At 41.3% G+C, this 72,089-nt stretch overlaps 3 protein-coding genes, 1 non-coding gene and 1 pseudogene across 4 annotated transcripts; 3 read left to right on the top strand and 2 right to left on the bottom strand.

The window, feature by feature from the left end:
- Positions 1 to 8,299: 8,299 nt before the first annotated feature.
- Positions 8,300 to 19,127, bottom strand: LOC100602885. Its single transcript, XR_004033614.1, has 4 exons — positions 18,988 to 19,127; positions 14,637 to 14,805; positions 9,046 to 9,180; positions 8,300 to 8,507 (listed from the first exon to the last, which is right to left on the bottom strand). It is a non-coding gene; the product is annotated as a chromosome 15 C11orf40 homolog (transcript).
- An 8,964-nt stretch (positions 19,128 to 28,091) lies between these two features.
- On the top strand, positions 28,092 to 29,194 carry LOC100603233 (olfactory receptor 52I2). Its single transcript, XM_003254806.3, has one exon. It carries the CDS (start codon positions 28,108 to 28,110, stop codon positions 29,158 to 29,160), a length of 1,053 nt encoding a protein of 350 aa, XP_003254854.2. The 5' UTR covers positions 28,092 to 28,107; the 3' UTR covers positions 29,161 to 29,194.
- A 6,299-nt stretch (positions 29,195 to 35,493) lies between these two features.
- LOC100601649 (olfactory receptor 52I2) lies at positions 35,494 to 36,492 on the top strand. The gene has a single exon (XM_012503912.2). The coding sequence runs from the start codon at positions 35,518 to 35,520 to the stop codon at positions 36,490 to 36,492; it is 975 nt and encodes a 324-aa protein (XP_012359366.2). The 5' UTR covers positions 35,494 to 35,517.
- Positions 36,493 to 40,750: 4,258 nt separating this feature from the next.
- On the top strand, positions 40,751 to 41,729 carry LOC100601994 (annotated as a pseudogene).
- Positions 41,730 to 45,405: 3,676 nt separating this feature from the next.
- TRIM68 (tripartite motif containing 68) lies at positions 45,406 to 55,044 on the bottom strand. The gene is made up of 7 exons (XM_003254807.2): positions 54,812 to 55,044; positions 51,844 to 52,326; positions 49,991 to 50,086; positions 48,901 to 49,161; positions 48,412 to 48,434; positions 47,768 to 47,868; positions 45,406 to 47,567 (listed from the first exon to the last, which is right to left on the bottom strand). Exons 2-7 carry the CDS (start codon positions 52,267 to 52,269, stop codon positions 47,017 to 47,019), a joined length of 1,458 nt encoding a protein of 485 aa, XP_003254855.2. The 5' UTR covers positions 52,270 to 52,326; positions 54,812 to 55,044; the 3' UTR covers positions 45,406 to 47,016.
- Between the last annotated feature and the right edge of the window lie 17,045 nt (positions 55,045 to 72,089).

The following is a 72,089-nucleotide window of genomic DNA, read 5'->3' on the forward strand; positions in this document are numbered from 1 at the left end:
AAGCATCCCCTTTGAAAACTGGCACAAGACAAGGATGCTTTCTCTCATCACTCCTATTCAACATAGTATTGGAAGTTCTGGCTAGGGCAATCAGGCAAGAGGAAGAAAAACGGTATTCAAATAGGAAAAGACGAAGTCAAATTGTCTGTTTGCAGATGACATGAATGTGTATTTAGAAAACCCCATAGTCTCAGCCTCAAAACTCCTTAAGCTGATAAGCAACTTCAGCAAAGTCTCAGGATACAAAATCAATGTGCAAAAATCACAAGCATTCCTATACACCAATAATAGACAAGCAGAGTCAAATCATGAGTGAACTCCCATTCACAATTGCTACAAAGAGAATAAAATACCTAGGAATACAACTTACAAGGGATGTGAAGGACCTCTTCAAGAACTACAAACCAATGCTCAATGAAATCAGAGGGTACAAATAAATGGAAAAACATTCCATGCTCATGGATAAGAATCAATATCATAAAAATGGCTATACTGCCCAAAGCAATTTATAGATTCAATGCTATTCCCATCAAGCTACCACTAACTTTCTTCACAGAATTAGAAAAAACTTTAAATTTCATATGGAACCAAAAAAAAGCCCATATCACCAAGACTATCCTAAGAACAAAACAAAACAAAAAGCCAAACCAAAAAGCCAAAACAAAAAGCCAAAACAAAAAGCCAAAACAAAAAGCCAAAACAAACAAAGCTGGAGGCATCATGCTACCCAACTTCAAACTATACTGCAAAGCTACAATAACCAAAACAGCATGGTACTGGTACCAAAACAGATGTATAGGCCAATGGAACAGAACAGAGGCCTCAAATAACACCACACATCTACAACCATCTGACCTTCAACAAACCTGACAAAAACAAGCAATGGGGAAAGGATCCCCTATTTAATAAATGGTGCTGGGAAAACTGGCTAGCCATATGCAGAAAACTGAAACTTCCTTACAGGAAGTGTACCCCTTCCTTACACCTTATACAAAAATTAACTCAATATGGATTAAAAACTTAAATGTAAAACCCCAAACCGTAAGAACTCTAGAACAAAACCTAGGCAATACCATTCAGGACATCAGCATGGGCAAAGACTTCATGACAAAAGGGATCTAATTAAACTAGAAGGGCTTCTGTACAGCAAAAGAAACTATCAGAGTGAACAGGCAAACTACAGAATGGGACAAAATTTTTGCAATCTATCATCTGACAAAGGACTAATATCCAGAATCTACAAGGAACTTAAATTTACAAGAAAAAACCCAACCCCATCAAAAAGTGGGCAATGGATATGAACAGATACTTCTAAGACATTTGTGACACCAAACATGAAAAATAGCTCATTGCTGGTCATTAGAGAAATGCAAATCAAAACCACAATGAGATACCATTGCACACCAGTTAGATTGGCAATTTTTAAAAAGTCAGGAAACAACAGATGCTGAAGAGGATGTGGAGAAGTAGGAATGCTTTTACACTGTTGGTAGGAGTGTAGATTAGTTCAACCATCATGGAAGACAGCGTGGCAATTCCTCAAGCATCTAGAACCAGAAATACTATTTGACCCAGCAATCCCATTACTAGGTATATACCCAAAGGATGATAAATCATTCTACTAGAAAGACACATGCATATGTATGTTTATTGTGGACCTGTTCACAATAGCAAAGACTTGGAACCCACCCAAATGCCCATCAATGATGGACTGGATAAAGAAAATTTGGCACATGTACACCATGGAATACTATGCAGCCATAAAAAATAATAAGTTCATGTCCTTTGCAGGGACATGAAGCTGGAAGCCATAATTCTCAGCAAACTAACACAGGAACAGAAAACCAAACACCTCATGTTCTCATGCATGGGAGTTGAACAACGAGAACACATGGACTCAGGGAGAGGAACATCACATACTGGGGCCTGTCGAGGGGTGGGGGGCAAGGAGAGGGAGAGCATTAGGATGAATACCTAATGCATGGGAGGCATAAAACCTAGATGTGTTGACAGGTGCAGCAAGCCACCACAGCGTATGTATACCTATGTAACATTCTGCACATACATCCCAGAATTTAAAGTAAAAAAAAAAAAAAGCCATGCAACCATCACAACACTCAATATGCAATTTTGCAATGCTTTCCCTTTTTCATTTTAGGGAGGTCAGCTCTAGTGCAGATATAAATCTGAATGACTTGGTGTTAGTCATCTCCTATAGCATTCTGAGTTCAAGGTACAGCCTAAATGCAGAGCATGTCCCTTGAAGTTTATAGGCATTATATGCAGTTAATACACCTAAAGGGCATGAAAGCACAGCTATAGGAATAAGCTGTTAACTTCTCTGAACTAGCAGACTGAAAATTACAATCCAGCTTGATTTTCTCCAGTAGGAACTTATTTTTATGTTAATCCTAGTTATGGATACAGAACTAAATACTCCTGCTTTGAGGCTTTTATTCTGAACTGCTCCTTTCTCCCCTTCCCATTTCTTGGGCTCAGAACAAGTGGGAGGATATAAGAAATGTGACTAAGGGCTTGACCTTTGCTGGGACAAAACTGGATAGTTCTGGGTTGAGAAATACTGTTAAGTTTTCACATTTATCTTAACTCAGGAAATTCAGTCTTTCAGTCACTCAGCTGAATTTTTAGTTGTGTGGGTACTTCCTATGTGGAGGCCCCACTGTGTTCCCCCCTAAGGCTAGTCTACCCTCTACTCCAGAGCCACTCTTGGCAGATGTCGGTTATTTTATGGCTTTTACCTAAAAGGGAAGTGTCAGCCCAAAACTAAAGCTTCGAGATTAGGACAGTTATAGCTAATGGTCTTTTCCCATCCTTAGTGACAGTGTTGAAATTTAATTCATACATGAGATTGAAGGAAACCAGAATATGTTACCCCAAAATATGTCTCAACATAGAAGTTTGAACTAAAGCAATTAAGCAGCAAACAGGAGACCTCCATCCTCCCTACTTTCTGCCTAGAAATAGGCTATCAGTCTACAAACCTTACTCCCATTATGGCTTCTTAGGTATTTACCCTCCCAGTTTACTGCCTTTGGAAGCCTAAAGGTCACTTTGTTTTGTTGTTTCTCTACAATTTTTTTTTTTTTTTTGGTGGAGTGGGGCAGGGTGGGGGGCGGTGGGGAGTGGGGGGCGTGCTGGAGATGCTACATAAGCCTAAGGTCTAAGCCTAGGGTTATCTTTTGAAGTTTTGGCCTTGTGATATGAACGACAGGACACATTAATAAACTTGTTTTCTTGATAATCTGTTCACTGTTGCAGGAGTCTGTCCCAACCACAACCTTACCAGTGTTGAGAAATTAAGTTTCTTCTCCAATGAAACATAGCTTTCTACTCAGACTGCAACCTCTATGCCTTGAATGCTATTGAAGAACTTTGGCTAAAAGCTTAGGGTTTTACAAGTAGATTCATTTACCTCAAAAAAAAAAAAAAAAAAAAAAAAAACAAAAAAAAACCGTATTCTTCTGTAATATAGAATCCATTATACAAATGCCACAAACATGGACGAATCTTAGAAGGGCCTATTAGAATCACAAAGTTGAACAAACAGGGGTAAGAGCAGCTTTTAAAGACTGAGTTCTAAGCATCCCCGAAACTCTTTCTAGGTGTGAGACTGGTGGCAAACTAGCGTAACTGCTAGCTCCTTTTTACCAAGGTCAGTCTGAGAAGTACCACATGTACAAAAACACAAATTAGACTTTGAAGAAGGCTGGGCTGAAGAGTAGTGGTAGGTTTATGAAGTGTAGCCTTGGCCAGAGACAGGAGATATTTAAGCACAGCTATAGGAAGATGCAATAGAAAGCGAACTGTGAGAGTCTGGGCCTTGTTAGTCGCCTGCATTGCCTTGGAACAAACAGTGCCTAGGTAACACTTGCATGAACTCAGAGCCCTGGTTCATATGTCCCCAGAAATACATTCAGGGCAGCAGGGAAGCCCTGTGCTCATGAAAGCCATGAAAAGCAGGTAGAGAGTGACTAGGCAATAGTGCTTCCACCATTTTTTCATATTCTCAGCACTGGTTACTTATTCATGAAGAATTCTTCTTAGATCTGCTTCTCCCTAGGGGCCATAGGTTTCATTTTGTGGGGAGGGAAGGTTTGCTATTCATTTTTATTACTTTTTTGAGACAGTTTTGCTCTTGTTGCCCCAGCTGGAGTGCAATGGCACAATCTCAGCTCACTGCAACCTCTGCCTCCCAGATTCAAGCGATTCTCCTGCTTCAGGCTCCTGAGTAGCTGGGATTACAGGCATGCACCACAATACCCGGCTAATTTTGTATTTTTAGTAGAGATGGGGTTTTCTCTATGTTGGTCAGGGTAGTCTTGAACTCTCGACCTCCTAAAGTGCTGGGATTACAGGCGTGAGCCTTTGCGCCTGGCCAGGTTTGCTATTCATTTTTGGTGTCTTGGCCTTTTCATCCTAGCACTCATTTACCCTCTCATTGGTGCTGGGAAGTCTGGTGCACGTGTATTACCTGATACCACCTGACTATGTGTTCTATCCTAAATGCAATGGGACAAAACAAAGACATTTGAGAAACAAGTACTTCAGAAGCAGCTGAATTGAGTCCATCAGAAAAATCATTAGAACAGCTGAGCCATTATCAGCAGCGTTCACAAGTTTGAATTAGTATGTCCATAAGACCTAGTAAGGCCTTAACCTGGCATGAAGTTTACTCAGTTTTATAGAGAGGACAGGAAGTTGAGCAGTCCACTATCCTCGATCTCAATGAGAAGCCCCACAACTGTCTGTTGAGAAGAGTCAAAAACTCTAAAGATATTTAAAGATATTTATTCTGAGCCAAAAATGACTGATGATGGCCCATGACACATCCCTCAGGAGGTCCTGAGAACATGTTCCCAAGGTGGTTAGGGCACAGCCTGATTTTATACATTTGTGAGACATGAGACATCAAATACATTTAAGAAGTACATGGGGTGGGTGGGGGGCTTCCAGGCTATAGGTAAACTTACATTTTCTCGTTGACAAAAAATTTTCTGGTTTATCTAAAAGACCTGGAATCAATAAAGGAAATGTTCGGGTTAAAAGACTGTGGAGACCAAAGTTCTTTTGAAGTCTCATAGTGGCTGCCCTTAGACAATAGATAACAAGTGTTTCCTATTCAAACCTTTAAAAAGGTGCTGGAGAAAATGTGGCACATATACACCATGGAATACTATGCAGCCATAAAAAATGATGAGTTCATGTCCTTTGTAGGGACATGGATGAAAGAAACTGGAAACCATCATTCTCAGTAAACTACCACAAGGACAAAAAACCAAACACTGCATGTTCTCACTCATAGGTGGGAATTGAACAATGAGAACACATGGACACAGGAAGGGGAACATCACACTCCAGGGACTGTTGGGGGATGGGGGTGGGGGGGGGGATGGGGGAGGGGGAGGGGAGGGGGAGGGATAGCATTAGGAGATACACCTAATGCTAAATGACGAGTTGATGGGTGCAGCACACCAACATGGCACATGGATACATATGTAACAAACCTGCACATTGTGCACATGTACCCTAAAACTTAAAGTACAATAATAATAAAAAAAGGTGCTCGACTCAGCTAATCTCTTCAGGATTGGGAGGGCCTGGAAGAAAAAGGATCTACCTTTGTTAGATTCTTTACAGATGCAGATTTACCTCCACAAATGTCGGCTTTGCAGGGCCATTTCAAAGTATGCCAAAGAAACATGTTTTTTGGGGTGAAGTATTTTGATTTTGTCACGTAATGTTATTCCAGAGACAGATTGGAAAGTCACAATGTATATGTTAAATAAAACCCATCTGATGAGAATTTATGGTTTGTAGGGCATGAGTCCCCAGACCCCTTAGATAGGAACTTGGGCAAGATTAAACAAAAAAAGTCAGTTTAGTCCTCAGATTCTTCACCCCTGCAGGGATGTGAATGGTTGACAAGGATGAGAAGAAAATGTGTATATTACACCTTGACATGGATCACTGCACTGGTATTCCAGTTTGTTATTTCAGTTATATAGGTCCAAGATGTGTGTCATAGGCTCCTGAGTCCAGATATGATTGATCTCAGACCAGTTTTGATACTGACAGGAGACAGGGAAATACTGGGTAGAAGGCAGTTCCCTGGCAAAGTCCCACCCTCAAGCCTGGAAACCCACAGCCCTAAATGGGAACAGGCATTCCTGTTTTAGTGCCCAAAAGTTACCATTTGGTCCACCATACCTAACTATCCTGTACTCTTGTAAACCCTAAACCAAGGGCGTTGGGAGGGCGGCAGGAAGAGGGCAGGACCCTGTACCCTTGTAAACCCTAAACCGAGGGCATTGGGAGGGCAGCAACGTCTAAGAGGAGTTCAACTGGAGACAGTTGGAGAGGAGATTGGCCACTGGATGGCCGAACTCCAGGGGAACATCATCTTCCCACTCTATGCATTTCCTAGCTCCCCACCCATCCCACTGAGAGCCATCTCCACCACTCAAAACCCCTGAGTTCATCCTTTGAGTCTGAGCGTGACCCGATTTTTCCTGGATACCAGACAAGAGCTTGGAATACAGAAAGCTGTCACATTGGCCTGTGAAAAGGCAGAGGGTCAACTGAGCTGTTTAACACAAGCTGTGTGGGGATGGCAAAGCTAAAAGAGCACACTGTAACACATGCCCACTTAGGCTTTGGGAGTCACAGGCACCCACACCCCTGGATGCTACCATGGGGCTAGAGCCCAGGGGCACTCACACTGGCTCCTGCATCTGCCCATCTGCATGCTCCCCCTCCTGTAAGGGTCTCAGTGTGCACACCCCTCAGTGTGTAAGGGGTCTCAGCCAAACATTAGCCACACCCCTGTCACACATCCTGTGAGAGGGGGCTTAGGGAACGCTCCCATTTGTTTCAAGTAAATCAGCTCCTTTCATGTGTGTCTTAACTCAGTAATATGAGTTATTGGAGGGCCTTACTCAATAGTCTAGTTAGAAAACATCTATAAGCATGTTATAAGGGTGTTGGGGGAGATACCTAACATGGAGGCTTGGAGTTCATACAGACTTTTGTTATGTTAGGAATTAATTTGGTTTGTCTCTTATTCCATCATCAACTGCTAATCTTGGTTGTCAGGTATAATTTTACTGCTGATAAGGAAACAATTTATCTTATTAGAAAATGTAGAAACAGATCATGTGGCTGAAAAGTACTTAGGCTTTGAAAGAAAGCATTTGCTAGTAGACTTTGAAAATAGTAATCCTAGGTCAGGCAGTTCCAATGATGCAATTCTCGAACATCTTATTTATTAAATACAAAGATGCTTAGATAGCAGCACTTCTCTAGTAGGAATACAGACCTTTGAAATTCTCATGCATTGAGCTTTTTGGATTTCTCGGGGTGGCGGGGGGGTTGGATATATAAGGGGAACATTGACCACTAGATTCCTGGGCTTTCTAGACTTTGTGGAAGGTAACTACTGACAAACTTACGTAAGACCTGAGTAACTTATTAAAAAAAAGGCCATAACCATTTTATAGTCTATTACATTACGATATTTATAACCCTTTCCCCTGTGTTTAGGCTTAGGACACATTGATTGCATGTGTCTTCCTTTGAGGAAGGTGTCAACAGCTTGTTACGAGTTTGATAGTGATTCCCCTAATCCTTCCCCTAGGGGGACCTATGGCTATTCGGTTCTGGTAGTTTTACACTGGAAAAAAGAATAACCAACCATTTGGAAAATGTTTGACATAAGCTTTAGAGAACACTGATACCCAGCAACCCAAAATTCATTATGGCTCCCTAGTCAGTGGGGGAATAGGAGGCCAGGTAATAGATTTTAGTTCATAGTGGAGTGTAATGGATAGCCAGCTCATAGTGGATCCCCCGATTCTGGAATGCACCTGGTGATCATTTTCCCCAAATGTATAGTCAGAATAGAAATGTCTACTTAAAACTTTGGCCTATGAGGCAAGTGGTGTCAGTGGGAAAAGCTAGACAGAAGCCTTTGAAACTTCCCTTTCTCTGGGCAAGACAGTAAACAGTGTTATGTAACAGAAGGGATACAGAAAGTGAAACTTAAAATGGTTTCAAGGATGCAGTTAATGACTGTCATCATATCCCCATATAGTTCACCAGTATAGCACTCAAAACACAAAGATCCTAGAGAAAGAGTACCTCAAATTCAACCAAATGTTAGCCCCAATTAAGCTGCTTTGCCAGATATGGTATCTCTGCCACAGCACAGTAACACCTGAATCAGCATCTGATTTAATAATCACCATACTGCAGTCACTGATTTTGCAAATGTTTTTCTACATCAGGGCAGGGACTTCAAATAGTTCACATCCACATGAAGTAAAACACGATCCATACACAGTCTTTCCCTACAAAGACCTGGAGCAGTGCTAGGACGGAATATTCTGATGGAAGTGTTTCGTAATCAGTGTGGTCCAATTCAATGGCCAGTCACATGTGGCTATTGAACACTTGCAGTGTTGCATGTTGGTAGCTTTAAGGCTCATATACTACAGAGCATGAAGAATAAACACTAAGAAAACGCCAAAGTTTGTTTCACAGATGGATCAGATAGAGTACGAGCAAAAAAAAAAAAAAAAAATGGATGGCTGCTACATACATATACTAATGGTCAGTGGCAAATTGCTTTACTGCTGGTCAATGGCAGGAAAGGAGAAAATAACTGAAGACCTGTAACAAGTTGGAATGCAATAGAGGCATATGGATTGGAGTGCATGAGCATGTCTACAGAAGAGAAGCACCAAAATCGAGCAGATACTGTGAAGATCCCAGAAATATTTAGAAATTTTGAAGTAGCCACTTCATTTCATACCACAAGAGATAAAAGAATCAACGTGGCCAGAAGGGGAAAGATAATTACTGTTACCAAAGTAGCTCTAAAGCCGTTCAAATTCTATGGCATTGTTATGCTCGTTAATGGCTGGGGCACCAAGAAGTCTCTAGGAGATCCAGCTAGAAACGACAGGGTAAGACATTCCCCATAGACATGAAAAAGACATGGCCTAATAGTTATGTCTCAACACAAACCTGACCTGCTAACCAGAAAGCATGATAAGATCCATTAAGTCACATAGAAGCTGGTGTTTCATTGCTCCCACGGGTAGAAGGGCTGAGATCCAGGAAATAGAGATTTCACTGGACACATGTTCCAGATAGCAAGGTCTTTGAAGGGCAAGTGAAGCTATGATGAAATGAAAGAGCTCTAGGAGGTGGCACATATAGGAAGATATGTGCTACAGAAATTCAATTTACCATTCACCAAAACATCTTGGCTTCTTCCATTTCTGCCCATCCTGGCAGTTTTGAAGTTTTCAGGACACCTAACCCTGAGATTAAAGATTCAGATGTGCCGATATCAGATGGAAGATGCCTGTTGAAACCTGTCCCCTCAATTTAATAACTCCTGAGAAGGACAACAAGGTTGACATTTTAAGTCTTGACATGCCACATAGAATCCTTTTTCCAGCTATCAGGGTAATGGGCCAGTTAGAGCATTTAATGCTTCTTGACCTTGAGGTTTGACAACTTGAGGTGGGGTGGGAGGGGGTGGGGGGTGGCATTATTCAGGAGCATCTCATTTCTTGAGAGAGCCATTGTTTTAATGTCCACTCTGAGTCTAAAGACTCTGACTAAGACTCCAGCTAGGGTTTGCACACTGGAGCTGCAGAGTAAGCATTGTCCTGAAACTTCAGGGCAGTGTTTCAAGGTATATCACTTTCATTGTGAACTTTGTATTATTTGGGAATTTCCCATAATTCCTTCTATTAGCTTTTATTCTAGACCCCTTCCCCTGAGCAGACAAGGGGAAGCTAGCCCCTCATTTCCCAGCTCAGTTCCTGAACTAGGTCTTCTCTGCATCCCAATACCAGTATCTTAGCTACTTCTGTCAGTCACTTGGTCTTTGGGGCCTCTTATTATCTTCCTCTTGATTCTAAATCCTGACATATTATGTGATGGTTAATTTTATGTTATCAACTTGAAAGGGCCATGGGGTGTCTAGACACGTGGGCAAACATTTTAGGTGTCTGAAGGGTTTCTAGATGAGATTAGTACTTGAATTTTTAGATTAAAGATGGCTACCCTCCCTAATGTGGTTGGGCCTCATCCTATCAGTTGAGGGCCTCTGTAGAAGAACAATGGCAGAGTAATTGAGAGCACCCTTCTGCCTGACTGCCTTGAGCTGGGACATTGGTCTTTAACTACCTTCAAGTCAAAGTGAAATGTTGCCTCTTGTCTTGAGCCTAGTTTTTGGACTGGAACTTACACAATCACCTTTCTTGGTCTTCAGGCCTTCACACTTAAACTGGAACTACACCATAAGCTCCCCTGGGTTTGTAACTTGCCAATTCCTTGTAGTTCTGTGTGTACAAACATTTTATTGGTTTTATCTAAAGAATCTTGTTTAATCTGGAAAACCCTTCTCGTTTTCTATGTCCTTTCTCTGGATTAACCCCTGAAACCCAGCCCCCAAAATCCACCAATCCTGCCAACCACTTATTATGGTCTTTTTGTAGGCACAGTAACTTGTTTTTGTCAGCAAGGATCACTTACTTGGTGGAAAAGAGGGAAGTTTTAAAATCAACTTATTTTAGGTTCAGGGTACACATGCAGATTGTTATATGAGTGTATTGTGTGATGCAGAGGTTTGGGATACAAATGATCCCATTACCGAAGTAATGAGCATAGTACCCAATAATTTAACCCTTGCCCTCTCTCCTAGTATACTCCAGGGTTTACAGTTGCCATCTTTATGTCCATGAGTACCCAATGTTTAGCTCCCACTTATAAGAACATGTGGTAGTTTTATTATTCCTGTGTTAATTCATTTGATAATGGCCTCAAGCTCTATGTTGCTGCAAGGGTCATGAGTTTATTCTTTTTTATGGCTGCATAGTATTCCACGGTGTATATGTACTATATCCCCCCCCTCCCCAATCAAATCCACCATTTATGGGAACCTAGATTGATTTCTTGTCTTTGCCATTGCGAATGGCACTACAATGAACATAGAAGTGCATGTGTTTTGGCAGAATGATTTTTCTTTGGGTATATATCCAGTCAAATGGTAGTTCTAAGTTCTTTGGGAATGTCCAAATTGCTTTCTACAGTGGCTGAATTAATTTGTATTCCTACCAAGTGTTGGTGAGCATTTCCTTTTCTCCACAGCCTTATCAGCATCTGATTTAATAATCACCATTCTGACTGGTGTGAGATGGTATCTTATTGTGGTTGAGTTGCATTTCTCTGATTAGTAATATTGAGCATTTGTCTACTGGCTGCTTGTTTGTCTTTTGAGAAGCATTCATGGTGTCACTTTAATGGTTTTGTTTTTTTTTTTTTTTTGGCTTAAGTGGTTTAAGTTCCTTGTAGGTTCTGGGTATTAGCCCTTGTCAGATGCATAGTTTGCAAATATTTTCTCCAGTTCTGTAGGTATGTTTATTCTGATAAAGCTTCTGCACAGCAAAAGAAACTATGTTAAGTCTCACTTGTTTATTCTTGTTTCTATTGCAAATGCTTTTGGGGACTTAGTCATAAATTATTTCCCAGGGCCAATGTCCAGAATGATCTTTCCTAGATTTTAGGATGCTTATAGTTTGAGGTCTTGCATTTAAATCTTTAAATCCATCTTAAGTTTGTTTTTGTATATGGGGAAATGTAGGGGTCCAGTTTCATTCTTCTGCATATGGCTAGCCAGCTATTCCAGAGCCATCCATTGAATAGGGAGTCCTTACCCCACTGCTTGTCTTTGTCAACTTTGTCAGCAATCAGATGGCTGTTGGTATGTGGCTTTATTTCTGTGTTCTCTATTCAGTGCTATTAGTCTAAATGTTTTTGTAGTAGTGCCATGATGTTTTGGTTACTGTAGCCTTACAGTATAGTTTGAAATTGGGCAATGCTATGCCTCTGGCTTTTTTTGCTTAGAATTGCTTTGGCTATTTAAGCTTTTTGGTTCCATATGAGTTTTAGAATAGCTTCTTCTAGGTTCTTTGAAAAATGACACTGGTAGTTTGAAGTAGCATTGAATCTATAGACTGCCTTGGACAGTACAACCATTTTAGTGATATTGATTCTGCCTTCTTGATTTGGCTCTCGGTTTGAATGTTATTGGCATATAAGAGGTGCTACTGATTTTTGTACATTGGTTTTCTATGTGGAACTTTGCTGAAGTTATTTCAGTTCTAGGAGGCTTTTGACAGTCTTTAGGGTCTTCTAGGTCCATGGTTATATCAGAGATAGTTTGACCTTTCCTATTTGGATGTCTTTCTCTTGTCCAATTGCTCTGGCAAGAACTCCCAGTATTATGTTGAATAGGAGTGGTGAGAGTGGGCATCCTTGCTGATATGGTTTGGCTGTCTCTCCACCCAAATCTCATCTTGAATTCCCATGTGTTATGGGAAGAACCTGGTGGGGGGTAATTGAATAATGGTGGCAGGTCTTTCCCATGCTGTTATGATAGTGAGGAAGTCTCACGAGATCTGATGGTTTTCAAAAGGAGTTTCCCTGCACAAACTCTGTCTGCTGCCATGTGAGACATGACTTTCACCTTCCACCATGATTGTGAGGCCTCTGCAGGCATGTGGAACTAATACATTTCCCCTGTTCTAGATCAAGGGTAATGCTTCCAAGCTTTTGTCATTTCAGTGTGATATTGGCTGTGGGTTTGTCATAGATGGCTCATTTTAAAGTACGTTCCTTCGATGCCTAATTTGTTGAGGGTTTGTTACAAAGTGATGTTGAATTTTATCAAAAGCATTTTCTATGTCTATTGCAACGATCACATAGGTTGTTTAAGTTCTGTTTGTGATGAATCACTTATTGATTTGCTATATTGTAACAGCCTTGCATCTCTGGAATAAAGTATATCCGATTATGATGATTTGACTTTTTGATGTGCTGTTCGATTTGGCCTGCTAGTATTTTGAGGATTTGTGTGTCCATACTCAGGGATATTGGCTGGCAGTTTCATTGTCTTTGCCAGGTTTTGGTGTTAGGGTAATGTTGCCTTTGTAGAATGAGTTAGGGCAAGTCCCTCCTCAATTTCCTGAGGTAGTTTCAGTAAAATTGGTACTAGCTCTTTATGTGTCTGGTAGAATTTGTGAATCCATCTGGTCCAGGGTTTTTGATTGATAGGTCTATTACTGATTTATTACTGATTTACTTTTAGGACTCCATATTTGTCTTTTTAGGGTTTTAATTTGATTCAATCTTGGGAGGTTGTGTTTCCAAAAACTTATGTTTCCTCTAGTTTTTCTAGTTTGTATGGATGGAGGTGTTCATTATAGTCTGATAATATTTTGTATTTCTGTGGGATCAGTTGTATTGTCACCTCTCACTTGACTGCACTTATTGAAATCTTTTTGTTCGTTTGTTAGTCTAACTAGCAGTCTAGATATCTTGTTTATCCTTTCAAAAGCCAACTGTTGGTTGATTCTTCATATGGATTTTTGGGTCTCAATTTCATTCAGCTGATTTTAGTAGGGTTTTTTTTGGGCTAGCTTTGGGATTAGTTTGTTCCTGTTTTTCTAGTTGTGGATGTGATGTTAGATGATTAGTTTGAAATCTTTCTAGATTTGTTGTGGGCAGTAAATGCCATAACTTTCAACTGTTTTTGCATCCCAGAGATTTGCATATTGCATTTGTTTACTTATTTCAAAGAATTTCTACCACAAATTTTGTTTACCCAAAAGTTATTCAGAAGTTGTTTAAATTCCATGTAATTGTGGTTGAGAGATCTTGGCATCAATTTCTATTTTTATTTCATTGTAGTCCTAGAGTGTATAGTTGATATGTTTTTGGATTAAGACTTGCTTTATGGCTGAGCATGTGGTTGATCTTAGATTATGTTCCCCCTTTGCTGTTGAAATGAATGTATGTTTTGTGGTTGATGAATGGAGTATTCTGTGTCTATTAGGTCGAATTGGTTAAGTGTCAAATTTAAGTCCAGGATTTGTTAGTTTTCTGACTTGATCTGTCTAACACTGCCAGTGGGGTGTTAAAGTCCCTCACTATTGGGTGGCAAAGTCTTCTCATAGGTCTGGAAGTATTTGTTTTATGAATCTGGGTGCTGCAATATTGCATGCATATGTACTTATGATAGTTAAGTCTTGTGGAATGGAACCCTTTATCATTATGTAATTCCCTTTATTGTTGGTTTAGTGTCTGCTTTATCTGATGTAATAGTGACTCCTTTCCCCCATTCGTATGATTTTTTCCAACTCTGAGTTTATAAATGTCATTATGTATGGGTCTTGGTTAATCCAACTTGGAACTTTGACTTTTAAGTGGGGTGAAAAAACTCAGACATTAACAATTCATGTGATTTATTAGGTAGTGTTTGTTAAGCTTATGCTTTTTATATGCTGCTATGGTTTGAATGTGTGTACACCCTCAAAATTCATAAGTTGAGACCAGGTAAGTGTTAGGAGGTGAGGCCTTCAGGAGGTAATTGGTAGAATTCTTGTAAATGGAATTAGTGCCTTTATAAAAGGGTACCAGAGACCCCTCGTTGCTGTTATATTTGGACAGCAGCTGCTGAAAGTGCATATTAGCTTGGGCAGTACTTCCTTACTCCCAGGGCACTGCTGCATTCCTTGAAGGTCATCCTTGAGGCCAGACACAGTACCCTAAAGCAAGGTCTTTTTATCATCTTCTGCCAAGGTGTGGCCGTTATCACCCATCACCACACTAGACGGCACTGTTAGTGGGTGGTTGGCCTGGTGTATGAACACATCCTTATCTAAGTTAAAGGCTCTGTAGAAGTTTAAAAGGATATTTTTGGATGTTTCCTATCATGAGCCATCACAATCTGAAACACAGGAGTCTTTATTTTACCCTGAGTCAAGATAAGCTCTTCAAAAGAAAGGCAGCCACAGGTGAGGGTGGCTAGCTTTACTGGTTTGACAGTCTCAGTATGTGATGAAAGGCATCTGTGAGCTCCCGAATTAAAGGCATAACTCTGCCCTCAGTCAGGCAGAAGTAGCTATTCATGAAACTCCTAGGAAAATGCTTTGAAAGCCCTTTAAGCAATAGGCAACTATGAGTCCTTACAGGAAGGGCACTTAGATTTTTTTGTGTGTGTGTGTGTATGCTTAAGGGTTATACGGTTTTGTTAATGGATACTGGTGAGGTTTGGGCCTTTAGTGGTCATCACCTGAATGACATACATTGTTCCCATTAATTTCTCATCCATCCTCTCCCCACCCTTCTGAGTCTCTAGGGTCTGTCATTCTACCCTATATAGCTGTGTACGCTTAGGTTTTACCCATCAACAAGGGTCTCAGGGTACTTCATGACTTCTGCCTCTATCAGGGTTCTTCCATTCTGAGGGCAGAAATGTCTTGGAGGATGAAGGAAGGAAGATGACTTCTAGGGTCAGCATCACAATCCCATTTACTGGTCCAATTCCATCCCCTAGCCATGTACATTTCAGAGATGTTGTTGCTCAGAGCAGAGAACATTGAAGTTAAGTGGAGACCCCTCAACTGTAGGAACATCAGCTGAGCAACATCAGAGATCCCTATTAGAAAATGGGGTCAAGAAATCTGTAGATTCTATATGAAGTATGGAAAAGAACTTGTGGGTCTATGGTCCCACAAGAAAAGCAAGATAACAGTGTGAGGATCAATTCTAGTCTAGAATTGAGGTCATAAGGGAACCTGAACAAACTACTAAGGAAAGAGTAATCTCAAGGACTAAAACATCTAGGAACCCAAGAAAACACCTAGGAACTTAAAGTATGTAGTAAGAGGGACCATGTATACCTCTATAAGGACAAAATAAGAATCGAGTTGTAAACTTTGTTTTGTTTTGAGACGGAGTTTTGCTCTTGTCACCCAGGCTGGAGTGCAACGGCACCATCTCGGCTCACTGCAACCTCTGCCTCCTAGATTCAAGTGATTCTCTTTCCTCAGCGTCCTGAGTAGCTAGGATAACAAGCGCCCACCACACCTAGCTTTTTTTTTTTTTTTTTTTTTTTTGAGACGGAGTATTGCTCTGTTGCCAGGCTGGAGTGCAGTGGTGTAACCTTGGCTTGGTGCAACCTCTGTCTCCCAGGTTCAAGGGATTCTCCTGCCTCAGCCTCCCGAGTAGCTGGGACTACAAAGCATGCACCACCACGCCCAACTTGTTTGTGTTTTTAGTAGAGATGAGGTTTCACCATGTTGGCCAGGATGGTCTCGATCTCTTGACCTCGTGATCCACCCACCTGGGCCTACCAAAGTACTGGGACTACAGGTGTGAGCCACCATGCCCGGCCTAGATTTTTAAGCTTGAACAGCAAAGGAAGAGGAAACGATGAACAGTGGCTATAAACACCCTAGTGATATGTCCGTTTCCCAGTAAAAGTCACTCCCTAGCCTTGTGGTCTCCCAGTTTCCATCAAGACAAGTGGAATCAGAACCTAAATGAACACCAAAGGGTCTTCCAAATCTCAAGCCATCAAAAAGGTCAATTGAGAGAGAAGGGAGAGAAGAAAACTTAAGTCAGAATAATGGAACTCTCATGTTCTGAAAAAAGACTTTGTTAGGGAAAAAAGCCTCAGCCAAGGCAAGCATCCTAGAAAGTGAAGTAACATTGAGCCCTTCCTGAGAGAATGCTTAGATGGCTTCAGAAAAGAAAGCTATAAAGTAAAGGCATCAAGAGAATGGGATATGTACGTATAAGCAGCTTCCTTCTAATGGGAAACATTTTGAGTTGGCAGGGAAGTAGCCCACAACTTTCCCTATCAATAATGGTAAGGCCAGTTCTTAAGAGGAGATTGTGCCCGACTTACAAGTGAAGCTTGAGCCAACTAGAGGGTTCCCCCAGCTCCGGCAAAAAAAAAAAGAAAACCCACGGAGTTTCACTCTTGTTGCCCAGGCTGGAGTGCAACAGCACAATCTCTGCTCACCGCAACCTCCTACCCCCAGGTTCAAGCGATTCTCCTGCCTCAGCCTCCCAAGTAGCTGGGATTACAAGGCATGCGCCACCATGCCCGACTAATTTTGTATTTTTAACCGAGATGGGTTTTCTCCATGCTGAATCAGGCTGGCACTCGAGCTCCAGACCTCAGGTGATCTGCCTGCCTTGGCCTCCCATAGTGCGGGGATTACAGGCGTGAGCCACCGCGCCCGGCCAAGGTCCTTATTCTAAGCCTTCTGCTGTAAGGGACGTTAAGCCCACGAATTAGAAACAGCCTTCCTAGTGAAAGCAGGGTTAATGCTCCCATCCCAGGCTCTTAGTGAGGCCCTTCTTTAGGAACTGTTCCTAGTCTGGGGTTATTCCAACGGCCCCACAATAACTACAGAAAGAAAGTGGTGAGAGGAAGGATGAGCTTTACCAGAACTAAGAAGTATTTTCTAGTATTCCACTAGCCCAAAGCATCTCAGTTCAGTGCTGATTTTCACTATTTCGTTAGTGAAAGCGAGGAATGTTGAACTTGTTCGAGTCTTCACTTCCTGGGCAAGTTGTGGGATTATGAGAGAGATAGAAGAAATAGGACTAAACCTAGGTGACTTATTCATTTTGTCTCTTTCACAGAGAATCAGCGGGAATTTTTTAACTCTTAAAGTAAGCAGAAACAGAAAAAGCTGAAAGAAAGACACAGAAAGGAAAAACTAACTTAGAAGTCTCCCAGTCTCTACCCAAACTACCCAGACCCCACCCACCTCATTTCAGTCAGGGGCTTACAGAACCTACGGGGAGTTGAAGTTTAACTTAAGTAGAAGGTGAGAGAACGCCATTGGTCAGAATTCTTGAAGCCTGGATTGGCTGGAGCCATGGAGGCTCCTGAACCCACTAAACCAGAAGCAAAGTGGCAGCTGGGAGCTGGTGCTGATTTTTTAAATTGGGAGACTCCTGAGTGTGTTCACCTGTAACTACAGTATCATAATTCACCTTCCAAAATTTAACATCAGGATTCACAAGAAAAAAAAAGTTGCAATTGCCAGACATGGGCTAGAATCTTAAACTTGACAGTAAAGAAAATGAACTACATTGTGAAATATACATCACTCCCTAGATTCTATGATCAGATCTAGAACCAACTCAGAATAAAGTCACATAACCAATATTAGTTAACTTTCAGTGAATTTTTCCTCTCTATCAAAAAGTATCTTTTAAACTAGCAAAAGAAGAAGAAAAGGGAAGCATATGGTTTAGCATGGTAAGGATTCTCCTGTCCTAATTGTGTTCAGGACAACTTAGAAAACAGTTTTCTGGGTCCTCATTTCCAGCCTGCCAGCTTATAATCACACTTGAGAGACTACTTTCTGGGGCCAGTCCTGCTATCAACTGTCTTAAGTTGGGTTCCTTAGAAACTGACTTTGAGACCTTTCCATGCTGAAAGTTTATCAGAAAGTAAGCTCAGAAACAATGTCTCAACAGGTGCAAAGGGAGCAGAATTTTGCAGAGGGAGAAGGTGAATTACAACGCAGTTTCATCAGACTTCCCAGCTGATTTACGAGAAACTCTGGAGTAGAGCTGGTCCTACACACGTGTCCTGAGTTAGGCAAGGGAGTCAGGCCTTTACACTCACCATCAACTAGTCATTAAATACAATCATTGCAAATGGAGGGTGGCTAATTTAGGGTAATAGAGTTCCCTTTGGCTGAAGGTAATTCCTGGAAAGAAATGTAGGTGTGAACTATCAGCAGCTGATAGCTCCCAGCTTATGAGGTAATGAGTGCTTCAAGGGGGATTTGTGTGGAGCTACACAGCTTACAACTGGGGAAAGTTCATATCTGATTAGTCTTCTGAAAGGACTTGAGATGGGTGTCAGATCCCAGGGTTCAGGTCCAGCCCATGCTGAAGTCCGAGGGGAGTGGGTGGATGAACAGAAAGAACACTCAGGGGTCCATAGGCAGGTGAAAGATGACTTCATTCAGCAGCACTTCTTATTAACAACTTTCTCACACTGTCCACCTTTATCTCAACTGTCTGCTCCTGTGGCTCCTGCCGCCCCCATGCCTGCAGCTGCATAGCCGGCTCTCCCTTGGCCTCAGGGTCAGCAGCTTAACTCTTTCTCTCTCTGGGCACCAGCATGAGCCATGTTGTGGGTCCCCTCTGTCCATCTGCAACATGGACAGCTTTGGCTCTCTTTCTCTAGGCACCAGCGCCTGCACTAGAGCCATGCTGAGTTGAGCCAAGCCCCAAAAGCCCCTGTACAGTGTTAGCAGGACAATTATACCTTTTACATACAATAGTGGCTCAGAGCCAAGTATGAACTTACACAAACAATCTATATAACAAGTAGAAGTGTGCACCTGTGCAACAAACTTGTTGAATCATGCAGGCCTGGAAATCTGCCTTGGCTTATTCCTTGACCAAAACACATCCATATACCTTACCATGGGTGAAGGGAATAAATGGTCAGACTTTTCCTGATGATAGAATGGACTCTCCTATTGTTGGTCCCATGCTTCTTATCATAGTTCCTGTTTGTTAAGACATTATGAAACAGGTAGAATAAAATTAAACATAATTTAAAAATATAATGAGGACCAAAAATAAATAAAAGTCAATAAGAAGCAATATAAACAGACAAAAAATATATTCACCTTCTCAATTTTGGTTTTCAAAAGATTCAGGCATAAAATAACACAAACAAAACTATTAGAATGAAAATATCAGAGACAAATTTGGAAAATACATTTAAAGCTCACTTAAAATGTGCTTGTATTTATTGGTTAACTTTTTAGCAATGGAAATTGTAGAGAAGGACACACGTAGAGAGCCGGAAGTGATAAATTCTCCTGGCAGGAGGCCAAAGACCTTAAGTAATTGATGTGTCTTGACCTGAACCTCAATCTCAAGAGACTCATTAAGCTGATCCATCTCTAAGGATATTCTGCTGTTTGAATAATTCTGTTGCATTCTCTGTAACAAAAAAGAGATACTTTTGTGAAGAAATAACTAGAATCTTGCAGATTTTTTCATTAGATGGTATTATGGCCTCTTGATGGCCCAAAATGAATTTATTCCCTTGGAAAATATGACAGGGTTCTTCCTAGTGAAAATTAGCTCAAGCAAAAAGGGCTGTGTGACTGAAATGGGACTTGTGTATCAATACTTGCACGCATGCGTGTATGCACACACAAACACACGTACACACACAAGCCTGACACTTGCCTTTATGCTGAGGTGGCAAATATGAACAAAGCTTTGGCCTAATGAATTGCAGACTTAATCCCTAGTTCCCCTCAACATAACTTCTGAGGTTATAATGTCTGCAGGCAAAGATTTCCACTATACCCTAAAATCTAGCCACTTGTCGACTATATCATCTCTTCCTTTTATGCTATACTTTCTTCAGCTGCCTAATGTGTGTCCTAGTCCGTTTTAAGTGCAAATTTCCATTATAAAAAAGACTACAAAATGGATCCAAACAGGTTGGAGTCATTAGAGTTACTGAATATAGACCTATATGTCACTTTATCACCTAGAACTTCATCTAAATTCTCTTTCTTGGCTTCACTCTGGAGCTTAACATACCCCTGATGCCTACAACGCTGATGTGAAAAGTATACATATTAACATTTGAGAAGTCCTATTCCAAACCACTCCAATATTTGCTACTATTTTATTTAGTATTTTTGGGTCAGTTCTTATAAGAAGACTAGTCTTTTTTCTTTTTTGCACACTCTTCGCCAAGTTCAGCCATCAACATTAATCATCAATACCGTGTTACCCTTTAAAGGGTGAGAAAAACAGTAAGACAGGGTAAGATGGAAAGCAATGTGTGTTTATAACTAATTTGGACAGTGAAATCTCATTGCTTTTGCAGAATTCTATTCATTAGAAGTGAACCATGAGGCCCAGTACCACTCAGGAAGCGGGGCTTACACTGGGGCACGAATGCTAGAAATGGAACACTGGGTTTCATTTGTGATAACTACTACAGGTACCTCCTGGGGAATCTTAGTAATATTTGGGGCAGGGGACTTTCAGGACCTCAAGATTCTGCATCAACTAATGTAAATAGCCAAGTTAATAGACTTAGATGACATGTGTGTTCCTGAGGATATATCTTTATGTATTTCTAAATGCCTCTTTTGTGTTGGAGTATAGTGTGGAGATTTGAAAATGGAGAGATGAAGGAACTGAACTGTTTTTTGAAGTTTGAAGACCTTGTCAATATTTCTTGGGTTTCTTTAGCCATATTATCTTGAACACAAGAAGGCAATTTTAGATGGATACAAAATCAAACATTTCTGCTCAATTTTTGAGATATACAACTCTTACCTATTTTTCTCTCCTTTTTCTGTTCTCTTACAGGCTATGGCAGCTTTGTTCAATGATTGGTTTTATGTCATCCTAGGCATTCTTCTATATGATGCAGGTTAAAAAGGTTGAATGGCAAGGACTATGAGCAAATAATGATAAAGGAGGGACAATCAAAGATGTTGGAAGCTCTTGCCTCCACATAGAATACCTTCTCTTATATCATTATTCTGTTACGTTAGGTCTTTGTCCTTTTTGGAATATTTCTATTTGGAAGTCTTCTGCCATGGGATTGGGAATGAAAAAGTAAGTTTAAGGCAACCATCTGTTTGTGAGGATCCGCTACTGCTCTGAATGCTTCAGTGGGAACAGGTTGAATCTTAGCAGAGAGTATCACAGTTTAGCTGACTCATCTCATGCTGGGGCTACTTAAATCATATCTTAATTGTCTTCTGCATTTGATTGTTCACTTATCAATGTTCAATATGCTAGTTGATGTTTATGTTATGGCCTGCTCTCTGAATGACCCTACAGGAAACAGGATGCACAGGTTTTGGAGTTCAAAATACTAAGCAGGTGTTGGTAGGACTAGTCATTTTGCAGGCTTGAAGAATGGGTCTTCTATCAGATGTGAAGTTAAACTGAAGTCCACCTGGTCTTTAAGAATGTGCTAGTTTAGGCTGAAGAAGGCACAAAGCCTCTTCCCACTCCTTGCTCATCACCCCTCAAAATAAGACAACAAATGGCCTCTGAACATTATCTTCATAAATATCTATGTCTCCATTGAGGATTGGGGGAACTGGGAATATGCAGCATTGTCTCCCGATTTTTTATACTTCCAAATATTTATATATTCTTTGCCATTAAAAATACAATAAACTTTATATCTTCTGCCTGTTGACTTCTTTCTCTCAACTTTACTTCTTCCCAAAGATGATGCCCAGGCAGAAGTCATGACCTTTAAAAATGGCCCCATACACCCCTCTAGCCTCTTGTATTTTCATTCCTTTTGAAGTCCCCTGACTCTGCCACCTCTGGTTTATTATCTATTTGGAGAACATTTCCCTTATCATACCTTTGTGCTCAGGCACATTTCTTATCTCCAGTTTGAAAAGCTCATCTTCCTTGCTCTCCCCAACATTCTCTTTCCCTTCTCTATTCAATAGGACATTATAGTACTGTAATGGGAAACATTTAACTAGCAAAGGCTACCTTGAGTCCCCAGGCAGAATGAGGAAGTGAACTGGACTTTGAAATATTAAGTACACTATTAGTGTGAATAGTTCTATAATAAAATAAAGTGACTTATGGTTATCAGAATTTAGATCTTAACTCTCTTGCTTACTAACTTTGTGAACTTTATGAACCTCGGCTTCATCTATGTCAATGCAATGATGACAGTTACTTCAGGAGGTTCTGAAAACTGACTGAGATAGTTTTTGAAAAGCATTTATTAGGATGCCTGGCACACAGTGGCCTTTCACAAATCCTACCAATATTGGATCTTCTTTTTTCCTTCAGTTTGTACTCTATACTCTTGGTCTAACTTTTAGGTATCCTCTGAGGACTTGAAGAAACAAGGACTCTCCAGCCACTAAGCATCTGCCTCCTCCTGCAATCTGGAAAGCCCCAGGGGCCAGAGCACAAAGAAAAAAGCAGTCTCTGGAGGAGTTGCAGTGTTTGGCTGCTGGGCAGAGGCCAAGGTAAGGTGGGTGTCCAGGGACAAGGCAGGATGATAGAGTATCCAGAGGGAAAAGAGAGCTCCCAATGGGAATTCTTTGGAAAAGAAAATACTTCTCCCCATGACTCTCCATTGTTCATTGATTTTGTGTCATTTTTTCCTGCTCCTCTTGAAGAGTCCTGTACAAATTCCTCTTCTTTTGAGTAAAAGAAATGTAGACTACTGGGCATCAACCCATCAGGGAAAGTTGAATAGAGAAAATTCCAAGGATGTAGGTAACTGACCTGGGAATCAGGTGTTGGGCTGATAGAGATCGAGTATCGGGCTGATGACATGACGTCAAGGCTGGGTCACCCCAGAATGAAAGTTATAAGCCCTCATGCCTCCCATATAGGGCTGTCTAGGTCTGGTGGTATATCTGCTATCAAGACTTTATGGAAATGATGTTCGGATGAGGGAGGTGGAGAGGGAATGGAAATATGGTTACTTTGCTTCAAAGCAGAGAGAGGAAAGGGTAAGTCCAATTTTGAGTTGGTGGAGTAACAGTTTTCAGGGACCAAGAGAAGTTATAAGAAAATAATCCAAGCAATAGGGGTGACTGGGAGTATGCTTGGTGGGACAGTGGAAGTACTCAGGAAAAGGCACAGGGTTGTCATAAAGGGAAAGGCTCTATTCAAATGAATTATGCATTAGTTCTTTTACCTTTAAGACAATTTCGACTTGAATTATGTACTTCCCACTCTTTTAATAGAAATGAAAAATCCTCACAGGTCTTGTGCTTTGTGAATCATGAGTTATTAACATTAAGAAACTTTTAATTTTTATATTTATTTCTTTTTCCTTTCTTTCTTTTTTTTTTTTTGAGATGGTGTCTCCATTCTGTCATCCAGGCTGGAGTGCAGTGGCATGATCTTGGCTCACTGCAACCTCCACCTTCCAGATTCAAGCAATTTTCGTGCCTCAGCCTCCTGAGTAGCTGGGACTACAGGTGCTGGCCACCATGGCCAGCTAATTTTTTGTATTTTTAGTAGAGACAGGGTTTCGCCATGTTGTCCAGGCTGAACTCTTGAGCTCAGACAATCCTCCCACCTTGGCCTCCCAAAGTGCTAGGATTACAGGCTGAGCCACCATGCCCGATCGAACATTTTAAAGCTACTTTTCGGCGACTGGCCCTCCAGATCTGCAGGTGAATGTTTCCACGGGATTAAAAACAAAGACAGGTGCAGTGCTAGAAATATGTCTTAGGAGAGCTTGGACAGAGCATTCTGAAAACAGTATGCCTTACCAGCCTGAGAGCAATAGTATGTATAGCTTGATTTGTTCCTACATAGGTGTGTTCATGTGTTCACATTGTAATTATTCATCTAACTGAACACTTGAGATTTGTGCATTTTCCAGCATGTCCATAATGGCTCAAAAACAAAACCAGAAAATGAAGGAACAGGCAGTTGTGTGAGATGTTTTGGTAAAACAGGAAGAAAAAGAGTCACTGGCAACAGATCCTTGATGGAGATGACATTTGATCTTAGCCAAGAAATTTTCAGTATCAATACATTGAGTAAAATAAATATTTTAAAAAGAAACAGCCAACAAAATCAAATATCCTGTTCTTTGAAAAGATTACTTACAATTAAATCTATAGCAGTGCTAATTAAGAAGAAAAGTAAATGAAGAATTAAAAAAAAGACACCACTCTCGAGGGCATGAAAGGTATGCCCAGTTAATTTCCAGGGCTGGGGAGAGGACGGATGAGGCAAGCATCAGCTGAGGCTGCCTCTTGAAGAAAGGTGAATTTACACAGGGCAGCCAGGGGAGGAATAACCTGGATCAGAGGTGAGTGGGGAAGAGGCTGTTTGGATCCTCAAGCTTTCTGCAGTCCTTTACGCAATAATGCACAAGCCTGAGTTTGTGGCATTCAGAACACATGCGGCAGTTTCAAGCATATCCTGAATTTTCTTTCACTCTTTACTACCATTCTACTTCAAAAGCTTTCCCTCATCTTCTTGTGATCCATCAGTTAAGATGTCTCACCTAGTGTCCCAGCAGTTTACAGTAAGCTCCTATAAACTGACTGCGATGTGGAGCTCACTACTGTATTCAATCTGTACCATGATATAGCATTTCTTAAACTCAGGGGTTTTCTTCTTGTTGTAGGTTTATTTCTTCTATACAGACCACAGTTTGTAATCATGTCCCAGAAATTTGGCTTTTTCGAAAACAACTGAGGACTCCTATCACAGTTGTTGTTGGCACATGGGTGTGGAGTGAATCGGTGCTAGGCTTTCTAGGAGGTTAATTGAAGGGGCAAACATATGTCTTTTGGTTAGGATTGAGAACCTGGTAAATGTTCCTCTAGTGCTTGGCTAACAGAGAAAATGTCTACTGCAGTAGATGGGATTCTGAGCATAGAATTCCATTAATCTGATCCATCTCATCACTCAGGTAGAAGTGATGCCCCTGATGAGAACTTAAAAAGGGGAAACTAGAGACAGTATACAAGGGTAGGGATATGGCAGATTCTTACTATGGAAACCCTTTATTCAGGAGAGGCACAGGAAGAAATAGATAAAGCAAGCTAGTCTTGAGGCTTGGCAAATAAGCACACATCATTTAAGAGTGCCTGAACACCTAAGACGGTGCTTGGGCTATATATGACTACTGTTATGTCAACACAAATCACACAATTGATGTGGTGAACTACTAGGCTGAGGCCTTGAGAGACACAATTAGAATCATGAAGGTTTGAGAAAACAGATCACGTGTCCTTAACATATTCTAGTCCATTCTTGGCATCTGGAGTTCAGGTCTGTGACCAACCTACATGTCCATTTCTCTGGAAGTGAAATGATCTAATGGCAATAGGAAAAAGAGTTGAAGTAGCAATTTAGCCTGAAAAAGAAATATTTGTCACACCTGCCTCCACTCCTTAATCTGAATTCAGTTTGGCAAGAGTTGGTATATGACAGCAGAAGTGGAACCATTCTTAGGCTTTCTTATTAAAGATGGGTTGTAGGCAAAAGTAAGGGAGATGTTGTCACAGGTGTGATGAAGAAAAAAAATAGCAAGCTAGCAAATAAAAAAAAATTCTAAACTTGAGAACTGATCTATAATGGGACAGAGAGTGGGCTCCTCATCACAGTCCAATTAGAAGAATCTTGCTGTGTATAGCCTGTGGTTGAGACATCTTCAGCGGTAGATTATGGGAGGACAGGAGAAAAGCTTCAGGCAGTGTGGTTTGAGTGGCTTTTTACTTTTTAATAGTGGTCTTCAAGTCACACACACCCATTTAAGGAAGCTACTTGGAGCAATCTAAAAGTATGGGATTTATGCAGGGAAAACAGTTTAATTTTATATTAGCTACATTTTATTGAGCACCTAAGCACCAAGCATCATGCTAAGCATTTTTACAAAGCTTATCACTTAAGTCTCAAAATATCTCTATGATGTATGTACTATTATCTCCTTTTTATGTATGAGGAAACTGGGGCTTGGTGTGTTTACATAATCTGACTAAGGCAAAGTGGCTAGCAAGTGATAGAGTGGATTTTTAAGTCTGTGGGTATGAATCTAGAACCGATACTTTTTGCCTCTTTGCTATTCTGCCTCTTGATGATGTAGGAACAGTACCACATTTTGAGTGTGGTACATGAAAGTATGCAGGATTTGTAGGCTGTATTCTGAAGAAAAAAACCTAGGGGTTCCATGAAGAAGATCAGCCAATGTCTCCCAAAGCTGAATGTTACCACCAGAAGAAGCAGTGCCCCTTGCAAGGCGTATTCTCACATGGCTGGGAAAATGTGTCCATGACCAAACACCACATGAAATCATTGAAACCAATCATCCTAAGGAGAAAGTAACTAAAGGGCTACCACGCAGGATTGTAATGGTAGTTTAGGCTGACTACTGCTATTTTGGGTTCTCCAGCCAGATTATTACAAATTATATGATATGGTAACACCTGAAAGAGGTAATGGATGGTGAACGCAGCAATAAACAGAGATCAACAAGTGGCAGAGCTCAGCTGCTGGCTGTTAACAGCAGTGCCTATCTTTGTCTCATCAAACCTGGCCAAGTGAAACCCCTAATCTGGTTTTATCCACAGCTGTCTTCTTGACTATCCATGTTGGGCTGGATGGACACCTGGGAGTCATAGCTTAAACCCAAAACTTATCACACACTTACTACATGATCTTGGCTAGAATATTTAATCTCATTTAAGTTATACAAACTATGTTGTATGGAATGGACATTTGATCTATTTTACAAATGGAGGAATGCACTCAGACTATGAATACTACACTTTTTAACATAGTACTAGCACATACTATGTTCATAATAAAGTGCTTAACTTTCTAAAGGATAAAGCTTCTTTGTTGCCTGGAATGTCTTGGTAGTTTATCATGAAAAAATAGCCTTGAAAAATCATAAAAGCTTATTGGGGAAAGTTCATCTATAAGGTAGTCCCAAGGTTTTCTTTGTAGTATTTTAATCTATTAATTGAACCTAAGTAAATAGGATATTCAGGGCAAAGTTTAGAGAAGGTAAGGATTATAAATATTTCCAGGTACTTTATTATATCCTATGGAAGGTGATTATGTTGTTCTCTAATCTTATTTTTCCCAACTCATTCATGTATTTATTTTACCACAAGGATATTATTTTCGTATTTTTATATAGGCACTGTACCAAGGATAAAAATATGACATGTTTGACCTCAGGAAGTTTTTGTTCATAAAATAATTAGTAACTGAGCATACAGAGATGAAAGACAGATTCATTTCTGTTTATCCTTCATTCTGTGGAAACTTAACCATAATAAATATATATTAATAGACTTCTTTTAATAGACTTGTGACCTCAATTATGGATTACACCCTTTGTATAAGATCATAAACAAGAGACATACACCTTAATGCACACAATAAAGTCTAGGGAGAGCATTACAATGATCAATTTATTCTCTCTGAGGTCACGACAGGAGATTGCATGAAAGCTCAGATGAAAGGGTATGGAATGGGGAAGGAAGAAAGCAGAAAAGGCTTTCCAAAGGAGGTAAGCCATGAGCTGATCCATGAACAATGAATACAAATTTGTAAGGGAAGAATATTAAAGAGGATAAAAGTGGCACAGGATAATTTTGTCAGATGCCACATTTTTGATCCTGAGATCACCACCAAGCTGAGAATATCCCTAGGTTTTCCCAGCACCACATGTGTCAACAAATCTTACAGGATTGCATTCTTCTCTTACATCATTTATGCATTAATAGGCAAGAAGTCTCACCTGTGATGCTGGGTCCAGCTTACAATCACACAATGGAAACCCCTGCCTCCTTCCTCCTTGTGGGTATTCCAGGACTGCAATCTTCACATCTTTGGCTGGCCATCTCACTGAGTGCCATGTACATCATAGCCCTGTTAGGAAACACCCTCATCGTGACTGCAATCTGGATGGATTCCACTCTGCATGAGCCCATGTATTGCTTTCTGTGTGTTCTGGCAGCTGTGGACACTGTTATGGCCTCCTCGGTGGTACCCAAGATGGTGAGCATCTTCTGCTCAGGAGACAGCTCCATCAGCTTTAATGCTTGTTTCACTCAGATGTTTTTTGTCCACTTAGCCACAGCTGTGGAGATGGGGCTGCTGCTGACCATGGCTTTTGACCGCTATGTAGCCATCTGCAAGCCTCTACACTACAAGATAATTCTCACACCTCAAATGATGCTGGGAATGAATATGACCATCACCATTAGAGCCATCATAGCCATAACTCCACTGAGTTGGATGGTGAGTCATCTACCTTTCTGTGGCTCCAATGTGGTTGTCCACTCCTACTGTGAGCACATAGCTTTGGCCAGGTTAGCATGTGCTGACCCCATGCCCAGCAGTCTCTACAGTCTGATTGGTTCCTCTATTATGGTGGGCTCTGATGTGGCCTTCATTGCTGCCTCCTATATCTTAATTCTCAGGGCAGTATTTGTTCTCTCCTCAAAGACTGCTCAGTTGAAAGCATTAAGCACATGTGGCTCCCATGTGGGGGTTATGGCTTTGTACTATCTACCTGGGATGGCATCCATCTATGCGGCCTGGTTGGGGCAGGATGTAGTGCCCTTGCACACCCAAGTGCTGCTAGCTGACCTGTATGTGATCATCCCAGCCACCTTAAATCCCATCATCTATGGCATGAGGACCAAACAATTGCGGGAGAGAATATGGAGTTATCTGATGCACGTCCTCTTTGACCATTCCAACCTGGGTTCATGAACACAATATCTGTTCAGATCCAGCCAACTTCAAAGATGCCCTGGAGATCTGTAGAGCTTAGTTTACCTGGTGCTACAGGAATTCTAAGATGAAGGTGTAAAGGATATCCTTGCATAACTTTTCAATTACTAGCACGAATGATAATGAAATGTTTCTGATTTTCTGAGGGCTTTCTCAGTGGATTCAATCAACTTGTATCTGAATCAGAGATAAGTTTTGGTAGATAATACACATTTGATTGAACTTACGTTTCCCTGGTCTTTAGGAATGTGCTAGGTTAGGCTGAAGAAGGCACAAAGCCTCTTCCTGCTCCTGCCTCACCAACTCTCAAAATGAAAGACAACAAAGACTGCTCACCATTCTCTTCATGAACAGCTATGTGTCCACTTAAGATCTGGGAAACTGAGAGCATGCAACTGTATTTCTTAGTTTTTCTTTTCTTTTTTTTTTTTGTGTGTTTACTTTTAAATTTCTTTTTTATTTTTATTTTTTATTTTTATTATACTTTAGGTTTTAGGGTACATGTGCACAATATGCAGGTTTGTTACATATGTATCCATGTGCCATGTTGATTTCCTGCACCCATTAACTCGTCATTTAGCATTAGGTATATCTCCTAATGCTGTCCCTCCCCCCTCCCCCAACCCCACAACACCAAATAGTTATCTACCCTTTGCCATTAAAAATAAAAACACTAGAAACTTTATAGCTTGTGCCTGTTAACTCTTTTCTGCCAACTTTATTCCTTTCCACAGATGATGCTCAGGCAGAAGACATGAACTTTAAAACATGGCCTCATGCCCCCCTCTAGCCTCTTGTATTTTCAATCCGTTTCAAGTCCCCTGACTCTACTGCCTCTGGTTTATCCTCTATTTGGAGAATATGTCCCTTCTCATACTTTTGTGCTCAGGTGCATGCCCCATCTCCAGTTGAAAAACTCATCTTCTTTGCCCTCCCCTACATCCTCTTTCCTTTCTCCGTTCAACAGGATGTTATAACAGCGTCATGGGAAACTTTTAACCAGTGAAGTCTGGCCCGAGTCCCCAGGCAGAACTGAGGAAATGTGAACTCGACTTTGAGATATTAAGTACACTGTCAGTGTGAATAGTTCTACCATAAAGTGAAGTGAAATATGATTATTAGAATTTAGCTCTTGACTCTCTGGCTTACTTGCTTTGTGACTTTTATGAGCCTCAGCTTTCATCTATAAGATGTTGATGTGATAATGGCAGCTACTTCAGGAGGTTCTGAAAACTGAGATAATCTTTGAAAAGAGCATTTATGATGATGCCTGGCACATAGTGAGCTTTCACAAATCCTACCTATCATGGTTTTTGTTTGTTTGTTTGTTTTCCTTTCAGGATGCACTTTATACTCTATCCTCTGAAAACTTGAAGAAACAAAGACTCTTCAGCCAGTAAGCATCTGCCTCCTCCTGCAATCTGGAAATCCCCAGGGGCCAGAGCACAAAGATAAACCAGTCTCTTGAGGAGTTGCAATGTTTGGTTGCTGGGTAGAGGCCAAGGGAAGGTGGGTGTCCAGGGACATGGCAGGATGATGGAATATCCAGAGGGAAAAGAGGGCCCCAGTGAGAAGTCTTTGGAAAGGACAATATGACTCTCCATTGTTTGTTCATATTTGATTTTGTTTGCACTTTCTGCTCCTCCGAAGGTATCCTGTATTAACCCCTCTTCTTTTGCATGAAAGAAATGTGGACTATGAGGCATGGACTCATTGGAGAAAGTTAAACAGAGAAAACTCTCAGACTGTAACTGACTTGGGCATTAGTGTTGGGCTGATGGAGTCTGAAGGCCAGATCACCCCAGAATAGAAAATATAAGCCTTTACTCTTCCTATACAGGGCTGTCTAGATGTGGTGGGTATTACTGTTACCAAGAATGTATGAAAATAATATTTGGATAGGAAAGGTGGGAGAGAGAATGGGACATATAATTAATTGAAAGCAGAGAGGAAGGGGTAGGTATAATATTGGCATGGTGGAGAGACAGTTTTATGGGACTAAGAACAGTTATGAGGAAAAAAACCCAGTAGTAGGGCTGATTGGGTGCATGTTTGGCTGAAGAGGGGAAGTATCCAGGTAGGAAGAAAGGGTTATCATAAACAGAAAGGCCTGATTCAAATACATATGCCTTAGTTCTTTTACCTTTAAGACATTTTCATTTTGAATTATGTATTCCTCACTCTTTTAATAGAAATGAAAAATTCTCTCATATCTTACGATTTGTGAATCATGAGTTGTTGAAATTAAGGGACTTTTCTGTGCTAGTTTTAAGTAATTGACTCTCCAGGTCTGCATGTGAATATCCCCACAGTATTGAAGGCAAAGGCACGTGCAGGGCTGAAAATAGATCTTAGGATAACTTACCAGAGCTTTCTGAAAACAGTAAACATTAACAACCAGAGGGCACTGGTGTCTGTATCTTAACCTCAGTAGTGCCTATGTAGGTGTGTTCATGTGTTCACATAATAAATATTCATCAGGCTATATATCTGAGATTTATGCATTTCCCATTATATTCATAGTGTTTTAAAAAGTTAATGAAAAATCAGGGAGCAGGCAGTTGTGTTAAATGTTTTGGAGATGTCAAGTAAAACAAAAAGACAAAGAGTTACTGGACTGACAACAGATGCTTGATGGAGATCACTGTTAGTCTTAGCCAAACAATGTTCAGTATCAATAGGTTAATTGAAATAAATATTTGTAGAAAGAAACAACCAACCAAACCAAGTGTCCTGTTCTTTGCAGACTGACAATGTAAATCTCCAGCAATGCTAATTGAGAAGAAAAGTAAATGGAGATTAAAAAGAAAAACACTCTCAAGGGCATGAAAGGTATGCCCAATTAGAGCTTCCAGGGCTGAGGCCTCAGCATCAGCTGAGGCTGCCTCTTGAAGAAAGGTGAATTTACACAGGGCAGCCAGGGGAGGAATATTCTGGATCACATGTGAGTGAGGAAGAGGCTGTTTGGATTCTCAAGCTTTATGCAGCCCTTTATGCAATAATGCATAAGTCTGAGTTTGTGGCATCCAGAACACATGCGGCAGTCTCAAGCATACCCTGAATTTTTCTTTCACTCTTCACTACCGTTCTACTTCAAAAGTTTTCCCTTGTCTTCTCATGATCTATCACTGAAGATGTCTCACCCAGTAGCTACACAGCAAGGTTTTTATAATCTGATTATGATGTGGATCTCACTAATTTATTCAATCTGTGCCATGATATAGCATTTCTTAAGCTCAGGGTTTTTGGTTTGTTTCATATAGATCACAGTCTATAATCATGTCCCCAAAACTTGATTTTTTAAATAAAACTCCTGAGGACTTTACCACAGCTGCTGGTGGTACCTAACTATGGAGCCCATCAGTGCTAGGCTCCGTAGGAGGTGAATTGAAGGGGCAAATGTATGTCCCAGGATTAGGATTGAGAACCTGACGAATGTTCATCTAATGCTTGGCTAAGAGAGAAAATGTGTACCACAGCAGATGGGATCAAGGCACAGAATTCCATTAATCTGATTTATTCCATTACTCAGAGAGGAGCCAGAACCCTGACAAGAAGTAAAAAGAGGTAGCTTGAGACAGTATCCAAGGATAGGGATATGGTAACTTCACACGATGAAAGTCCTTTTTTTCAGGAGAGGCACAGGAAGCGATAGTTAAAGCAGGCTAGTCTTGAGGCTTGGCAAATAAGCACCTTTCATTTAAGATTGACTGAACACCTAAGAAACAGTTCTTGAGCGATATATGACTACTGTTATGTAAAAACAAATCACACAGTTGCTGTGGTGACTCATTAGACTGAGCCCTCAAGATACAATACTAGGGTGATGAGGGTTTTAGGAAGGCAATCAATTGTATTTAATATGGTCTGGTCTACACTTGAGATTCAAAGTCCAGGTCTGAAACAAAGGCATATGCCCACATCCTAAGGAAAGAAAATTATCTGAGAATAATAGAAAAAAGATTTGAAGCACTAATTTGGCCTGGAAAAAATATTTTTCATACCCACCTCCACTCTATCCTTAATCTGAATTCAGTTTGGCAAGAGTTGTTGTATGGCAGCAGAAATGTGAGCTATGCTTAGGCTTTCTGATTAGAGATGGGTTGTAGGAAAAACTAAGGAAAACCTTTTCACAAGCGTGATGAAGAAGAAAAATAGCAACAAAGCAAATAAAACAAAAAATCCTCAACTTGAGAATTGACCTATAATGGAACTGATAGTGGGCTCCTATCATAGTCCAATGAGGAGAAACTTGTTGTGTACAGCCACTGGGTGAGACATCTTCAGTGGCAACTCATGGGAGGACAAGAGAAATTCTTCAGGCAATGCAGGATGAGCAGCTTTTTACTTTGTAAATGTGGTCTTCAAATCACACACACTCATTTAAGGATGTTATTTGGAGCAATCTAGAAGTATAGAATTAGGCAGGGAAAACTGTCTTCTGTTCTACTATATTATAGCTATATTTTATTGAACACCTATGTACCAAGCATCATGCTAAGCACTTTTACATAGCTTATCACTTAAATCTCAAAATATCTCTGTGAAGTAAGTATTATTAACTCTGATGGGTGAAGAAGTTGAGGCTTGGAGAGTTACATAATTTGACTGATGCAAAATGGCTAGCAAGCGATAGAGTAGGGTTTTCAGTCTAGGAGTATGAATCTAGAACCAGTGCTTTTTGCCACTTAGCTATCCTGCCCTTTGATGATATGGGACCAATAACAGATTTTGAGTAGGGTACATGAAAGTATGCAGGATTTGTATGCTGTATTCTGATGAATAGAATCTAGGGTTTCCATGAAGAAGATTAACCAATGTCTCCCAAAGCTGGGTGATAACATCAGAGGAAGGAGCTTCCCCTTGTAAGGAGTCTTCTCAGATGGCAGGGAAAATGTGCCTATGACCAAACACCATATGAAATCATGGAAACCAATCATCCTAAGGAGAGAGTAACTAAACAGCTATCACACAGGAATGGAATGGTAGTTAATGCTGACTTCTTTATATTCAGGTTTCCCCACTTAGATTGTTACAAATTATATGATATGGTAACACCTGAATGAGGCAATGGAGGGTGAATACATCAATAAACAGAGATGAACAAGTGGTAGAGCTCAGCTGCTGGCTGTGCACAGCAGTAGCTATCTTTGTCTCATCAAACCTGGCCAGGTGAAACCCCTAACCTTGTTTTATCCATAGTTGTCTTGTTGACCATCTATGTTGGGCTGGATGGACACCTGGGATTCATAGCTTAAACCCAAAACTTACCACACACTTACTACATGATCTTGGCTAGAATATTTAATCTAAGTTATACAAACTGTGTTTTATGGAATGGATGTTTGTCTTATTTTACAAATGGAGAAATACACTCATTATGAATACTGCACTTTTAACATAGTATTGGCACATACGATGTTAATAATAAAGTGCTTAACTTTCTAAAGGATAAAGCTTTCTTGTTTGGAATATCTTGGTTATCAGGAAGAGCGAGTTAGTTGTATTAAAGAACCATAACAACTTATTGGGGAGGGGGGGTCATCTATAAGGTAACCCTAAGATTTTCCTTGTAGTAATTTAATCTATTAACTGAACCAAAGTGAATAGGATCCAGGGTAAATTTAGAGAAGGTAAGGATTATATTTATTTATAGACAATTTATAATCGCCTATAAAATGTGATAATGTTATTCTCTAATGGTTTTATTTTACTGAACTTACTAATATATATCATCAATCGCAAGAATGCTGAATTTATGTTTTGTCTATGCAATATACTGAGCATATAAAATGTGATGTTTGTTCTCAAGAAGTTCTGGTTTCAACATTTAGTAACAGCACACAGAGATAAAAAGTCATTCTTTCCTCTGTTAATCGTTCTTTCTGTGGAAATTGTTTACTGTAATGAGTATATATATCTTCATTCAAGTGACTTGTGACCACAGCTATGGATCACAATCTTCCTATAAGGCACTTCAGTGCATACCATAAACTCATAGAGTACAGGAATTGTCGATTTCGTCCCTACGGAAAATTTCAGGAAACTGCAAAAGAGGTAATTAACTTAACCTGGGCATGGGGTTGGGGGAGGAAGAGAGCAGGTCACAAGTCCCTAAGGAAGGAACTCACAAGCTGATCCTTCATCAATGAATAGAAACTTGTAAGGAGGATGAAAGGTAGCACAGTATTAGAAGTCATTTTTCTGATCCTGTGATATCACCAAGCTGAGAATATCCCTAGGTTTTCCCAGCACCACAAATGGGAACTAATCTTATAGGACTGCATCGTTCTCTTACATCATCTATACATTAATAGGCAAAAAGTCTCACCTGTGATGCTGGGTCCAGCTTACAACCACACAATGGAAACCCCTGCCTCCTTCCTCCTTGTGGGTATCCCAGGACTGCAATCTTCACATCTCTGGCTGGCTATCTCACTGAGTGCCATGTACATCATAGCCCTGTTAGGAAACACCATCATTGTGACTGCAATCTGGATGGATTCCACTCTGCATGAGCCCACGTATTGCTTTCTATGTGTTCTGGCTGCTGTGGACATTGTTATGGCCTCCTCGGTGGTACCCAAGATGGTGAGCATCTTCTGCTCAGAAGACAGCTCCATCAGCTTTAATGCCTGTTTCACTCAGATGTTTTTTGTCCACTTAGCCACAGCTGTGGAGACGGGGCTGCTGCTGACCATGGCTTTTGACCGCTATGTAGCCATCTGCAAGCCTCTACACTACAAGAGAATTCTCACACCTCAAGTGATGCTGGGAATGAATATGACCATCACCATTAGAGCCATCATAGCCATAACTCCACTGAGTTGGATGGTGAGTCATCTACCTTTCTGTGGCTCCAATGTGGTTGTCCACTCCTACTGTGAGCACATAGCTTTGGCCAGGTTAGCATGTGCTGACCCCATGCCCAGCAGTCTCTACAGTCTGATTGGTTTCTCTATTATGGTGGGCTCTGATGTGGCCTTCATTGCTGCCTCCTACATCTTAATTCTCAGGGCAGTATTTGTTCTCTCCTCAAAGACTGCTCAGTTGAAAGCATTAAGCACATGTGGCTCCCATGTGGGGGTTATGGCTTTGTACTATCTACCTGGGATGGCATCCATCTATGCGGCCTGGTTGGGGCAGGATGTAGTGCCCTTGCACACCCAAGTGCTGCTAGCTGACCTGTATGTGATCATCCCAGCCACCTTAAATCCCATCATCTATGGCATGAGGGCCAAACAACTGCAGGAGAGGATATGGAGTTATCTGATGCACGTCCTCTTTGACCACTCCAACCTGGGTTCATGAACACAATATCTGTTGAGATCCAGCCAACTTCAAAGATGCCTTAGAGATCTGTAGAGCTGGATTGGTTTACCCGGTGCTACAGGAATTCTAAGATGAAGGTGTAAAGGATATCCTTGCATAACTTTTCAATTACTAGCAGGAATGTGAATGAAATGTTTCTGATTTTCTGATGGCTTTCTCAGTGGATTCAATCAACTTGTATCTGAATCAGAGATAAGTTTTGGTAGAGAATACACATTTGATTGAACTTACATTTCCCTTGTCTTTAGGAATGTGCTAGGTTAGACTGAAGAAGGCAGAAATCTCCTCCTGCTTCCCCCTCACCAACCCTCAAAATAAAAGACAACAAAGAGAGCACTCAACCATTCTCTTCATGAACAGCTACGTGTCCACTTAGGATCTGGGGAACTGAGAGCATGCAACAGTATTTCTTAGTTTTTCGTATTTCCAAATGGTTATGTATCTTTTGCATTAAAATAATACAAGAAACATAGCTTGTGCCTGTTGATTCTTTTCTCTCAACTTTATTCCTTCCCACAGATGATGCCCAGGAAGAAGGCATGACCTTTAAAACATGGCCCCATGCACCCCTCTAACCTCTTGTATTTTCAATCCCTTTCAAGTGCCCTGACTCTACCACCTCTGGTTTATCCTCTATTTGGAGAATATGTCCCTTTTCATACTTTTGTGCTCAGGTGCATGTCCTATCTCCAGTTGAAAAACTCATCTTCCTTGCTCTCCCCTACATCCCATTTCCCATCTCTGTTTAACAGGACATTATAACAGTGTCATGGGCAACATTTAAATAGTGAAGCCTGGCCCAAGTCCGCAGGGGGGACACTATTCATCAGTGTGAATAGTTCTACCATAAAGTGAAGTGAAATATGGTTATTAGAATTTAGATCTTGACTCTCTAGCTTACTAGTTTTGTGACCTTTATGAACCTTTGCTTCATCTATAAGATGTCAATGTGATGATGGCAGCTACTTCAGAAGGTTCTGAAAACTGACTGAGATAATCTTTGAAAAGCATTTACTGGGATGCTAGGCACATAGTGGGCTTGCACACCTCCTACCAGTCATGAGTCTTTGGTTTTCCTTTCAGGATGCACTCTGTACTCTTAGTCTAACTTTTAGGTATCCTTTGAGGACCTGAAGAAACAAAGACTCTTCAGCCACTAAGCATTTGCTTCCTCCTGCAATCTGGAAATCCCCAGGGGTCAGAGCACAAAGAAAAACCAGTCTCTGGAGGGGTTGAAATGTTTGGTTGCTGGGCAGAGGCCAAGGGAAGGTGGGTGTACAGGGACAATGCAGGATGATTGAGTATCCAGAGGAAAAAGAGAGTTCCCTATTGGAAATTTTTGGAAAGGACAATATGACTCTCCATTGTTTGCTTGTATTTGATTTCGTGTTGCTATTCCTGCTCCTCCCAAGGTGTCCTGTATTAACCCCTCTTCTTTTGCATGAAAGAAATGGGGACTATGAGGCATGGACTCATTAGAGAAAGTTAAACAGACAAAACTCCAAGGATGTAACTGACTTGGGCATTGGTGTTGGGGTGATGGAGTATGAAGGCCAGGTCATCCCAGAGTGGAAAGTATAAGCCCCCACTCATCTTATACAGGGCTGGCCAGGTATGCTAGACATTGCTGATACCAAGAACTTATGAAAATGATATTTGGAAGGAAAGGTGGGGGCGGGGGGGAGAATGGGACATATGATTACTTTGAATGAAAGCAGAGAAGGGAATGGGTAAGCACAAAGCACAATATTGGTATGGTGGAGAGACAGTTTTAAGAAACTAAGTAGAGGCCAGGCATGGTGGCTCATGCCTGTAATCCCAACACTTTGGGAGGCCGAGGCAGGCAGATCACCTGAGGTCAGGAGTTCGAGACCAGCCTGGACAACATGGTGAAATCCTGTCTCTACTAAAAATACAAAAAATAGCCAGGCGTGGTGGCAGGTGCCTGTAATCCCAGCTACTCGGGAGGCTGAGGCAGGAGAATAGCTTGAACCTGGGAGGCAGACATTGCAGTGAGCTGAGATCGTGCCATTGCACTCCAGCCTGGGTGACAGAGCAGAGCAAGACTCTATCTAAAAAAAATAAATAAATAAAAAATAGAGCTAAGAGAAAGGAACTCAAACAATAGGGTTGGATGGGAGCAGTTTGGTTAGAGATCAGAATAACTCAGAATTATCACAAACCAGAGAGGCCCCATTCAAATGTGTTATTAGTTCTTTTACCATTAATACAATTTCAATTTCAATTATGCATTGCCTATCCTTTTAATAGGAATGAAAAATCCTCACATATCTTATGGTCTGCAAATCGTGAGTTATTGAAGTTAAAGGACTTTTCTAAGTTGGTTTTCAGTGACTGACCCTCCAGGTCTGCATGTGAATGTCTTCACAGGATGAAGGCAAAGGCAGGTGCAGTACTGGAAATATGTTTTAGTTGAACTTGGCCAGAGCATTCTGAAAACAGTAAACCTTAACAACCAGAGAACAATAGTGTCTCTATCTTGATCTGGATACACATTGTGGTGTCTACATATGTGTCTTCATGTTTTCTCATAATAAATATTTATAAGGATATATGCCTGATATGTTTGCATTTTACAGTATGTTCACAGTGTTTTAAAAAGTTAACCAAAAATCAGGGAACAGGCAGTTGTGTTAAATGTTTTGGAGATGCCAAGTAAAATAAAGAAAAAGAGTCACTGGACTGGCAACAGATCCTTGGTGGACATCACTGATGATCTTTGACAAAAAATTTTCAGTATCAATAGGCTGACTGAAATAAAACATTTATAAAAATAAACAACCAACCAAACCAAATGTCCTGTTCTTTGCAAAGACTGACAATTGTAAATCTCCAGCAATGCGAATTGAGAAGAAAAGTAAATGGAGATTAAAAAGAAAAACCCACTGAAGGTCATGAAAGGTATGCCCAGTTTAGAGTTTCCAGGGCTGGTAAGAGGAGCAAAGCAGCAACTTCAGCTGAGGCTGCCTCTTGAAGAAAGGTGAAATTACACAGGGCAGCCAGGGGAGGAACATCCTGGATCAGAGGTAAGTGGCGAAGAGGCTGTTTGGATCCTCACACTTTTCTTCGGTCCTTGTGCAATAATGCTGAACCCTGAGTTTGTGGCATCCAGAACACATACAGCAGTCTCAAGGATATCCTGAATTTTCCTTTCGCTCTTCACTACCGTTCTACTTCCATAGCTTTCCCTCGTCTTCTCATGATCTGTCACTGAAGATGTCTCACCCAGTGTCCCTACACAGTAAGGCTCCTATAAACTGACTGTGATGTGGAGCTAAGTACTGTATTCTATCCCTTCCATGATGTAGGATTTCTTAAGCCTAGGGATTTTGATTTGTTTCATAAGCAACACAGTTTGCAATCATATCCCAGAAATTTGTCTTTTTAGAAGACTCCTGAGGATTCCCACTATGGTTGCTGCTGGCACCCGGGTGTGGAATCAATCAGTGCTAAGCTCTCTAGGAGGTAAAAGGAAGGGGCAAATATATGTTCCATGATTAGGATTGAGAACTTGGTGAATGTTCATCTAGTTCTTATCTAACAGAGAAAATGTCTACTGCAGCAAATGGGATCACGAGCACATAATTCCATTAATCTATCCCATTACTCAAGAAGGAGCCACATTTCTGATAAGAAGTTAAAAAGGGGTCACTAGAGACAGTATCTAAGGGTAGGCATATGGCACCTTCTCATAATGAAAGCCTTTTTTTTTTTTTTTTCTGGGAGAGGCACAGGAAGTGATAGTTAAAGCAGGCTAATCTTGAGCATATCTTCTTTTAGGAGAGTTGTGACCATAGTTATGGATCACATCTTTCCTATAAAGCTATGAATAATATACATGCACTTAAGTGCATACCATAAAGTCATAGGTAAAGTTTTAGCATTGTCAGTTTAGTCCATTGGAGGTCACTATGGCAGATTGTATGAAAGCTCAGAAGAAAGGTAACTAACTCGGCCTGCGTGGAATAGGGGAAGAAGAAAACAGAGACTTCCTAAAGGAGGTAACCCTTGATCTAATCCTTCAACAACGAACAGAAAGTTTTAAGGCAAAGAATACTGAAGAGGATGAAGGGTGGAGCAGGATAACTTGATCAGACATCCCTTTTCTGATCCTAACAAAACCATCAAGCTGAGTAGGATTTCCTATCATCACAGATGGGAATAAATTTTACAGGATTGCATCATTCTCTTACATCATTTATGCATTAATAGGCAAGAAGTCTCACCTGTGATGCTGGGTCCAGCCTACAACCACACAACGGAAACCCCTGCCTCCTTTCTCCTTGTGGGTGCAATCTTCACATCTTTGGCTGGCTATCTCACTGAGTGTCATGCACATCATAGCCCTGTTAGGAAACACCCTCATCGTAACTGCAATCTGGATGGATTCCACTCGGCATGAGCCCATGTATCGCTTTCTGTGTGTTCTGGCTGCTGTGGACATTGTTATGGCCTCCTTGGTGGTATCTAAGATGGTGAGCATCTTCTGCTCAGGAGACAGCTCCATCAGCTTTAATGCTTGTTTCACTCAGATGCTTTTTGTCCACTTAGCCACAGCTGTGGAGACGGGGCTGCTGCTGACCATGGCTTTTGACCGCTATGGAGCCATCTGCAAGCCTCTACACTACAAGAGAATTCTCACACCTCAAGTGATGCTGGGAATGAATATGACCATCACCATCAGAGCTATCACAGCCATGACTCCATTGAGTTGGATGATGAATCATCTACCTTTCTGTGGCTCCAATGTGGTTGTCCACTCCTACTGTGAGCACATAGCTTTGGCCAGGTTAGCATGTGCTAACCCCATGCCCAGCAGTCTCTACAGTCTGATTGGTTCCTCTATTATGGTGGGCTCTGATGTGGCCTTCATTGCTGCCTCCTATATCTTAATTCTCAGGGCAGTATTTGGTCTCTCCTCAAAGAATGCTCAGTTGAAAGCATTAAGCACATGTGGCTCCCATGTGGGGGTTATGGCTTTGTACTATCTAGCTGGGATGGCATCCATCTATGCGGCCTGGTTGGGGCAGGATGTAGTGCCCTTGCACACCCAAGTGCTGCTAGCTGACCTGTATGTGATCATCCCAGCCACCTTAAATCCCATCATCTATGGCATGAGGGCCAAACAACTGCAGGAGAGGATATGGAGTTATCTGATGCACGTCCTCTTTGACCACTCCAACCTGGGTTCATGAACACAGTATCTGTTCAGATCCAGAGCATTCTAGCCAACTTCAAAGATGCCTTAGAGATCTGTGGAGCTGGACTGGTTTACCTGGTACTATAAGGAATTCTAAGATGAAGCTATAAAGGATATCTTTGTGTAACTTTTAAATTTCTACCAATAATATGAATGAAATGTTTCTAATTTTCTGACATTTTTAATGGGTTAATACGATAGTGTCTGAATCAGAGTAAGTTCGGTATAGAATACAGCTCTGGAATTTTTCCTTCTATAGCTTCTGACCTATATTTCCTACCCAATATCCTACCATCCCCTCTGCTGAAGAAACCAACTGTTTGGTATCTTCCCCTGAACCTGACTGATATTCTCAGAACTGTTCTTTCCTCCAAGTGATTAAATGGAAGAAGCTATTAATATATGACCCTGCCCTCTGGCCCAATAGTGATCTCACTCCATTTGGGTCCTATGCCTACACCTAGACCAGGGTCCTTCCCAAGCTGTATGGTCTACTATTCATCTGGGGAGATATAAACTTGGGATCAGAGATGGTGGTAATTCTACAACACATAAACTGGAAGGAGAAAATTGGGATTGGCCCATGCATCAAAAGCCAATCACCAAGAACGGATGAAGAGAATAAGTCTTTGGTTCTCTGATTCCAAATCACTTTGGACACCCAGGTATATTGTTATGTTCTGTAAAATACCACTTAACTTTTAAATGTATCTCCTATTGTTATGCTAGTTGGAGTTAGTGCACCAACTACCAGCTTTTTGTTTTTAAGCAACAGAAGCTAAGTTAATATAAGTTTGGTTTTGGAAATCTTTCTTGTTGCTTCCTAGTCCCAGTCTGTGTAAGTTAACCTTAAGGCATAAAAGAAAGGGATCAAATATACACAGGTCTTTCTTCTTCTGGGCACCTCTCAGGGGATGCGCTCTGGGATGAGGAGGCTAATAGAGAACAATGTAGATAAACAAGTTGACAATAGCAAAGACTTGGAACCAACCCAAATGTCCAACAATGATAGACTGGATTAAGAAAATGTGGCACATATATACCATGGAATACTATGTAGCCATAAAAAATGATGAGTTCATGTCCTTTGTAGGGACATGGATGAAGCTGGAAACCATCATTCTCAGCAAACTATCACAAGGACAGAAAACCAAACACCGCATGTTCTCACTCATAGGTGGGAATTGAACAATGAGAATACATGGACACAGGAAGGGGAACATCACACACCGGGGCCTGTTGTGGGGTGGGGGAAAGGGGGAGGGATAGCACTGGGAGATATACCTAATGTTAAATAACGTGTTGATGGGTGCAGCACACCAACATGGCACACGTATACATATGTAACAAACCTGCACGTTGTGCACATGTACCCTAAAACTTAAAGTATAATTAAAAAAAAAAAAAAGGAGTTGAAATGTAACCACTGTTCTCCAGGTCACTGGATGCTTACATGATTTTTGGTTTTGTTTTTCCCCTTCAGAAAATCTTGAATTGAGTAATCAGTATATGTTAAAAGAAAAAGATCTTATATATAAGAGATATGTACATTTGAAAATCTTAATAAAAAGATAATTTCCTACTAGTGTTAAAATTAAAGTGCGAGAAGAAACTGTTGACAGCAAGCTACTATATCTGAGTTTTAACACTTCCTGTCTACTGATAAACAACATTAATTCAGAGTATTAAAAATTAAATAAAACATGGAAAGCAGATAACACAACCTCTGACATATTGTATGAACTTAAAAATATACCCAATACATTTCTAATTCCATAATTTTAAGGGAGTAGTCCTATACTGCCCAGTACTCATATGACAACTCTTTCAAATAGACAAGCTCCTTAGTAACTTAACATCTATACCTTCTACTAATATTAGATTTGTTTACCTGCCAAGAATGTATTCAATTTTTGAACACCAGCAGAGTAGAAATCAGCCTCTTAAAAATCTGATAATGATGCACTGAGGTCCCAAAGGGCAGGAAAGTGAAACTTTTTTCCCTCACAACCCCCTAACATAAAAACAAAACAAAATTATGAGGTTATAACATTAAAAAACAAGATTATAAGTTGTTAAACACGTTTGACAAGATTTTCATTTTGAAATGTCACATTATTCTTTCTCCATAAGTAACCTGAAAAATTGGCTAGGTCCATTAAATGAAAGCATATTAGATGCATTAAAGAATCTGATGTAAAGCAACAAAGGCATAGTCCAGCCTGCACCCCAAACACTAATTTCTTCCCAGCATTTCCACCAGGAAGCTTGCCCTACCAGGTTTGTGTTTCATTCTCACTGGATTTTTCTAAAAGTAGATGGAACCCACTGCTAGTAGTCAAGTATTTACTGAACCACATACTTCCCAAAGTGTGCTGATTCCTTTCCATGGCTACCCCAAATGGAAAAACCTGTGCTTCTCACCATACATTCAGATATGGCCCCTGGCCCATCACATGAAGCAATGTGTGCTCTCTTAACTAGTGCCTGGGATGCACAGTAGATCCTTCATGTTTGGATTTTAAGAGATTACAACCAATCCTGATTGAAAAAAATGAAGACTGCCTATCTGTAGGTAGTTTTGAACCCAAGGCTTTGCCCCTATGTCTACCTTTTTTTCTTTTTTTGCAGTACCCAGGCATTTTACCCTCTTTGCAGCCTTCTCCCTTAAGGTTCAGGTATTGCATCCCTCAGTTTCTTTGCAAAACAAGGGTAGGCAAAGCTTGTCCCTGCCTTGCAGTGAAGGCTTGCACCAAACTGGGGATGCCACCCTAGGCATTGCAGGGAGCAGTGCAGGCACTCCACCTCCACGTGGCCACCTGCCTTCTGCCCTACTAGACCACTTATGAAAGGTACAGTAAAAGAAATTATCCATTAAATTCATATTTGAACGGAAGTATAATTAGGTATCCTCTAGTTTGTACTGCCCCTTTTAGATAAAAGCAGGTTATTTTTGTTTTGATTCTAGTCATGTGAATGAAAGTTCCCTCACTTAAATATTTAATACACACACACACACACACACACACACACACACACACACACACACACAGAGTACTAGACTAGGGGTAAAATGGTGAACAGACAAATAAGGTCCTTGTTTTCATATGGTTCTCAGGAGGGAAGTGTAAACAACTACTCTGTAGAAAAGGGTTTTCAGGCACTTAGAGCTTCAATCTTCTTGTCTGGTCTTAAAAATCAGACAATCTGTAATAATGTGGATTGTTTAACCTTACAAGTCTTCTAACAAGTAATTAGAGTACCCAAACAGGCTTATAAATGTAAAAAACAATCAAACTAACCAAAAAGAGTACATTACAAATGAGGCCATTTCATTCCTTCCTTCATTCTAAGTTTGAATGAATTTATCACCTAACAATCCTCCGTTTCTGGGAACCTTCCAAGATTTGTCTTAATAGTGAAAGAACAACATGGATTTTCCCTTAACCCTTTTGTGCCAATTGTCCACAGACATAACTGAAGTCCTTCCTAGGGACCTACTTCTCAATTACCCCCAGGCAATCGCCCAACAAAGATGCTCCTCTAATGGAGGCAGGCTCAACCCTTTGCCAGCACCAGGGTCTGTGGTGACTCACTAGCTTATTCCCCTCCAAGCAGCTGATGGAAACTTCTCCCCTTCTACTGCTAATTCTCAAGAAGCAGCCTGGAAGCATGGTGGGCAGAATGCATTTATTTCTCCAGTTTGGCCTATTTTAACTCCTACATACATGAACAGCCAATACAATTAAAGTAGAAACACAATTTTTAATATTCCTTATCACAGCCAGTTGAAGCTCCTTTCTGCCCAAAAGGTCTAGACTGTCAGCAGAGGCCCTGAGACAAAGGCACTGCTATAAGATGCGGACTGTATCATGGCACAGTGGGAAGGTCACCATGTGCAAAACCCATGGCTTGCCTGCCTCTGTGCTTCAGACAGGAACAAATGCATGGGATGGATCTGGGATCTATACAACAGCTCCATGAGGCAGGACAATAATATGAGGTTTTATGCTGAATTACACCCATTTTCCCAATGAGGACACATAAAACCTCCCAAACATGTGAGAAGTTTCAGACCCAAATATGATAAATGATGTATAGGCATGTGACCTGGGAAGTGAGTTTGTCAACCTTGTTTCATTTGAGTGTGAAAAATGCTTTATAATTTTTATAATCTTATCTTCAGCAGCTTTGTAAGAAATAACTTGCTCCAGGGGCCGGGCGCAGTGGCTCATGCCTCTAATCTCAGCACTGTGGGAGGCCGAGGAGGGCGGATCATGAGGTCAGGAGATCAAGACCATCCTAGCTAACACAGTGAAACCCCGTCTCTACTAAAAATACAAAAAAAATGAGCCAGGTGTGGTGGTGGGCGCCTGTAGTCCCAGCTACTCAGGTAGCTGAGGCAGGAGAATGGCGTGAACCCAGGAGGCAGAGCCTGCAGTGAGCCGAGATCGTGCCACTGCACTGCAGCCTGGGCAACAGAGCAAGACTCCATCTCAAAAAAAAAAGAAATAACTTGCTCCATTAAGGCCATTTCAGTTTCCTTATTCATAAAGTGAAAATACAAGCTAAGGCTCACAGGTTTTCTGATCCTGCCACTTAGAGAAAAAAGGCAGGACTAGGACACTGGTCTCCTAGGAGTCCAAGCGACAGTGATTTGCCCAGCTTGTGCTTAGAGAGGGAAGGGCAGTGGGGTGGCTTGGGCAGGTCTGTGTCCCCCTGCTGCACTGAATTTCTCTTGCCAGGAGGTCAGAGAGTGAGGGTCACATAAAGGTTGCTTAGTTGTAGCAACCTCAGGGGAAGCATCCTCTGACTGGCCTCAGCACAACAACCAGCTCTGGGTATGGGCAGCATTTTTTTTGGCCTATTGGGAAAGCCTATCTAATGGTGTCCTGAAGATTGTACCTACTTCATCATCCTCACTGACTTAACTGTGACACCGGACAGGAATCAGGGAAGAGGGGGGGTTTGGCTACTACACGGACAAAGTCCTGATCCTTACCCCAACGAGTCACCTTAGAACTGCTCTGATCCTCACCATCAGCCCTGTCACGCTTCCCTCATGGGATGCAGTGCTCATTTGACTGGGCCTCTGCTTTTTAAAATAAGTGGTTTCATGACAGACTTCAGCCTGGTAGCAAAGACCAAAGGATCAGACAGAGGAATCCCTGGATACTGGGCTCAGCTCAGTTTCAGGGGATACCTGTCAGTGGCTGGGTCCTCCAAGCCCCATGGCGGCCAGGCCCAATTCCAAGGCCTCTCTGGTTAGGATGGTAGCTTTCTTAGTCCTCCCCATCCAGGGAGCAGATGGCCAGAGGAGCAGTGTTGTTGGTTCCGATGCTGTAGCAAGGACTAAAATAGGGCAGGAGGCGCCCAGGGAAGGGATAGCGGGGGAAAGTGAAGATGTGGGAGCCACAGTCAGTCACATTGTAGAAAGAAATGTCATGGGCCTCATAATCCACGAAGATTCCCACCCGGCGAGGAGGGACTGGCAAGGACAGGAGGGGGTACTCATCGGTGCCTGCTCGGTACTCATTTCCCTTCCTCAGCCTTATCACCCAGAATCCATAGTGGGGGGATAAGTAGACCACCTCCTTCCGGTCTACATTTTGCTTACATACTCCCAGGCCCCACTCAGACCTGTCTCCCACCTCCACCTCCCAGTAGTGCCGGCCTGAGGAGATGCACTGGCTTCCCAGGACGATATTATAGCGGTAAAATCTCTCAGGATTGTCTGGCAGTTTCTGGTTGGTGTCTCCATAGTGCACACGTTTTCTGTCCTCAGACACAATGAGACGGGAGTAAGCAGTATCTGGATCCAAGCGCACATCAGCTATAAAAAAAGATCCTGGTTGGTAACAGTGATATAGGGCCAGGAGGCATGGGTGAGGGCTCTCTGATCAATTCAGCCACAGATTTCTCAATGATGAGTGGGTGAGGCTGGATGGGGCACCCAGAGGGCACTGAACCATTTTCTTTCTCTGGGAGGGGTCCTTCCCACTGTCCACTACAGTCTCCCCCAGGATCCATTACCTGCATAGGTCTTCAGGATCTCTCTTAGCCCCAGCACACGGCAGTCTGTCTTCAACTGCAGGGAGATTGGTTCTGGCTGCTGCAAGCTCCAAGATTTGCTCCTGGTAGAGGAGGGTGAACCTCAGGGCCAGGAGTCCCGGCTTTGTCACGTGGGCCTTATCTTAGTACAGGGAAGAGGGGCTTGGCCAGGGACGTAGTGAAGTGCCCCACCCCAGCAAAGCAGAGCCATGACGGTTATGGTTATTTGGCTGAGCCTCAAGCTGTTTGTGCGCAGAGGTGAGAACACCTGCATGCCCAGGCTACGGGAAGGGTTGGATGTATATTTGATTCTGGGAGAGGAAGAAGTGCACACATTTTTCTGTCAGACATGAAGCAGTCACAGGCAGTCTTTCTTCCTCTTTGAGCAATCTACTTGAAACCACATTTTATAGCTTCACTTGATATACATTTGATCAAGTACAAAGAAGAAAAAGGAAAGATCAACAAAGATTCCTTAGCCATTACCATGTAAGTGGGACGAGACTGTGGACGAGCACCTGCTTTTCTGTGTGTACCAAGTCTGTGCTCCGTCCCTACTTCTGGCTCTAGTTAGGCCCCACTATCCCCTACGGGGCTGCTTAGAGGCTCCAAGGGTGAGAACATACCTGTTTAATACTTCCTGAATATCCTGTAAGGAGAAAAAAAAAATGCAACACCTGAGTATGTGCTATTCCTCGGAGGGAACAGATATCAAACTGGCAGGGAGTTTCTCTAGGGGAAGGGAGACAGATACCAAGAATGGAGAGATGCCATGCAGAGGTAGGGAGAAGCCTACGGAAGGACGGAAGAGCAGGCTGAGCTTTGGCTGAACTGGCCAACTTCAGGCTCCATCTCAAGACTCTCAGGCTAGAGGAGAGGGCCTGGAATGACGCCAGAGCTGCCTGAGCACTGCTCCACCTATGACGCTACAACAGACCAGGTCATCCACAAGCCAGGGATAGGGAAACATCAGGTATTAGCTGGGGAAACACAGGATCCATTATCAGCTGGCAGAGGGCTGGCAGTCCCTACTGAAGGGTAACTGATGCTCTCTCCTGGAGTCTCAGTCTATCTTCAGCTATCACTCAGGGTTACTAGGGAAACTTACTACTCACCTGCAACATCCAGCGGACAGGCCTCTGCGACCTCTCTTTCAACTCTGCAATCATCCTCCACAGGACCTGGCTCTGCTGGATGAGCTCACTATGGTTCAACTCCAGTTTCTGCATGGTCTCCGCTGCCTCTCGCTGTAGGCTGGCTAGAGCTGCTGCTACCTCTGCCCCTAGCTGCCGATGTGGTGGCTGCTTTTTCTCTAGTAATCGCTTGTATTTTTCAAACTCCCATACAATACTCTGTTTTCGGGTTTCCACCTGTATCTGTGGAGCCAAGATGGAAATCAGCACTGATACTTTCAGTCACCCAGTATCGAGCATACTGACATATGCATACACACATACTCTGCAATGGTACCAACCACGTGACAGGCTATGCAGGGGCAAAGATAAAGGATACTATTTTTCCTAGCTTCCTGTTCCCCCAGCTCCACCACATGCTTCTAGGTCTGTATTGTCACTCTTATTGACTCCAGTAGGGTCCGGGATATTATCTTAATACTACATGCTCTAGACTATTTTCCATTTTCAGAATAATGACAAGATGTGTTACATTTAAGTCTCTAAGGCAGTGTAACTTAACTACACTGTTAGGTGGTTCATTTTCACGTTGATATTATATCTGTTCAACGTGCTGTTTTAGATTGGTTCAGTGTTACTTTCTGTTGATCAAAAGTTCTAGTAGTTTGATACTTACTGGCCTCAAATTTATTTCAGAGGTGATTTTCCAATATTTTAATAACCAGACTCTTAGCAAATATGCTCTAACTTGGGAAAGTGAACGAGAAACTCTGCTTTACTAAGCATGATATAAGCTACGCCACTGTGAGCTGACACATGTGAGCACATGCTTTTCCTTTCTATGAGGCTACAAGACCAGAGGTTATCCCTACATCACTATGGAGAAACTGGAATTAAGAGGTGACGTGGCCTACCTAAGGCCTGGGACAGAGAAAGCAGGGATTAGAACCCTAGGCTCTGTGATTTCAGGCCTCACATTCTGCCTCACAGAGATGAGAATGCTACCCTAGGCCAGCTCCAGGACCACACAGGACGACCGACACAAACTCCTTTCCCCACGAGGGCAACCTGCCTTCCAGGTGGCAGTTCGTTTCCTTTCACCAACTTCAAGCTTCCAGGCCTCTTCTTGCTCTTTCTTCAGATGTTCGAGGGCCTCATGAAGTTCCCACTGCAAGAGACAAAACCCTCATGAGGCCACCTCTGGCAGCCTAGGCTTCCTAGCATTAGGAGTCTATGGGAGAACTAGAGTCCTTCAGGCAACCGGCCACAGTGAAGGCTGTGGGGAAAGGGAATGCCACAGAGGAAGCAGACTCTGTCCAGATGACATCCAAGGTAGCTCTCTGGGCTGAGAATCATTTCAACTCCCATAGTCTCTAAATGTCTGTAAACTGGAAGAAAAGGTCCATTTCCAACCTCTCCAGAAAAGTACCTTGGACTTCCCTTTCCATGCCAATTTTTATCCTTACCTTATTTATTTTTATCTTACTGTCTGCCAGAACCTTGTTACTCCAAATGTGGTTCAAGTGGATCAGCAGCATCCATATCACCTAGGAGCTTGTTAGAAATGCAGAATCTTGGCCTCACCTTAGACTTACCAAATGAGAATCTCGATTTTAGCTAGATCTCCCAGGTGGTTCATATGCTTATAAAGGGTAAGAAGCACTTTCCTAGAATAGTAATGCAAGGGATTTCTACTGAAAAGCATAAAGTGTACAGATACACCATTAAATTCTGCTATTTTAACAAAATAGCAACTATTTTGTTAAAATTTATCAAGTGCCAGGTATATTTTAAGCTCTAAATATGCATGTGATACTTACAATCCCCTGAGGATGGTATTAACCTTATTTTATAGACAAGAAAACTGAGGCTTAGAGGGTGACCTACCCAAAGTCATTCAGGTAATAAATGGTTGGGCTGGGATTTAATCCAGCCCTTTACCCCTATGTTATACTATCTCCCTTTTCTAATATTCTCAAAAACAGAATGAGTTAGTAAATAATGAGTTAGTAAATACTTTTCATATTTTAGAAATCCCTCCCATATAGGAAAAGCTAATTCAGGGGATTTGTCTTACACTCTCACCTTCCTATTTCAACTCCAAAAAAGAGAACTGAGACCAATGCTGGATCACTGGATCACAGAATCACTGAGATAATGGTTCCAATAAAGATGTCATTATGGGCATCTGATGAAAGAGTAAACAGAAGCCCAGAAGCTGGAAGTTGATGACGTTAGCTACAAAAAAGGAGTCCCAGGTTTGTCAGAGATGACTTGTCTAACAAGCAAACTTGGGAGAGGAGAAAGAGCAAGAAGACTTGAGTCACAGCCTCTGATCTTCCTTTCATTAACTGGACCTGAAGTCAGAAAGGACCTGAGAAGATTGTATTAGACGACCTCTCTCAATCTTGTGACTCACCCATAGTTCGTTCCACCTCTAAAATAAATTACCATGTTTTCAACTTTCTAAGCCTCACTTTTGTCTATAAAATGAAGGAGTGAAGTGATCCATTCAATGCCAAATGACTACTTGCAGCACTGCTAGGAGGCGTTTGCAGATCAGGTGTAGCCTTGACCATCTATGTAAGAGCCTCATGCCTAAACTCATCCAAGGCATCCAGAATCTCAGTTAAAAAACAAACTATTTTCCTTCACATTCTCAGTACTGAAATCAGCCTTGGGTTAGGAATTGAGCCCTGTTAGGATCTGGGATGGGGTGTAGAGGAAGTGGGAGAGCAGAAAATCAAGGAAGGTCATGAATACGAGGAAAGGTATAGCTCTCTGTATCAGATTCCAGGGATCTGTGGGTGTCAGGAACCAAATGAGTTAGCTCTCAGTCTGTGGTGCTGGTGGTCAAGCCCTTGATCTAGAAGCAGCCAACTTGGGGCCGGGGTTAGACTGGAGTGGCCAGCTTCCATCTCTCACCTTGTACTCCCAGGCAACATCCTCCATTGGCACAACACTGTGGGCCTCATGCTCTGGGGACTGGCGGCAGGCCTCACACATTATCAGGACATCCTCTTTGCAGAACATCTTCAGCTTTTCCCCATGGCGCTCACACAGGTCACCCTTCAGCCCCATTCCTGGATGTAGCCTTAGCAGACGGACTTTTTCTACAACATTGGCCAGCTGCCAATTAGGCCGCAGGTTCCTTGGCTGGACAGGAGCTCGACAGAGGGGACAGGTGTAACCCCAGTTCTGGGATTCTCCTGGGATCTCCCAGAGTCCAGAGAGACAGCTGTGGCAGAAGCTGTGGCCACAGTCAATGCTCATGGGCTCCCTCAGGAAGGTCATACAGATGGGACAGGCCACTTCTTCCACAATGGCTTCCACCAAGGCTGTGGGATCCATGGTTCCTTCTCACACCCTCCTCAGAACATGAATGAAACCAGGGAGAAGTAGTAAAGGCTGAGAAGAAGAAAAGAAAGACAAATAAGAGAAAAAGGTAACAGAGGAACAGAGAGATCAGTAACAGGAATAATTAATTTCTGGGGGAAAACCGCCTTCCTTTTGACCCTTTACTGACCTTCTTTAATAAGCATTGGCCTTTCCAACTGAAGGGTGCATGGTCTGAACGGGCCACATTACTCACACCATGAAGGGGATAATGGGGATGCCTAAGTGAGTGAATATTGGGAGTCCTCGGTTTTCATTCACTTGGTCAACTCTGATTTTCCTCTGGGTTTGCTCTACTAGACCACTACCACTCCAATCATGCTCTACAAATCAGCATTATTTCTCTTAAACTTGGGTAAGTTCACATAAAATGTGGTATTTCAGTATCTGAAGTAAGGCCATAAATACCTCCAGCCTCACTCTCTGGTATGTTTATATTTGCATTTATATAATTCGAAGTGTCAAAAGGTAGTATGCCAGAAGCCCATTGCCTACAAGCTCAATTTGTTTTCTTGTGTTGCACACTAAAATGTAAAAACTGTAAAGGAAACAGCAGTTCTTTTCCTGTGCCTTTTAAACTCCTGCCCACTGCTCCAGCACTAACGTACTTATTATTCACTAAGATGTCAAGGTATTCTTCTGAGCTTTTAGTGATACGTTAGAAGCAGAGATGAAATAACAGCCCTTGGAGATTAAAACAAAGATCATTTGATGATCATCACACCCATATTGATGAATCACTACTCCAGCAAGAAATCTGAGATTTTTGCCAGGGCCACATATGGGCATGGAACTTGGTCAATGGCAGGCTCTTGGCTCAGTTGGCAATATTTATTCATTCACTTTGCTACTTTGTGTTACCAGCTAGAGTCTATACAAGGAAGGGCCATGTTGGTCCTAGTTCCTGTTGTATCCTCAGCACCTAAACAGCACCTGCAATGCAGATATTGCTGAGTAAATATTTGTTGAATGAATTAACCAGCTAGACATAGGAAATAGTTCCTAAACCCAAAATCCTTTTAGCATTTGTGAGGTAAATTGAGAGCATACATTAATAATAAAAGCAAGCACTCTTTGAGCACTTATATGATGTGCCAGGCACCGTTCTGAGCACTTTACATGAATTAAGTTGGTTTATTTCACAACCCTAGGCAGAGGCCATTATTGTTCTCATTTTACAGATATTTGGCTTGGGGCTCTGCCATCTATCTTGGGCAAATTTCTTAACCTCTTTAGCTTTAAGGTATAATACAAATTTTCAAGAGGAGAGAGAAAAATCACGGTGGTTCAGCGCAGTCCAGTAGCAAGAAGCAGAAAGCAGGGCAGTAAATCTTGCAGGACTCTGTGATATGCCATTGGCAGGGCATGCCTTCTCACTAGACTCCCTGTCTCCTGCTTTTCTTCCTCCCACTATCACTACCAAACTGTGGGATCCAGTATCCTAAAACCTCATTTTGGTAAATCACTGACTTACTAAATAATCTATCCTGGCTCCCGGTTAACAAGATCTCTCCTTGAAACAGCACCTGTGCCCAGCTAGGCAAAGGAATAAACTTCCACACACTCCCGCAATCCCCTCGTCCATTCAATCTACCTGACTTGGGTTCCTTCTATTCTCCCAGCTGAAAATGACTTCTACATGATCCTGCTTTTGACGTCATTTGCCATGTATTTGTCTATTGTCTTACTTCCCATACTAGAACTTTTTCATGTGGATAGGGTCATTGTCTATTTTGTTCATTTCTATTTCCCCAGTGCCAAGAACAGTGCCTCAAATACTTGTTGAATACGTGAAAACTAAATGTAAACGTTGAGTTCCAACCGATAGTAGATTGAAAGTGGAAGATGTGTTAATATCCTTAGCTAAGTCAGTAGAGACATTAAGAGACACCACCTAAAGTCAATAAAACAATAAATGGAAGTTGATACCTATTATTTAAAGCTACAAATGGAAAACCTAAAATAGCGATGGAAAATTGACAAGACTGTGGCAGTAAGAAAGTAAGGCAAAGAAATATCAAAATGATAAATCCTGAAATACAGTGGAACGCATATTATTTTGATTTAGGGTGATAAAAACATCTAAAAAGGGAAAAACTAAAAGTGGCAGCCTCTGCAAAGATCTGGGGATGGGTAGTTATTGCTCTTCAAAATAAGACCTGCTTTAATGTTTAACTTTTTATTATACATGAATTACTTTGAGAAAATTCAAATAATTAAACGTTCGGTTGCTTTGACTGTGCCTTCCGTAGGGTACAGCGAGAGTCTGAGAAGGGCATTTGAGAAGGGGGCGGGGCCTGGAAGACTTCCAAGAAGGACCCCAGCGGGAAGGGAGTAGAGGGGCGGGCGGTAACGTCCGGAGTCAGGGAGCAGCTGGAGGACAGTAAACTCCTGGCCTGGCCACAGGGCGTTGGTCAGGTCCCCAGGGCAGCGGGCGGGTGGGGGTAAAGTGAGCGTGCATGATCTGATTTCAGAAAAGGCAGAGTTATCTACCCACCTCCCTCCTCGGCCCGGACTGGCGCTTCGCGGCGGAAACTCAAAGTGAAGAAGCCTGGTTCCGCAGCTTCCAATGGCCCAGCGTCAGAAGCTGCCGTTCCCGGTAGCTCAGCACTTACGGCCAGAGAGCGGCAGAGGCCCAGAGCCCAAAGCCCGGCAGCTCAGGCCCCGTAGCCCGCAGCTCCCAGGATACTACACCCGGCTCTAGGCCCCGCTCGCAGGACGGCAGCCAATGAGCGGCCGGCTGGGCCCAGGTTGGCTTCGCCCAGGGGGCGGTGTGTTTGTGGGGGCAGCCAATCACAGGCAGGGACTAGGGTAACCCTAGCCAATTGGTGATGAGACGGGGGTTTCGACGCTTCTAGGCATGTCAATGTTTTTTCTCTACTTCCTGGGTTTTTCTGATCCCTTCACCCACTCAGATTCCCTTAAACTGTAGAGGGTTCCAGGAGTTAAGTTCTAGGATAGGTCAAAGGATTGAGGCTCCCGAGTGATGCCGCTCGGGCCCTGCATTAAGAGAGGCTCAGACGGCTATTCATTTGCCAGTTTGTCTTGTTAAACTCAGAGGCCTGAGATTGGCCAAGTCTGGTTCTGTGACCCATCTTAGCACAGGGTTGGGCGCACATATGGTGTGGACTCTGCTGTTCCTGGCAAGATTCGCGACCTCTCATGGTTCCAGGCTTTAAGTGCTGGGTTCTTAAACAAAACAAAACAAAACAAAACAAAACAAAACAAAACCCTCTCTTTTTTCCTGGCATACTCTTATCCTGCAATACTTCAGCAACCAGCTTGTCGTCGCTATTGCCACAATCCACTTTTAAAGTGAAAAACAGACAACAGAGACCGGGAGTTGATGGAGAAATGGAACCCCTGCTCAAAAATTGTCATTAAAAAAGGAAAAAAAAATTAAACAACTGGTATGCCTTCCTCACCTAAACACATAGACACATGCACGCACACAAAAAAAGTTACTTAAGACAGTGATATGGTTTTTTCTTTGTACTCCCAGGGCCTTGTCCTTCTCTTGACACTTAGGTTTTAATAAGCAAGTGAAGGCACCTCCTATCTACATAGAAAATAACCAGGAAATCTTCCAACTGAAACTCGATTCCAAATTATATAATATCTTAATTGTTAGGACAGATACTCCAGAATGCTCATGCCTGTGTCTGAGTCCAGGCCATGGTTAAAATTCTGAAGGGTGAGGCCCAGAAATTTCCTGCAACAAATAGGGCTATGAGAAAAAACAAAAGTATCTTAGGTCTGAGCTGTACCCTCTGTCTCACCCAGTTTTGGAGAAATGGCTGCTCTAATAGAATAATGAATGGATTAATTGAAATAAGCCATTTTAAACATTTATTTAACATCAATTTTCTTGACAATATTATACTGGGTGCTGGGATTACAGCTATGGGACATATAGTTTCTGCCTTTAAGGAGCTGAAGGTCAAGTTGGTTGTACTGCTCTGGAATCTCTGTGAAGTTAAAACAGTTAATGAGGAGATTATTTTCATGTGTAAGGTGCAATTTGTAACTACGACCGACTGTCAAGAACCCTGGCAATCAGGGTAGCTGGGGGTGGGGGGCTTGTGTTCATGTGGGGAAGGCTGGAGAGTGGGCTTTTGAAGACAGATCAGTTTACTTCCAAGGCATAGAAGCTTTCCTTTACAGCTGTCTTCAGAATGTTTTGTTTGTTTGTTTATTTGTTTGCTGTGAGACAGGTGTGTCCATGTGAGGCTCTGTCATGGACAAATTCCACAGCTGTACCTGCAGACCCCAACCCTCTGCCCTGAATCCAAGATAGACCAAGACAACAAGATGAGTGGTTAACTGTAGGATGGTGTCCATCTGTGCTGTAGGGGAGGAGTAGCATCAAAGGAGAAGCAAGAACTGAGAACTGTTTGGGGTACTGAAGATGTAGGACTAAGGAAGAGTTAGGGGGTTAGTACAAATCTGAGGCCTGATTTTCTGGAAAGAGACCAGAGACTGACCATATTGCATGTCGTACAACATGCATGCTTAGAGACCCCTAATTTATTTTCTTCTCTTACTCTTTCTGAGGAAGTATGAGCCACACCCTCAATTAGTTTTCTATAATCTTGGGCTTGAAGAATATAATCTTAGGCTTGAAGACTTTAAAGGGGAAGAAATAGCTGTCTGTGTTAGTGGCATGTCAGTCAGCAGGAGAACCTGCTAGGGGTGGAAGGAGGAGGGTAGGAGTACATCCTAGACCATGGGTAGATACCCCGCTCCACCTTGAAAGTCTCCTACTGGACCTTTTATGATGGGGTTAATACCTCCTGTTTCCTCTATTCCAGATTGTTTTCAGTTTCCAGAAGGCAAAACTGACATCTCCCAGGAGTCCAAGTAGAAGTTAGGGCCTCCCTTCCCTATCTACTCAGTGCTAGCCTTGGCTAAGAGAGAGGAAATTCCTGTCTAGAGGGGCCAATCTGCAGGACTTTGTTACCACTGTCACTTTGGCAGAGGAAGGAGGTCAGGGATGGAAGGGGAAGTGAGTCTAGAAATTAAAACATAGAATTCTGTCTAGAGGTGGTGGAGAGTCTTTCTGAAAGTGCTTCTGGGTTGAGGCTGTCACCTAGATGGTATATTAGGGTTTAAGTGTTCCAAGAAATTGAGAAGCAGGAAGTAGAAAAGAGAGAACAATTCAGAAGCAGATGAAAGGAACAGTAATAGGAAGATCTAGCAAGGATGTGGTGGCGGAGTTTCAGTGTGAGATGCCATGGATAGGAAAATGGCAGCATATGTCTATGTATGTGTGTGTGTGTGTGTGTGTGTGTGCATGAGACAGAGAGACATAAATAACTAAATAAAAAGGTATATATCAGAATATAGATGTATATTACAATAGCAATCGTTAATAGTTACACACAACTAACAGTAAGATCTTTGTACGGTGGGAAGCAGAACAAGCCAAATACTGTTATTGGTTTTGATATCAGAGTTGTGTTAGATTAAAAGAAGTAGCTTTATATGTCCTTGTATTTGATGTCTAATTCAAGTTCTTTAAATGTCGAATCTGTTTCAGTAAGTTGCTATTCTCAAAGTGTCAGTGTCTCCATGGTTATGAACAATTACACAAATAATTATTTTTATTTTTATTTGTCATTACTTCTGAGTTTTTTTCTTGATTCTAATCCCTGATATTATATATTTACCACTACTTTATGGTTTTTTTTTTTCTGAGTGACATATCTTTCTTTCCAAAGATCTGTCTAGTTGATTGTTCCTTTCAAAGAACCTGTTAATTTATTTCAATTTTTTCTGATTTTATCTTTATTATTTTTTCTTGATTTATTTTACTTATATTTATTGTCTTATTTTTCTTGCTTCTTGCATTGACTGAGGAGTGTAAAGTTTTCTCTAAATATAAGTCAGGCTATATACCATAAATCATCTTGGTGCTTTCGTTATCATTTGTTATTAAATAAATTGTTAAGCACAGTTTTAAATTTGGTTTTCTCTTGAGATTACTTAATTTAATTGAAATTCTATATATATATAATTTACTTAGGTTTGTTAGCATTTTATAACCACAATGCAATAAGAGTTTAAAAAATGCCATTATAACTTATCATTTGGGAAACTGTTTTGTGGCCAACTATATAATTGCATTATATAATTGTTCAGAAGGTACTGGAAAAGAAAGCATATTCTCTATAGTGGAAAATATTAAATTATATAGTCTTCTTATCAGAGTATAAAATGTGTTTGTAGGGATTTGGCCTAACTCATTGCCACGTGAATAGCAGACAACTGAGGGAAGAGCCAGTTAATCAAAATGCCTACTAAAAACAAGAGTTGAAAATGCCAGAAACCTATTTTAAACATAAAAGGGACTTATTAAAGAACATTTGGTAGTCCATTGATGATGTATGCAGGAACATCATCAAATTACCCCATAGGTCCACTCTGATGGAGCTATCACTACTGGCTCCATTGAGCATAGTCAACTTGGATCTCACTCCTAAACCTGGGTGCAGAGACTGACACTAGAATCTCTGCCTCTGATATCTCTGGAAGATTTACTCTTCTGTCAGCAGTCTTCACCAGAATGATTCAATGTGGCATCTTTGCTTTTATTTTCCTAGCTTCTGAATTGGCTTCCTGGAGGTGTGCATGATTGACAGCACTTAGACAAAATGCCTTCTCCCATGGTGGGTGATTATTCCCATCTATTTTCTCCCTTTATGTGAGGGAGACATACAATCTCATCCATTGCCTCATGACTCACAGTGCTTCCCGATAGCTGGAGAATGCTTTCTAGGACATTATGAGACTTGGCTGTATGACCATCTTGGGTCGTTGAAATAGGAACGGAGGGAAGTGTTTCAGTTCCATACAGAAGCTCTAAGAGACATTGCATGTTTGTACCACCTTTTGTTGTTTTCTCATTGTCACAATAAAGGCATATCACAAAGAGGGACTCCTGCTTCAGCTTGAGTCCTGGATGCAAAGACATGTGGACTGGGATCCTAGCAACCCATCCGCCGCCAAGCTCACGATGTGTGAGTGAAAACATTTGTTGTATGCCCCTGAGATTTTGGAGTTTTTGTTATGGTATGAAAGCTGATTAATTAGGTAGGAAGGTGATTTCTATGGCTTTTCTTGGGGGAGAAGTAGACACCCCAAGAAAAGGAAAATTGGTAAAACATAGGAAGATCATTCAAGTGCCAGCTACAGTGAATGACAAATACCCACCACAAGCACAAGCTCTACATTCACAAAAACTTGGAAAACACAAGTAAGTCCTTAGAACAAAACGTGGCTACCACGTAGTATAATAGCTCATTCCCTAGTCAAAGAGAAGTTTAGATCCACATTGCCATCACTGGCCACAGTCCTTAAGGAGAATTATAATGCTCCCTGGGGAGAGACCAGAAAGGAAACACAAGGGGAAAAAACAGGATTGATGGTTTCAGGTTTTCAGAACTGTTTTATTTGTCAGTTGGTGTCTATCGTTTGGTGTCTAGAGCCCGGAAATTAACTCAGGAGTTATTTCCAATTAAGAAGTTAAGAGTGAAACTGTGATTTCCTTACAATGTGAGAAAAAATCCACCTATTTAAATTTTTTTATTTGAAAAAAATGGTGTATGAAACACTTCTGTTTTCTCAAATTAAAATTTGCAATATGCCATTCTTCCCTTAAGTATTATGCATATTACAAAACCTCCACACTTCCTTTTCCATCTCCTCTTGGTCCATTTTGTTCCAAGCACCCCAGTGCAGCACTGAGAATATTCTTTAGGGAGAAACAGCTACATTCTTTTGGGCAGTGTCTTAGTCAATTTATGCTGTTATAACAAAATACCTGAGACTGAGTAATTGATAAAGAATAGAAATGTATTTCTCACAGTTCTGGAGACTGGGAAGCCTAAGACCAAGTCACTGGCAGGTTAGGTGTCTGGTGAGGGCCGGGCACCTGCTTCCGAGATGGGACCTTAAACTCTGTGCCCTACAGAGAGGATGAATGCTGTGTCTTCACATGGCAGAAAATGCAGAAGGGCAAGAGGGCTTAATGCATCCCTTCCAGCCCTTTCATAAGCTTGCTAATCGTATTCATGAGGGCAGAGCCCTCCTGGCTTAATCACTTCCTAAATGCTCTATTACTTAATACTATCACATTAAGGTTTAAGTTCCAATATATAAAGTTTAGAGGGACAAATATATTCACACCATGTCAAACAAGATGCATTCTATTGAGCAAAAATACATTTCAAAAAAAGTTTAAGGCCTGACATTTTCCACAGTTCTTATTACCTCTCTTTTCTTTGTATTTCATGGCATCTATCACAAATTTCCAAGGACTCTTTAGCTCTTCACCAAAGTGCCTTCTTCCTGCCCTGGATTTCCTTAGGTCTGTGAGTCTGGCTATCCATGGGAGGTTTACTATTGCTGGCCACATTCACGAGAGCTATAAAATCATGATCATCTGGTTCCTGAACATAAGCTTCTGTTTTATTCCAGAGCCCAAGCCTTCAGAGACCCAGAGACCTATTCTTGGATATATACATATTCCCAGATTTTTGCTTCTCCTCACTTAGACTTTACATTCTCCAGAATTTCTATAAATTTTGTTACCTCTTTTACTAAGTAGTAAACTATGACTATAACTTCATTTAATACTCTTTTTCCCTCTTTTTTTTTCCTGTCAGTACAAGTAGGTCCATCATTTTTTTTTGTAAATGCATTAGTTCCATTTTTCTCTACCACTTATAATAGCCACATATTTGCTAGATCAGAATGTCTTCTGATCTAGCAGAAGACACTTAATTTTCTTTTTCAACTCACCCTAATTTTCTTTTTCAACTCAACTCCTAAGGAAATTTTTTTCCTTCAATTTCTGATAACACTCTTAATTTGTTTCCACTTCGAAAGCTAAAACTGTCTTGTAGATACCTCTGTAACTCTTCATCAAGGCACTCTGTCATTCTTTTATCTGATGACTAAAATGATGCATCTGACACTGCTATTTCCATGCCAATCTGATTAAGAAAGCAATGCCATTCTTGTTATAGGTTTCCTTTCATTATTTATTGGTCTTAGGATTTGTGATTATTGTATTCCTGCCTCCTGTCCCCCTGCCTCCCACATTGGTTGAAAATGAAACTTCTTCTTTATCTGCTTAGGACGATATTTGCTGTGCTTGGACCCATGTTCCAGAGCTCTGAAATCTACAACTTTGATCAAAGTTTAACCAATAAGTGAACCAGAGATAATTTGCCAAATGTGGTTGGTTCCCAGGGAAAGACTATAGATAAGACATGCAGTTTCCTGAAAATTAGTCACCTCTCAATTATGATACAGCTTAAAACAGAATTTAAAAAATCCAGAGAAACATATATAATACAGTTTACTAATTCATGGCTGTAACAACCCAAAGGCCTAAAATATTCTTTATAGATCTGTACTTACTTTGAATTTAATTCACTCCAGCCCAGGTAGAATTATTCCACTCTTGCCATTTGACTTAAGGAAGAAGACTTGCCTGCCCTGTGAGGTGAATCCCTGGCTCTACAAATCAAGATCTTGCTATTTTGCATGCAAGACCATTTGTGCTTGGATGCCTAAATAAGAGGGAGTCCTTCACCAATTCAGCACCTTCAATTGCTCCTGTGGTACTTTGCTTCCCAATGACAGAACCTGGTCTAGTTTCTCCCTCATCTGCTAACTAGGCAACATGCCATTGGTCATCTTAACAAGAATAACTTGACAAAATGGAAGTGTATTATTTGGTTCAGAGTGGTTGTAAAAAGTCATGGAGATAAAGGTGGCAGATAGATAGGTACTCTGATTTTGTTAAGGGGACAGATTTAGTGAAGAACAAGAGGCTAAAGATACAAATGAGATGTATATTGAGGGGATAGTGTCTAGAAGATAAGGGAGGGCATGGTGTTCAGAGAACAGGTGGAGACGTTATCTTGGACAGAAGAGATATCTGACTCTATATACAGAAAAAAAGACAAGAATGGGCATAGATATGTTTATAGATGGGGGGATCATCTATAAACCTAAGATTCTCGATTTCTCCATAAATAAGATGTATACCAGATGTTGTTGGTGCCATGTCTTACTGCAAGCCTGTGTCTCTTATCTGAAAGTTTTCCCTTGTGTGGCAAACCAGGAATGCCAGGGAGTTAATAGTCCTGGAGCATCTCTTAGCCAGTGAAAATGGAAGTTGGAGGATCATTACTCAACTTCCTTACTCTTTGGGTGGTATAACTGAGGTATGTTCTACTCCCTCCCAGAAATCTCTAATGGAACTGAGTTCTAGTTGCCCATAGTGGTAATCTACTTGAAGATGTTCACTTTCTTACTCCTCATGTAGTACAACTCTCAGGTATGTTTTACTTCCTCCAAGAGATCTTTAAAGGAATTGAGACCCAGTTGCCCATGGGGATAAACTGATTCCTTTATTGGTTCCCTTCCCTTCCCTTCCCTTCCCTTCCCTTCCCTTCCCTCCCCTCCCCTCCCCTCCCCTTTCCTTTCCTGTCCTTTCTTTTCCTTCTTCCTAACTTCCCAACTATTTCATCTTGCAGTCATCTCCCAAATAAACTACTTGAACTAAAATCCATATTTCAGTTGTGTTTCTGGGCACCCAACCTGTGATAACTCAGATTACCTGCTAAGTAAATTCTCAAACAACTTCTCCATCCACTTTACTCTCTTTCATACTCTTGAGTTTTTAGACACTGGAAGGTCTATTTTTTTTTTTTTTTTTTTTGGTATTGAGGGTTACTTGTTTTGAGGCCTTTGCCAATAGCTTAATAAATAGCTCAAATTGGTACTTCCCTGACACTGTAACTGTAATTTGGGATAAGGGGTGGTTATGAAACACAGACCCAGATGACCAATACTCCTCTGGACATGGATAATTATCACATATATCCAGGAACATAATTTGATATTTTAAAAATATATAGAATATCTAATCTTTGAATTATATATAAACAGCACTCAAAAGATCACTATTATTATTGATTTTGTGCTAGCAAATTTACATGCTTTTCAATTTTTACAACATCTCTATGAGGATTTGCCATATTCATCATACAGATGAAGATTCTAATTTATCTACCCGAGAGCCCAAGCTGTGATCTGAACTCTGGTGTGTATGAAAATGCTTTTTTAATTCAACTCTATCAATGTAGCATCCCTGAGTTTGGGAACATTTTATTTTTGAATATTGTGGCTGAGTGCCCTTCCCACAGAGCTATGAACCTTTAGCATGGCATATTAGTCCGTTCTTGCATTGCTATAAAGAAATACCTCAGACTGGGTATTTTATAAAGAAAAGAGATTTAATTGGCTAATGGTTCTTCAGGCTGTACAGGAAGCATGGCGGCTTCTGGGGAAGCCTTAGGAAACTTTGACTCATGGTGGAAGGCAAAGTGGGAGCAGGCATCTTACATGGCTGAAACAGGAGGAAGTGGGGGGAAGGTGTTACACACTTTTAAACAACCAGATTTCATGTGAGAACTTACTCACTATCAATGGGAACAGCACCAATGGGGAAATCTGCCTCCATGATCCAGTCGACTTCCACCAGGCCCCAAGTCCAACACTGGATTGGAGATGACAATTCAACATGAGATTTGGGGGGGACAGAAATCCAAATCATATCACACCATATAACATGGGTAATAATATTTTGGTTGAGAAGACATATACATATGCACACTCACATATACTCATATACACATATAGGTACAGAATATTGTGTGTGCATAAGTATATGTACATATACACATAGTATATTGCATATGCATAAGTATATGTATATAAGTACACATTTAAAATATACCACACTATTATTTACAACAATTTCATCCAATTTGTCTTTGTCAATCCTTTGCTTATTGATAGGTTCATAGACTGGGCAACCCTGAGTAGTGGAGAGATCACCAGCCATGTTTCAGGTTGTACGTAAGTTACCTGATTTCTCCCTTTAGGCCTGTTTCCTGTCTTTAAATTAGGTTTAATAATACTTATCTCATAAAATTGGTGTTTCCACTAAATAATGATGTATCTACCACACCTACTAATGTATCTACCATGTCTAACAGTGTTTTGCACAGTTACACATGGGAACTATAAAGGAAGGAAAAACTACTTGATGCTGTGTGGCACAGGATTGAAAACATCTCCCTACACTGGAAATTTGGCACTAGTTCAAAGTTTGTGATGACTACGCCTGTGCAGTTTAAACTTGATGGCAGGTATTGATCATCACCATGTTATCAGCACCAGGATTGTGCCTGACATGTATTAGGTGCTGAATACATTTCTGCTGAATGACTAGAACAAATTGCTGTGGAAACTGAGTGGAGTATTAAAAAGGTCTGCTAGGAAAGGACTCACTGCCTGGACCTCATCCTACAATCTGATCTCACAGCAACAGAAAATGGAAATTCTGCCACAGGATAGGGAAGAGTAGTGTTTGCTTCCACTTTGAATCTTCGTAGAGGCCAGCCCAACCGTAAGTAATTGTTGAGGACCAGACCCTGGCACCCAAATGTGCTTTGAGGACTTTTCTGCCCATCCCTGGGAAAATGTCTTTTTGAGTAGTCAGTCGAAAACAGGAACAAGGACCATCCCAGCCATTTGGAGATGAACAGAGATTCTTGCAGTCCCTCTGTATTGAGAAAAGGAGAGGGCAGGGTGCAGTTCTGAGGCTCAGTTTTTCCTGCCATCTCCTTGGCTTCCTGGAAAGGGACAGCCAAAAGGAAGTGGATATTAAATGTTCTCTAAAGCTTCCCTCTGCCTACACATGGTCTTTGGAGTTGCATGTGGGCTACTCTGTCTTACACCGCCTTCCCCAATCTGCAAAGATGTGAGATGAAGGGCACAATTGACACATAGTGTAAACAGTACTAATGCAGCCCTGATTCCATGGGGAGACAACCATAGTTAGATTTGATTAAAAAAAAAAAAAAAGCATTCCTGGTAGAATGTACATCAAATGCAAAGACACAAAGGCACAATAGAACATCGCACAACAGGAAAGTCCCTGGAGAAGACAGCAGGTACTAGATCATGCAGGGCTATTCCCATTGCCAAGCAGTATGAGTATGGACTTTATCCAAAGGATAAAGCCATTTGAACGTTAAAGATAGGGAATGACATGATGGGATCTGTATGTGTACTAGACAATAGGTACTTGCAAATTTTAACAGATTTATTGGCCACAAAGTTTATTATAAGATGATCACTCATCTGATAATAAGCATGTTGTGATCCAGTGTGATTTGTATAGCATGAAATCAAGAAAATATTTTTTCCTGTTCAGTTCTGTTTATAATTCTTTTTCTTTTTCCATTAAAAATGCTGCTCCAAATATCATACATTCTCACTGATATATGGGAGCTAAGCTACAAGGATGCAAAGGCATAAGAATGATACAATGGACTTTGGGGACTTGTGGGAGGGGCCCAAGGGATAAAAAGACTACAAATAGGGTGCAGTGTATACTGCTCGGGTGATGGGTGCACCAAGATCTCACAAATCACCATCAAAGAACTTATTCATGTAACCAAATACCACCTGTACCCCAATAACCTATGGAAAAATAAAAACAAAATCAACAACAACAACAAATGCCGCTCCTTACCTCACTGTGCCCATTTGTCTCTGCAGCGATAGCAAAGCTTTTTATGAAGGCACTGTGGTCAGGCATTAACATCCAATTTCCATTAAAGTCTTTCAGGGTTCAACCTTCTAACTTTTGTTAAATTAAGTTTAGCCTAAAGCTGCCTCCTTACGTATCTTAAGTTCAGTCTAAAAGTTTCTCTTTAGTAGTGAACTGTAACCTAACGAAATGTGTAAAGACTATAACCTACTCTTGTATCAAGCAAAGTTGTAGCCAATCTGTGAAAAATACCCTTACCCATCCAAACCCAAAGAATAGACTCAGGGACCCGGAGAACAGCAGAAGCAAGACTTTTAACGGCAGTCTTGCAAGATCAGCGTCTGGCACACAGGCACACCTGGGATGGTTACAACAAGCAATTTATTTCCCTCCCCAGTTCCTCACTGGCTCAATACTGTGAGGTTACAATCTTCCCGAACGTCACCTATTGGTAGTTGGGTTAAGGCTTCAAGTGTGTTCTTTAGGGTTTTCCTGCTGCATTTTATTGCAGCCCACAATGCACTGTGACTATTTCAGGACTTTAAACATTTGACTTATGGCCCTAGTGGCTGTGCTTAGCTGATAAGAAAGGGTATAATTACCCAGGTTGTAAACTAGCCTAAACCAAATTCTTTGGTGAGGTGGGAGAGGGGAGTTAAGGGGGGGTCCTGACTGTCAGGTGCCTAGCTGTTGGGTGAAAGGGGAAAGCAAGAAAAGGGGATTGCTTTGTACATTCTGCTTCTTGGTTTCTTTGTAGCCTGCTTAAACCTATTTTAAGGCCTTTAGAATTGAAAATAGACCAGCACATGTATGTTATTTTCTACAAATATCAGACAGTCAACTGTTCAAACCATGTTCAAAGAAGACAAATGCTCAACTGTAACCAATCTAGCTGTTTCTGCACCTCACTTCCATTTTTTTCTACGTCACTTTGCTTTTCCTGTACATAAATATTACATCGTGTAGCAGCCCTGGAGTTGCTCTGAACCTGTTCTGGTTTTGAGGGCTGCACAATTCACAAATCATTCTTTCCTCAGTTAAACTCTACTAAATTTGTCTTAAGTTTATCTTCTAACAGATGGTGTTAGAAGTGGGATTAAAATTCAAGCTTTCAGTGATCCCCAGCAGCATTGATTGACCCAGCGAGGTGCCCGTCAGACCCGTTGTGTCCATTGCTCCCTCACAGCAAGTGGGGAAATGGGGCTCATGGGTATGTTCTTGCTCCAATTCTAAAGGTCCATGGATTTGTGTTTTGAGTTATATGAGTTTGAGCACATTTTTTATCTGAATTGGTCTCAGAAGTTGTGACAGAAACTGGACTTGGTGAAGGATCAGACTGGGTCTGATAATCAGCTGGATTGGATCTAGTTAGAAGCCTTGAATATCTGACTGGATCAGACAGAAACTGGCAGTAAATGGCAATACTGACGTGGCTACGTTGTCTGGGGTATATACCTAGGGTTTGTTTTCACGCACCAGGAAAATATAGAACAGAGACACACACGAGGCTTTTAAGAGCAGAGGTTTAATAGGTAGAAGAAAAGAGAAAGAGAAATAGCTTCCTCCATAGAGGAAGGGTTCTCTGAACAGAAAAGAGCAAGTGGAAAGGACTGAGCAGAACAAAAGACCAGAAATATTCCAAGCAAAAGTCAAAAAGTTTGCTTTAACTTTCTGAGTGCAGTCCATTTAGTTCTTGTTTTGCTTGACATTCATGAACATTTCAGTTCTTCATAAGTCCCATACATTCTTTCTCTATTCCAATGTTACAGTCTTCAAAGCTATTAAAAACCTGGTTTGAGAACACCTGTTAAAGTCTTATAGCTTGACTATAGCCCATCTTTTCAGAAGGAACAAAGCAAGACAACAATTGTCTGCAAATGACAACATTTTCATGGTAGTTACAGTTAAAAACATGACTGACAAAGAAGTTTAGTTATCTCCACGGCTTATGATAACTTTACCCTTAATTATGATTGATAGCATATATTCAGACATTAGAATTTTAGAAATAGCATACAATTTTGGAACATATATTAGTATTATTCACCAAAATACGACTTAAAGAAGACTGGACATCATTTTGGAAATCTCATGTGACTAAACATGTCAAATAATCCTGTTTACCTCTTCTATGGATGTTTCAGGGGCCCTCTGAACCATTCAGAAAGCCAGTCAGCAGGAAAGACAATTTTGAAACTCGAAGTTTGATTTTGGGATGTCTGTTAAATGTTAGAGGTTTAAAACACTGGATGTTATGAAGTAGAATTCCAGAATGCTAGAAATTATTTATTTTGCCAAAATGATGACTCAAAAGGCAAAAACCTTTTAGTTGCATTTACTATTACATGAAACTCCTGTTTAAAGCCATATTTTACCCTTGCATTAGTTCATTAATGTTAACCCAATTTCATTTGTTTTTCATTTTTTTGAGACAGAGTCTTGCTCTGTCGCCCAGGCTGGAGTGCAGAGGCACAATCTCAGCTCTGCCTCCTGGGTTCAAGCGATTCTCCTGCCTCAGCCTCCCAAGTAGCTGGCAGTACAGGTGTGCACTACCACGCCCAGCTACTTTTGTATTTTTAGTAGAGATGGGGTTTTACCATGTTGGCCAGGCTGGCCTTGAACTCCTGACCTCAAGTGATCTGTCTGCGTTGGCCCCCCAAAGTGCTGGGATCACAGGCATGAGCCACTATGCCCAGCCCCAATTTGTTTAAATGAAACCTTATAGATGATTCCATCTAACCTTAGCCAATTTGACCATGAGGTGAAATCTTTACAAACCTTTTATAACCCTTTTGCTAAAGGCCAGATAAGCATCTTAAGACAACCTTGCTGTGCTTTTATTTTGATGCTTAGTTTGTGAAAAGACCATATATTGAAAAGATCCTTTTGAATTAATGTTTACACACTTTTGCAAGATTAATTTTTATATCTTTCTATACCTTGCTTAAACTTCTAGCTCTATCTTATCAAATTTAATATAACCCTTCATCCCTGGGCAAAATTAAAATTTCCATGCTTTCCTATAATCTTTTACTAAAAACACATTTTACTGTTTTTATATGCTTTTCATATAAAACTATTTAGTGATCATGATGCACTGTTAAATCTTAGCAACCTTTACTTTTGGTGAAAAACCTGGTTAGTAAGCGATTTTAATTATGTACCATGTGTGGAGCTTAGGACCCAGACAGAAGTGCAGATAAGTCTTGTCTCTTTCCAGATTCTAACTCCATGTGCCTTACCTAACTGTAAAGCAGGCAGTATACAACCTCGAACCATTTAGCAAACCTTGTATCTAAGTTGAATTATTTAGACCACCTATTTGCGTTTTGATGACACTTGCATTTTACCAATAATCCTTAAGACTATTTTTACTTCTTACAGATTAAACTATCTGCTTTTAATTCCTGCGGTTTCATGAGGAAAACAGGGTTTTTTTTTCCCAAAACGGGGTCTGTGGTGCCTCGGAGTTCCATGCTACTGGAAGTTATCTTAGGGCCTCTCATGCGTGCATTAAGAGTGGCAAGAAAAAAAATGGAGAAAAATAATTCAGTCGACTGAGAAGAAAAAAAACCTTTTTCCAGAAAGACAAGATCCAAGAAGAGAAAAACATAAAGGACTTTTAAATATACCTATAACTTGAATATCCACTTTTAAGCTGAGAGCTTTTTAAGAAAATCCTTTTAAATCTCTCATTACTAGACTTTAGCCATGTGCAGGAATTAAGATTTTCAGCTTTTGAACATTACAAAAAGTAACCTCACGGGTGAAACCAACAAGCCTTAATTAGGTTATGACTTAACCTCAAGTGTACATGGTGTTTTCAAAGGGGTGTTAGGCAGCTTTTGAAACTATCATTGGAAAATTGTGACTGAGACAGTGGAAGAGATCTGACCCAACCAACTCCATTTTGTTTCCAGCTCCCAAGCTGTCCTTGCCCATCCCTGGGCATAGGCCAAACCAACTTTGGGGGGAGCTGGGTTTATAGTTTATAGTCTAAAACAAAGATGGTAACAGCCCCTTCTTAAGATATGCTTACCTCTTGCCTGGGGAACAGACCAAGAAACTAGCCATAAGATTAGAAACCATGGCGTGGGAGTCACGGAGCTGAGGCTACAAGATTCTGACCCTCCCTTAACTGCTCTCAAGATTAGTCCTTAAGATATTTTGTAAACCCTGCTCTTGATGGATCAGCTGGCACCACCTAGATCGACAAACTGGCTTATCTGATTGTGTGGTCCTCACCCAGGAACTGACTTAGCACAGGAAGACAGCCACCATTGTAAAATGGTGGAGACTAAAACAATGTATTGCCACGTGGTTCCAGGTCATGTTCCCAATGACCTGAAACAAGATGGAGGCCTGTAGTCAAGTTTGTTACTGATTATTTTGTTGGGCTGGCTTGAACAGCAGGCTTATGGGGTCCTGGGCCTGCATTCTAATCTAAGGTACCCTTTCTTTTGACAGAACCATACAGAATGACACACAAAGCATACCAGATTGGCTATGGCTTAAGACTAACCTCACAAATTCTTTTTCAATAATTAAAACTTTACAGAGAATATAAACAATAATCCTTATTATCCCTTTTGCCAGTTTTCATAGGGAGAGAGAAGCCAAAAGGTAAAAAATCTTTTAGTCTTTTGCTGGCATGTCAGGCTTCTAAGTTCCCTTCCCCCTAGCTCAACTCTAAGCCAAGCATTTTAAGGTTTGGGGAAATTAACTTTTCCCAGGTTGGAAGAACATTATAAAAGAGCCATTTTAAACTGTGAAAGTAGGAAAAACACCATAGAAAAGTCTAGGAGTTCCAATTAGGGTTGTCAAGAGGTACTGCCTCTCTTCCTATTGGAAATGGTGTTTCCCCTATTTCTTCACCTTTCCTATTTTCTCTTTTCCTTTTAGGCCTGCTATAGAAGACATATTGCTCATCTCCAAATTTCTCTGCTGCCTACAGAATTGCCTGCTTCTCAGCTGGGGTTAGGGTTTGGCTTAGGAGCAGCATAACATCCCTCCATGAGAAGTCAAATACCTAAGTTAAATTTTGGAAAGCTTCTATATACCTATCAGGGTAGTTAGAAAATTGACCTAAGTCTCCCTTTATTTGTCTAAGATCTTGTAATGAGAAGGGAACTTGAAGGGGCCCCAAATAAAGGGGATCCTCAGATACTTCCCCTGGAAGTTGCTTCTCTAATTTTGGAGAATTATTCTCTTTTGGACCTGCCTGATATGATTGCTAAAAGAGCTAGGTTTATTTTGCCATGCTTGCAGAGGTCTAGTAAAAAGGTCATGCCCTTGTGCAAAAGAAAATGAGCCACATTTTTGTTAAAGTTTCTGGGTCACAGAAGTCCCTGTGCTTCAGAATGCACTCCAGAGGAACTAAGAAATTAGGGCTAGTCATGCTCACCCAAGGGGCTCTAGTCCTCTGCCTTTGATTTCCTTTTGACTTCCTAGACTTGTGTGACCTGCCTGGCTCCCTGAAAAATGGATCTCAAGAAAAACTATGTAATAGTTGGGCAAGGCCCCTTTAATGGGGGCGGGGGGGGGGGACGTGCTAGATTAAACTCTATATCTTGCTATTATGGCTGGTGCTGAAGCATTTACTTTTATGAAATGGTTTTGGCTAACTTCCAAACTTAAAATCCCCTTAATAGTTAGACACCACTCTAATTGGAGGCAGAATAGGTGCCTTAAGAGAACGTAGGGACTGAATGGCCATTTTTCTGCTGATAGGACAGTATTGAGACTAAAATTTGGCTACAGAGGACATTTTACTCCTAATTGTTGAAGGCAGAGCTTTCCCATTCACAGATGAAGCCTTTCTAGCAGTGCGAAAAGCAAGAATTGGGAAACTGCAGTTTATGGCAAAGGACTCACAACGTGCCTCATGAAGAGGATTTCTGTTTCCACTAGGTGGCGCTGTTGGCTTAGCAGTACCTTGTACTCACCAGAGAAATGGTAAAGAAGTTTATTACTGAGTTACTGCATGTTTGCCGATCTCTCCTAACAGAACTGTTCCCCTGAATTGTAAAAATTCCTGCACATTGCATATACAGAGAGGATAGGAGACATAATGACCATGGATAGAAAAGAAAGGAAAATTTTGTGACAGGATAGCTGGAGATTCTTTACCAACACC

Source organism: Nomascus leucogenys, chromosome 15 (genome assembly GCF_006542625.1).
Source record: "Nomascus leucogenys isolate Asia chromosome 15, Asia_NLE_v1, whole genome shotgun sequence".
Lineage (NCBI taxonomy): Eukaryota > Metazoa > Chordata > Mammalia > Primates > Hylobatidae > Nomascus > Nomascus leucogenys.

What these genes read in the sequence shown, in the direction of transcription:
- LOC100601649 (XM_012503912.2), top strand. Translation starts at nt 35,518, where the DNA reads ATGCTGGGTCCAGCTTACAACCACACAATGGAAACCCCTGCCTCCTTC.
- LOC100603233 (XM_003254806.3), top strand. Translation starts at nt 28,108, where the DNA reads ATGTGTCAACAAATCTTACAGGATTGCATTCTTCTCTTACATCATTTA.
- TRIM68 (XM_003254807.2), bottom strand. Translation starts at nt 52,269, where the DNA reads ATGGATCCCACAGCCTTGGTGGAAGCCATTGTGGAAGAAGTGGCCTGT. An exon ending in AACGAACTGCCACCTGGAAG is followed by an intron (nt 49,162 to 49,990) that starts GCAGGTTGCCCT and finishes TTGGCTCCACAG; the next exon opens with ATACAGGTGGAAACCCGAAA. An exon ending in CTGTCCGCTGGATGTTGCAG is followed by an intron (nt 48,435 to 48,900) that starts GTGAGTAGTAAG and finishes TTCTCCTTACAG; the next exon opens with GATATTCAGGAAGTATTAAA.